The 72089-nt window shown below is 38.8% G+C and overlaps 1 protein-coding gene across 1 annotated transcript; it reads left to right on the top strand.

The window, feature by feature from the left end:
- The first annotated feature begins 33102 nt into the window (after positions 1-33102).
- LOC126356510 (uncharacterized) lies at positions 33103-68729 on the top strand. The gene is made up of 3 exons (XM_050007377.1): positions 33103-33386; positions 47292-47452; positions 68466-68729. Exons 1-3 carry the CDS (start codon positions 33380-33382, stop codon positions 68541-68543), a joined length of 246 nt encoding a protein of 81 aa, XP_049863334.1. The 5' UTR covers positions 33103-33379; the 3' UTR covers positions 68544-68729.
- The last annotated feature ends 3360 nt before the right edge of the window (positions 68730-72089 follow it).

The raw sequence follows: 72089 nt of genomic DNA, 5'->3' as shown, positions 1-72089 counted from the left end.
GTTTAATGGTTAATGGTTAATGAAGTTGTGCCAATATAAGTTGCATGCACTATTGGGACACTACTAGTTTCCTCAACTAAATGATCCTCTTCGACCACATAGCATATTTTACCGTTAATTTCCTGTACCCTGTTATCTAGAAAGATTTTTTTACTTCTGTAATATGGTTTCTAAAGGTTTTTAATTTATTACTGTTTTCTTCTAGTTTAGTTTTTATCAGTTCACTGTTATTTTTTATTTCAGATTTTATTGTAGCTTCTATTCCTTCATCCTACACTCCTAACTCTCTCATGTAGAGTTTAAGAGACACTACTGCATGTCAAGGCCATTTCCGTCTTGAAGTTCATATTTTAGAACCTATTTCTCCTATTTGATGTATTATTGCTTTCAAAAATCTCTCTGGTCTGGTTTTTCTGCAGTTTACACAGGGTATGAATCCTGACTCACATCTGATACCTACTCACTGCCTCACTTTTGGCTTTTTCGCTTTTTATGACATTTCCTGTTTTCCAAAACCATTCATAAACAACATCTGTATAGCTTCCTTTATATATCTACTTCTTACACTATTATCTTATCTCATTCTTCGAAGTCCAGCATGATAGTTTTCTGCTTGACCTTTTGTTTTCATTTACTCATGCTATTTCTATGAGTAGCCACATTTCTTCGAATTCAAGTCCCGCATGATGTTTTCCTCCAAAGATTTTGTCAAACAATTGTTTGCACATAATAACATATTTTTGGAAAATAAGACTCATATTAATATTTCAGTCACTAAATCTTCATATATTAACTTGGCCCCCCAAACATGAAGTCCACCCTCCTTAGCTATTTTCTCATATTAAAATTTCACTCTTACTGCAGTCTAGTTTAGTACTCTGTTATTTCAGTATTTGTAGTAAAGTTTATAAGAGCAGACATTATATGTTGATGATTTTACTTCACCTCAAATTGGCAAAAGCGTCCAGATGTTGTTTCTACTAAAGAACCTTATTAAAAATAAATATGATTCTAGTTGCCAGACAAGACTGAAGTATAATATTATGATCTTGACAAACTTCTTATTTCCACTTTATGCAATTCCATAAACAAAAAATCAGATATGTTCTCCAAATAATATGTTATTTTATTCACACAAAGACCTAATACATATTTTTAATTGTTTAGTGAGCTTCATAGCAAAGAAGCTTGGGAAATGAACTTCTGAACTGCAGAACTACAAGTGACCATGTGCATGTTTTTGGCATCAATTTCACAGTATATATGAATTACTTTTTGTTCTAGAAGCATCCAGGACATTTGGTGAATCAAATTAGTGGTATGATAATTTCCATTTTCAAAATTTAAGAGATGTATGAATAAAATACATTTCTGTAAATAAAAAAAATTAGAAATATGATGAAGATAAATATATCTGTGTCAGGCTAATTCAGATATTTTTAAGTGAAACATACCACATCATAAGCAATGCATAATATAAGTTTGTAAATTAATCAAATTCAAATGACATCTCTTATGAATAACATTACATTGATTTTATGAAGCTATATAATAAAACAAGTCTATATTTTATACTTTGTAGTGACAACTGTAGAAAAACTAATTTTCATAACATAACAAAGAAGATTGTAAATTATCAATACAAACTTGACTAATTCTGAACGAGGAAGAAGATCATCAGAGAGCTTAATTGTTGTGTAAATCACAAAAACATGAATCAGAAACCATATATCGAAAAATCAATAGAATGACAGCTCAAAATAAACTGGTGCCAACTGTTTCTGTAATTTTCATGAATGATGCTGCATACTGTTGTAATGTCCTAATGACTATAAATTATTATTATTGCTATTATTGTAAGAGTAAAGGCCAGTTGACACTGGCTGTCATGGCACCACCACATCAGGATGGATTTACACTATTCATCACATCAAATCAATTCAGATCACCTTATCTCTGCTTGCATGGCTGAAGAAATGCTTTCTCAGCTGTTTTTATGGGAAAAGTATGTACACACAACACAGTAGTTTGTGTGGATGGATGGTGAAGTCCACATCTGTACAAAAATGCCATTTATCGGACACATATGCAGCTTGCAGGGACAGCTTGTATGTTAGAGAAGGAAGACAGAAGAGCAAAACATTGCAAAAAATACTGTGGATCCGAAAAATGATATCATGACTTGTTACAGAAGGGGAATTGCACACACACTACAAGGAGCGTGAGGAAGAGGAATATGCATTTTATAAATATTTTAGACTGCTGAAGCTCCAATTTTTTCATTTGCTATGTCAAATTGCACCTAGAATTACAAAAATGAGCACAGTATTATGAACTGCAATCACACTCAGTAAAAAATTAGTTTCTTTCATGTTAAGTTTAGTTGACAGCCCAGTGCAGTTTTTTTGGCATTGTCTGTATCTCCCTTAATACCTTTCCCTTCAAGATTTCTAGCTTTTTTGTACATCTAGTTTTTGGCATTTAATATTCCAGGTACTTTACTTGTACTGCGTTTAGCTAGAGAAACCACATAAATATTGACCACTGACTGTTGTAAAACCATTTCACACATACTCCACAGAGCTGCTGAACAATGTACCATATACGCCTGCCCCAAGTACATATTTAAACAAACAAATGTAATACATTACTTGATGTACACTTCAGAAAAAAAGCATTTTGCCACTGTTCCACTGGCTATTTCTTTACTAAACATTACAGAGACATGACAATAAGAAATAAATTTCACTTACTAATCAATCTGATTCTACTCATAGTACATTTTCCACTTCAATTTTGTGTCATGTTACAATTCATTTCATTGTAAAATATTAAACACTGGAATGTATAAACATTCCTTTTATAAATGAAGTAACGGGTATGTTGCTTACAAGTGCTATCGAAAATCCGTATGTGCAAATGACAATTACACAAATGTGAGAAAGTTTGAAATGTTTTGGAATCAAACCTCACACATTCTTTATTCATTCCACATTGCTTCTTTCCTAACAGAGTCTGAGTGCCTCCATCACTCATGTCATACAATTGAAACTACTGCCTCAATTAATCTTTTCTCATTCATTATAAAATTATAAATTTTAGCAAAAATGAAAGAATTAACAACAAATAACAAAAATAAATAATAACAAAGACTTAGAATACCAAATGATACAAACCACAAAAAACATGACAAAACGAAGTACAGAGGATGAGTGCAAGACTGTGTATTGGGAGGAAATGAGGTTGGAGGTCACATGATCAACACAGACTCTGTCACCCATCAAAACTTTCTTCCCAAGTGACCTTGATAGTACTGTGATGTAATGTGATGTGACATTATGGCCAGTGTGTGTGCTGCCTTTCGAAACACATTGCAGAATGTTTTGATGGGACATTGCATGATAGTCAGTGTGAATTGGTCTTTTCTGTTGATTTTTAAAATTATCTTTGCCACTCTGACCAGCACTTAGTCTTTTTCCCCTTTGCATACGTTTTTCAAGGAAACGTTCTCGTCTTTATTTTTTTTAAGTGCTTTCGTTTTATTCAAGAAATGAAACTAGTTTATCATACGCTGTTATAGTATAATTACAGTCTGTCCAACACGTCAGGGGCCCAGAACAACATGTTAATGTACTGGGGTAATGTACTATTTTCTTTGTGTAGATTAAATCCTCAAAGTGCATTCAATTAAATGAGGTTTTTTATTTCGATAGTGAAAAGGTAAAATATAGATCGAACAAAGCTTTCCAGTATCCGGGGTTTAATTTCCTAGTATCTAATGGAAATTATATTTTGAGCCTAGAAATTGCTAAATGTTGTTGACTGAAGTATAGTAAGACCAGTTGAAAGCACAGATGAGAGTACTTGTGGGATGAGCTGGTGCAAAAGCAATGCTTTTTATTTACTCTGCTATGGAATTTGACCAGCTGTGTACTGTCATATCATGTGCTGCAGCAAATGGCATGTGGAATCAGCTTCAGATAATTCATGAACAGCGATCTGCAATAAATAAACTACAGCTAAAACAACAGTTCTTTAGTTGTAAGAAGTCACTCTGTAATACTACTACACAACACATTAGTAAAGTTGAAGCATTAGCACAGGTTCTTGCAGAAGCCAGTAAACCAGTGGGAAATTGAGAGAAAATTTTTGAGGTTTTAGATGGGCTTCTGACAAAAATTGGTAGTTTCTTACAGCTTGAGAACCGTGTGATGAAAGCAGGCACACCTTCAATAATTTAACAACAAGATTACTGAAAGAAGAGCAGTGTTTGTCACAGACTTATGAACAGTGGCTGCATTAATGGTAGTCAGAAATTGGGTAATGGTAATGATCCGTGTTTGCAAACCAATTTAAGCCAAAGTTCTGTGAATAAGAAGAATTTTGAGTACTATTATTACAATAAAGAATTCATTATATGCTATGAGCACAGAAATCAGAAACATCTTGGCTCCCAATTGTAATAATGTTTGGTTTGCTGATAGCATGACATCACATTGGGAATGGTTGTTAAGGCTTAAACCACTTGGGAAGTTCCAAGTTCCTCTTCAGATAGGGGATAATTCCATTATATAAGCAAAACTATTGGCTAAGTCCAAGGTAACACAGTTGTCTATGCCGAAGATATTGGAGCAGTATAAAGTTAAATGCACCAGTAAATGGTGTATGTGAACATCATACATTGAAAGATACATGGTTTCTGGTTTGAATAGAAAAAGATCTTTTTTCAGTGGGAGCCATAATTAATGAAGGTTTGGATGTCACATTTAGCAATAATTAGATTGAGGTATTTAGTGAGAGGCTAGTGGCAAGTTGTGTAAAAGCTGGAAATCAACATTACAGATTGTTATTTTGTAATGACAAAGTGGAACACTCAGATTGTGCATTATGTGACTTAGTTCTGTTATGGTACAAGAATTTGGGACATGTAAATTCTGAAAATTTGAAGAAAATGACTGACTATGGTCTGATTCCAGAAATAACATCAAATGCTTTATGTATGTTTTTCTGTGAGTAATGTAAGTATGATAAGCTATGTAGGAAGGGATCTAGATCATGTTTTCAGACTCATGACTTTGTTCAAGGAGAACTTTTTCATGCTGATGTAAGTGTGAAGATGCTATACACATCGTTATCTGGAACTAACTGTTTGTTGTATATACTTCATATAAGTTTGAATATTTTCTCAGGAACAAAACCGATGTTGCTTCTGTGTTCTTGGATTTTCAGCAGTTGGTGGAAATGCAGAAAAGGAATTAACTTAAAGTTATTAGGACTGATAATGGGACAAAGTTTATTAACATCCTCTTCATAATCATTTCAAGAAGACTGATATCATCCATGAAACCATTTGAATATATACGACAGAATGTTAAAGCTTAACATGAAATCAGATCTATAATGGAAAGTGCTCGCACAATGCTAATCGATTCGAGTCTTCCAGACACCCTTTGATCAGAATCTGTCAACACAGCAGTTTACACATTAAAATGTCTGTGCAAGCCTAATTGTGATGAGGTGCCTTATGAGAAATGATTCAGGAAGAAAACCACATTAAAGTGCATAAGGAAATTTGGTGCTGAATGCTTTATGCATACTCCAAAACAGTTTCGATCCAAATTTCACAATCAATCACAGAAGATGGTAATGGTTGGTTGCAGTGTGCTAGAGTAATAATTATAGGCTCTATGATCCTGTAAAAAAGAAGGTAACTGTTCCATGAGATGTAGTTTTCAATGAAAATACCACAAGGTATCCCACAGAACTCAGGCCCAACAACATTATATAAGATTACAACTTTCTGACAGAAGCAGAATGAAATGAAGTTCAAAAACCTATTTTGGGCAAGGCAAAGACTCTATGCTACTGAGAAGGCTGCTCAGTCAGGAATTAATCTCAGAAACCATGATGAACTTTGTACTCCATTTCATTTCCAAAACTATTAGCTTATGTAGCTGTCATTGATGAACCATAAACTTTCACAGAGGTGATGGCATCCAGAGGACTTTGTTCTTTACAAGAAATAAAACTAGTTCATCACATGCAGTTATAATTTAATTAGAGCCTGTTCAACAGCTTAACTATCGCCATCAAAATTAGGAACATTCTTTATATAAGTTCCTAATGAGATTATTTCATTATTTGTAACATATTTCTGCTTTATAGAAGCAATTTGTTAGGACCCCTCACTCATGCCAGCGATATTGCTTGCAATCGATCGTTTTTCTCGACCCTATTTCACACGAGCTATTTAAAAAGCTGTTTCAATAATTATTTCGAGCTTCACTGTATCTTGAAGTTCTGCTGTGTAAAACGACGTGCTGTGTTCAGGAGTGCTGGCATTGATCTCGGTATTTTAACTAATATGAACAAAACATAATAATAATAATAAATGGAATGAACATTATTAAACTTGTTTTGGGACACCTTAATGGGAAACTGTACGCTATCTTACAGAAAACATTACATTTCTGTGTATGTTGCATATATCCTTCCTGTCTAATTTCGTAAATACACTCTAAGACAAAAAGAAGACACACCATAAATGATATACCCCAATTGGACGAAAATCAGCATATTTTATGAATGTGTACAGAAAAACAAATTATTACAATTTGAGAAAAACTGGATGACTTATTCAAAAGAAAGAGCTTCATAAATTGAACAAGTCAATAAAGTGTTGATATATTTCTGGTCCTCGTGCAAGCAGTTATTCGCCTTGGCTTTGATTGCTACAGTTTTTCAGTCTCCTCCTGAGGGTCTATTGTGCCAAATTCTGTCCAAATGGCGCGTTAGATCGTCAAAATCTCGAGTTGGTTTGAGGGCTTTGCCCGTAATGCTCCAAACCCTCTCAACTGGGTAGAGATCTGGCAACCTTACTGACCAATGACGTCGTCGATGTACCACCATGCTGTCAGGGTGCCACAGATAACAACCTAAGTACATCCAATGACTCTGTCAATCAATGTCAAGCTAAACAATTACTCGCATAAGTACCAGAGGCAGACCAATGCATTATTGATTTGCTCAATTGGCGCAGTGGTTAGCACACTGGACTCGCATTCGGGAGGACGACGGTTCAATCCCGTCTCCAGCCATCCTGATTTAGGTTTTCCGTGATTTCCCTAAATCGTTTCAGGCAAACGCCAGGATGGTTCCTTTGAAAGGGCACGGCCGATTTCCTTCCCAATCCTTCCCTAACCCGAGCTTGCGCTCCGTCTCTAATGACCTCGTTGTCGACGGGACGTTCAACACTAACCACCACTACCATTTGCTCAATTTCTGGAGCTCTCTCTGTTGAGTAAACCTTCAAATTTTTCTGAAATTGTAATAATTTATTTGTCTTTACATGACATCGCAACTACCGATTTCTGTCCCATTCTGATAATTCCTTTAGGTTGCGTCTTTTTTTGTCTCTTAGAGTGTACATTCTAATGTCTGATGGCCTTCTACTCCTGTTTGAACTAAAGTGGATACGTAACTGACAAGATGTACGTTAAAATGCCCTGATAATATTTTCCTTTTTACACAAAATTTTGACCCAAGTATAAATATTAACGTGATATAACTTAGATTTGATTGATGTATTCAGGAGTGGGGAGCGCTTTCATAGTGCAACGAAAAATTTAAGAAGATCTTGAACATATATTTATCTAATTGCAACATTATTTTCATACCTTCTAATTTCCTAGCAATATCTGTGAGTGCCTTTGTGTTCTCCCTTATAGAAAGGACATGTGATATGAGGCTATGAGACTTCGCCTTGTAAACACTAAAACGTATTCACAAATCAGCCTGAAATACAGCAATCACTCCAAACGTATTCAGGATCAGCATGAAATCTCAAGTTTACAGAAACACTAACTTGTCTTATACAGACTGTAAAATGCAATCACTCCAAACATATTCAGGATCAGCATGGTATCTCACGTTCACAGAAGCTCTGATTTGCCTTATACGGACTGTGAAATGCATGCAAAGAATTGAAAAGCCAAAAAAATGTGTGATTCTCCGTCACTACGAGGGCTGTTCAAAAAGTAAGGTGAGTTTTCAAACTGCGCAAGCGAAGTTCATTCAACCATCGATATATTTTTGTTATCTTGGTACACATGTCCTGAACACAAGTTCACAGTTTCAAGTGTACAGCGTATTTCGCTTGTTTTTGACAGATAGAAAGGTCAGACATGTTTTAGTGTGCTCGGCGATTTTCGATTATTGTAAAAAAGGCAGCAAAAAATTTGCATTAAATTTTGTGTGAAAAACGGAATCAAGTGCTCTAAAACACTTGAAATGTTGACAGTCGCATACGATCATCTAAGCAAAAATAATGTTTACAAGTGGTACAAGATGACCGAGAATATACCAATGATGAACCTCGATCTGGACGCCCCAGCACATCAACAACAGGTGATAACGTCGAAGCTGTGAAGAAAATTGTTTTGGAAAATCGTGAAATTACCGTAAGAGAAGTTGCTCAGGGTGTTGGAATATCGGTCAGCTCGTGCCCTGCAATTTTTCGGATGTTTTGGGCTTGAGATGTGTGTCAGCAAAGTTTGTTCCAAAACTTCTCAGGTTTGATCAGAAGAATCGTCGCATGAGCATTGCACAGGACCTCTTGAATAATGTCGATGATGATCCTGATTTGCTCAAACGGGTCATAACTGGTGACGAAACATGGTTTACTGTTATGACGTCGAAAGCAAAGCCCAGTCATCCCAACCGAAGAGCCAAGACTGACAAAAGCACGATAAGTTCGATCAAATGTCAAAGGTTTGCTCACTTTTTTTTTCAATTACAGTGGCTTAGAGCATCATAAATTTTTGCCTCAAGGTCGTACGGTCAATAATTAGTATTACCTTGACGTTATGCGCCGTTTGCGAGAAGCAGTACGCAAAAAACCTCTGGAGTTGGGGAAAAACAATTAATGGCATTTGCAGCACGACAATGCACCTGCTCATTCATCGTTGCTTGTGAGAGATTTCTTGGCGAAAAACAACACGACACTCATGCCTCAGCCACCGTATTCACTGGATTAGGCCCTCTGCAACTTTTTCCTGTTCCGAAAACTGAAGAGATCTATGAAAGGACGAAGATTTTCAGCGATTGAGGAAATAAAAACTGCAATACTGGGAGTACTGAAGGCTGTACCAAGAAGTGCTTATGAGAGGTACTTTGAGGATTGGAAGAAGCATTGGCAAAAGTCTATTTTATCCAAGGGGAATTACTTTGAAGGGGACAACATGAATATTGATGAATAACTAAATATTTTTTTCATAAAAATAAAAATTAGCCTTGCTTTTTGAACATACCTCATATTTCGAATGAATTCAAAATAAAACGTTTTTCAAATATCGAAATTATATTCTACACCTTTTTTTGCAATGTAGACTGTTTAATATATTCGTAAATGTTAGTTTGTACCCCTTGTTTGACTGTGAAAGTACCTAGAATTGTTAATTTCAAAGTGAGACAACGTTGATATTAAATACTTTTTTATCAGCTTCAACTCAAAGAAGCGCCTCTGACAACTAGCATCACTTATAGCAGCTGTGAGGAATATACTCGACGTTATACACTGAAGAGCCAAAGAAATTGGTACACCTGCCTGTCTAATATCGTTTAGGGCCCCCACGAGCGTGCAGAAGTGCCGCAACACAACTTGGCATGGACTCGACTAATGTCTGAAGTAGTGTCAGAGGGAGCCGAAGGACTTGCCGCAGCAGTAACACCGGTTCCCGTCAGATCACCAAAGTTAAGCGCTGTCGGCTGGGCTAGCACTTGGGTGGGTAACCATCCTGTCTGCTGAGCGTTGCTGGCAAGCAGGGTGCACTCAGCCGGAGGCAAACTGAGGAGCTACATCATTGAGAAGTAACAGCTCTAGTCTCTTAAACTGACATACGACCGGGAGAGTGCTGTGCTGACCACATGCCCCTACATATCCGCAACCAGCGATGCTTGTGGGCTGATTATGACACGGCGGCCGGTCGGTACCGTTGGGCCTTCATGGCCTGGTCGGGTGGAGTTTCGTCTGAAGTAGTGCTGGAGGGAACTGACACCATGAATCCTACAGGGCTGTCCATAAACCTGTAGAAGTACAAGGAGGTGGAAATCTCTTCTGAACAGCACGTTGCAAGGTATCCAACTTATGCTCAATAATGTTCTTGTCTGGAGACTCTGGTGGCCAGCGGAAGTGTTTAAACTCAGAAGAGTGTTCCTGGAGCCACCCTGTAGCAATTCTGGATGTGTGGGATTTCGCATTGTCCTGCTGGTTTGCCGAACTCCGTCGAACGCACAATGGACATGAACGGATGCAGGTGATCAGACACAATGCTTACATACGTGTCACCTGTCAGAATCGTGTCTGGGCGTATCAGGGGTCCCACATCGCTCCAACAGCACACGCCTCACACCATTACAGAGCCTCCACCAGCTTGAACAGTCCCCTGTTGACATGCAGGGTCGATGGATTCATGAGATTGTCTCCAAACTCGTACACGTCCAACCGCTCAATGCAATTTGAAACGAGACTCTTCCGACCAGACAACAAGTTTCCAGTCATCAACAGCCCAGTGTCGGTGTTGACGGGACTGGGTGAGGCATAAAGCTTTGTGTCATGCAGCCGTCAACGGCATACGAGTGGGTCTTCGGCTATGGAAGCCCATATCGATTATGTTTCGATGAATGATTCGCACGTTGACACTTTTTGATGACCCAGCATTGAAATTTCCAGCAATCTGCGGAAGGGATTCCTAATGTTCACAGTACACTCGTGAAATGGTCGTACATGAAAATCTCCATTTCATCGCTACCTCGGAGATGCTGTGTCCCATCGCTCGTGCGCCGTCTATAACACTAAGTTAAAACTAACTTAAATCTTGATAACCTGCCATTGTAGCAAAAATATCCGATCTAACAAGTGCGTCAGACACTTGTTTTCTTATATAGGCGTTGCCGACCAATGCGCCGTATTCTACCTTTTTACATATATCTGTATTTTAATACGCATGCCTGTACCAGTTTCTTTGGCGTTTCAGTGTAAAACCATGTTAGCTAACTTTCTTCAAGTTTGTACTCATAGATAAAGTTTCATAAAGGCAATGGACCAGAGTCAATACATTGTGTCTTAGAGTCTGTTGTAACTACGAAAGCCTGTAGATGCATGCACTCAAGCTCACACTCTTCTCTGTCAGTGCGCTGAGGAGCTTGGTCCAGGTTGTATTTCTCATCATCGACACCCAGTGTTGTTGGAAGCCTTAGGAATGCTGTTTTTAAGGCCAAATGTTTCGAATTCCAGCAGTTACTCTATCTAATGAAGAAAACATTTTTTTCATTTTAAATCTTCTTCATGTGATAAGCCGGCACTCTGCTTCCGACGCCACAAATGTGCCTTCTAATTCAGTTTGGAAGTTCAATAGAAATGTTAAGTTTTTTTTACAAGCTTTAAACGTAACCTAAGGTCTCGTCTACTAATTCCTCTCCATTATCTTCCAGTACCATCCGTAAGACGCTCCTTTCCTGAAAAAACTGATGAACGTTAAGTTTTCTGTTTGCAAATGATTTTGGGTATCATTTGCTTCAGGCAGTACCAGTTGCCTGAGACCCAATGTACTTAGAAACTCAAATGATTGCATCTTCACTAACTAATTTTCTGCGTCTGTTCACGTGTTCAAGCTTTCTTCTATTTCTATTAGCTCCTGTAGCATTGCCAAATAGTTTTGTAATGATTTCGAGTCATATTTTCTGCATCACCTCTTGTGGTACAACTTGTGTTCTGAGTACTCTTCAAACTGTTGCCTGTAAAGCAATCGAAAATTCCCATCGCTGAGTAGACATAGGAAGGAAAGCATAGCAACGTTCCAATGTGCTGAAAAAAAGTCACTGAATTTATCTCCTCGAAAGTGCATGTGAGCAAACTAGATTCAGTGAGTCGTTTGTTTGTATATTTCGTTTGTAGTTTCATTGAAATGTATAACAGATTCCACTACTCATGCTTCCCGATTCGCAGTCATCATATATCGTAATACTTGGCTTGTTTGCTATTTGTAGTGAATACTTGGTGTACTGCCGAACATCACAGAATGGTTTGGCGAATTTTATTCCCTAAATTTTCAACAAACTCGTTTCGAATTTCTGCTGACATGTAAGTACAAGAAATTTTTGGCCCATTTAATTCTTACTAAATGTTCTCAGAAAACAGAATAGCACTTCGTCAGTAGAAGCACCAGTTCTAAAAAGTTGCCTCTATTGGCGCTCGCATCACCTTCTGTGTGGTCTCATGACTTCACATGCTCTCTTTCCAGCCATCTTATTAAATCAGACATTCGGTCACAATTTCATACTATATGGCGCCTTTGTAGGAGAATAAGCCACCCAAGTTGTCAGTGTGCGCGTAAACCATTCTCGCATTAGCCCTTTCCTTGAAAATGTCTTCAATGTGATAGAGTCTGTGTCTGACTCTGGTTGAACGCTGCGTAGTACTGCTTGTTGTTCAGCGAAGTGTGTATTAATATGCTGAAAGATTTTGGGACCTTATTATTAATAGCAATATCGTTTCCGCCTAATTCTGATCCAGTTGATGTGGTTGCTGTTTGTTCAGGTGTCGTAATTTCACCAGTGGCATCAGAACCATGTGAAGCTGACTAATTTAGCTTCAGTTACAGAATTTGGTAACTTGTCTATGTCGGGTACTAGTACTTCTTCAGCTTATTGGTTTTTGGGCAGCTCGGTCTTCCAAAAAGCTCTCACTGCCTGTAGATTCTGATGTACGCAAAGAAATTTACTTAAACATTACTATAGTTACTTCATTTTTTCTGATACTCTCCTCCTTGGCTTTCTTCTAATTTAGATACAATGCTACACTTCTCTTACCTTTTTCATGGTTAGGTGAGCCTTAACAACACAAAACCAAGACAGAAATAAAAAATAATACCGCTAACACATTACATGCAAGTAAAATTTTATTACTAATTGTTTAGTACATCAAAACGAATAAATAACATTCTATGTGGGTACAGCGACAAACCTACTGAAAAGTGTAAAAATGAACAAAACCAACATTTACCTAAATCCCTCTATATATTCAATGAGCCATGAAAAACAAATAAATTTGGTTTTACAATAGCTAAAAAATTTAGGTACATGTGAAACTCTATGAAAGTATGAGTTAGAAATAAACAGTATCAGTGCTGCACCACTCTTCCAAATAACGAAAAGGCTGTCACTGTCACGACTTTGAGTTCTCCAAGGACAATAAGACAATAATTCAAACAGAGCCTCTGGTGGCCACGTATGGACTAGCAAAGCTCCCCATACCAAACACACTGCTGTTGCCTGTCGGAAAGCATCTTTAAATGTTGCCTCTGGCAAAAAACTGGAACTTCTTTTTGTGCTCAAGATAACTCTCAGGGCTCAAGTAGCGCTGGTCTATGGCATATTTGTTTCGATCAAATTTTACACTTCTGTTTTGAAGCACCTCCACTACTCCAGTTGCCTTGAAAGCGTAAGTACCTGTGTAGTTTGATGACAATACAGTTTTCTGGTCCAACGACCGTGGCCCACGCAGGATTATCGAGCTCGGCCGCTTCCTGCGGCTCCCAATAATTGTGGCCCCTGATGCCATGGATGCCCCCCCCCCCCCTACGCTGCCCCACTGTGTGAACCGAATGATCACGAATGTCGACACAGAGTGTGTTGTCAAAATGTCGTCACGTTTGCATGAAGTCGTTACAGTGTGTGATGTCAAAATGTCGTCACGTTTGCATCAAGTCTTGTGAACAGTAGGTTACCCTAGTTGAAACCTTGTTGCCTGAATTGACCTGACATAATCGACAGTGTGAAGTGCCCTTAAGTGTGGCTATCAGACAATGGTACCATCCCTTTCCACGAACGTTAACGTCAAAACTTTCTTCCCGAGAAACCTTGACTTGGACAAGGGTTGTCGCCTGCACTTTATAGTAAAGTTTTCTTTTGCTTTTGCTATATCCCGCAGTCTCGCAGGGTCGGCATGGTTAGGATAGAAGTTGGCAATGTTAATGGTAAGGGGTGGCCAGACGCCCTTACTGCAGCCACCCAGTACTCCCCAGGACGGAATTAGCGTACCCCAGCTGTCTGCATCCAGTGCAATCCATGGAATAGTGTGAACGTGTTCAGATTTCTGCAAGTCGTGTAACTGAAGTGTAACATGGGGACCAGCCCAGTATTCACCTAGTGGGATGTGGAAAACCGACTGAAAACCACATCCAGGCTGGCTGGCACACTGGCCCTCGTCGTCCTGCGCGCCGAGTCCAGGAAGCACCGCATTAGCGCTCTAGGCTACATTGGCAGGTCTGTACTTTATAGTAATGTATTCAACGTTATTTCATGCAATTGTTTTCTGTTCTTTGCTATAGCAATTAAATATGTGAAAATACTTTATTTCACAGTTTCACTTTTTTAGTATTAATTTTAAGCAAAGCATTACAAGACTACAAAATCTGGTTGTAATTTGGACTGTAATATTCAAAAGTGTTCAAACTTGTGTGAATTCCTAAGGGACCAAACTGCTGAGGTCATCGGTCCCTAGCGTTACACGCTAGTTAAACTAACTTAAACTGACTTATGCTAAGAACAACACACACATCCATGCCCGAGGGTGGACTCGAACCTCCGGCGGAAGGGGCCACGCAATACATAACATGGCACCTCAAACTGCGCGGCCACTCTGTGTGGTGACTGTAATGGATTGGCTCAGTAACTAAGTACTGGTTTCTGAACACAACCAAGTGTCAAATATCAAAATTGTCAATTTAAAGGCTCCGGTCAGAGCTCCAACTGAAAAAAGAGTGAGAACTCGTTATTCACTTTCTTTGCGAGTAATAAGTGCCACAAATTTGTCTGCTAGACTGTGTGAAGTAAGTAAACATCTTCCTGTGGAGTACTTACTTCAGCTGCAACTCTAATTCCTGAGGATTTTTTTAAAATTAATTTTATTGCCTTGTTGTACTAAAACAATACAGCCATTACAGTTGGTTAGGTTAGTGACTTCAGTAAAATTTTAAGTACACAGCTCCTTTATACATATATTAAGTTACAAAATTCAGTTGCAAATTCAATATTTTATATGTCAGAGCTTTATTTCTGCCTATTGTATGTAACATACTATTAAACTATTGATTTTCAGGGTATTCTTATTCATTAATGGTTTAACAATTGTTGGTAATGGAATCTTCATTTTTGTTGTGAACATTCCAAAATAATATCGTCAAGATCTCTATTGTCTTCTGGATGTTCACTGCATGTGACAGTCTCTCAGTCCAATTATGTTTGATGTATGGGGAAAGATGCATGTCCCAACTTTATTGTAATAACTGATGTTGCATATCTCCTTGGGAGATTTTTATGACTGTACCCCAGTTTATTTGGTATACTGCACTGCAGTGAAGCAAACGATAAAATCGTGGCCTGCTGTGATGTTTGCCACTGTGTTGCCATTGACTGCACACCTCCTTTTTTTTTTTTTAAACATGTAGAAAGTCAGAACATGGAAGCTGGGTAAATATCGAGTACCCCACTTTAATGTTTTCTTTTGCAAGACCATATAGTCCTCCATTACGCAGAATACCTGAGTGTCCCTTTACCCACATTACATGTACTAATTTCTATCGTATTTCGCTTTTGTTATTAGTTCCACCACATCGTAGATGTAACTGTCATTTGCTTTCTACTTTCGATGCTCTAATTGCTCCAGAGCACTTCGGTAGTCAGGCAGAATTAGTGTTTTGTTCCCTTTTTCAGTTCCAAACTTAATTGCTTCTTTAATAGCCATTACTTCTGCAGTGTAAATACTATTTAATTATGACAATAAAAGCTTTTTAGCTTTTTGCAATCTAGAGCAATAATACATGCAACCAGCTCCCTCATGAGTTTTGTATCTATATAAAATCTGGCCTTTTGCTTTCCAGGTAGTTTATAATTTCCATATTTGCTGTAAGCTATTGACCTATTCTATCTGGCAGATAAAAAACTTCATGTTAGCAGATTGTTGTTTCATATTTTTCAGTGAATGTTGGTTACAGTCGGTCCTTCCAACCCAAAGGGAACATAAGTCTGAGACATTAGAAATCTGTTACTAACAGTGTTCGTCTGAATATCTTCTTTCTGCCAACTCCTTAGCTTTAACTATGATGCAATGATTAATTACTATGGATCTTTGAAGAAGAAACTTTTTAGCAAAGAAGTTCTGTATGATATCATAAGGCAATCCTGTGGCTTCTATTAGAAGGACATTAGTTGGTGATGACTTCATTGCTTCTAGGTACTGTCTGACAGCTTGGTACTGAAGTACATTTGCTTTTTCTAATAAATTTTGCGGGGCATTTCCAAATATAAAACCTCCTTAGTCCATTATAGAGCATATTAGTCTATGATACAGAATAAGTAGTATCGACATAAAAGTTTTCTGTGTGTGGTACCACATCATAGTGTATAAAACTACTGCTGCTGGAGAAAAACCAACGTGTCGGCCACAGTTGCAGCGGCATTCTTCTGAGTTTGCTGGTGCTTTCTAGCTATACAGATTAAGGGACACCGCATAGTTAGAATGCACCACAGATCCAGAAGAAGGCCGCTGAAACCGTGGTCGAAACTTTGGTATTCCTCCAGCAGCAGTAATTTTATACACTATGATGTGGTACTATACCCTGAAAACTTTTATGTCGACTGACTCAGACTGCAGAAGCCTACACAATTAGATAAGTAGTACGTCTGGTTGGGCTTCCCACTGCAGAGCTTTACATGGTTCACATGTTCTGTCCAAGTTAGTCTGCTATCAAGAAAAAGCCCCAGTACCTTTGCTCATGTTTGTACATTAAATATAAAAGGTCCCAGGCTTATTTTCTTCATCGGGTATGTCCGGTGTTTTTGTGTAAAAAAAACTGCAGAAGAGTTTGATTGTGGCAGACTGAGACCATTCCACAGCAACCATTCAGACAGTAGATTAGCGGCATTATTCATCCATTAGCAACATAGTTTCAGGCTGATGAATGCTGTATTTATGCAGACATAATCTGCATATTGTAGCACATGAACAGTGGGGCCAAATATGCGAGAGATTGCAAGGACACTTTCACTTCTGATACGGCGTCATGCCGCTTAATGTTCTTAGGGAAGATGAGCTTTGTTACTTGGTTGCTATCCCCTGGATACGATCTGACTTCATTTATATGATGAAATGGTTGGCTGTAGTTAACGCTCTTGTTTGTGTGGTCTAGTGAAGGAATAGCAGTAAGGAGGGTGACGATTTAAACGACTGCAGCGAAAGGGTACGTTGGCTGAGGGCCGAGGGAAGCGTTTTTTCTGCAGAACCTGGGTGCAAACTTGTGTTGACTGCCCAGTTCTTCTGTCTGGTTGTGCAGACACGTTGGATGGCGCCAGTCGGTCGGCTGTCGCGTCCAGGTAGGCTGACTAGCACCGAGGAGTCCCTGCTGCTATGGGCAGAGCATTGATGACCAGCAATGAAGCAGAGGATGGGCCTTTGTTAGGCAGGAATGCGATGAGACGACTGTGTGTATCTGATAATTTCCGTGGGACAGGTCAGTGGCGCCCAGACGTCCAGACGCTGCTACAAAACATATTTCTGAAGACACGGGGCTTTTAGGGAGTTTATGGCCGTTGCTTGGAAAGTTATAAATGGACGCCACAGGGAGATAACTATTTTTTTTATGGAGGGCTGTGGTTCCATCCCAGGACTCATAGGGAAGTACCTGCGTTCCGAATTACCCGAACGAAAGATTGCATACTTGAATTTTTCGGCGCGCACCATTAATAACAGATGGCTGCCGTCCATGACTCCAGTCGCCGAGCGCATCGTGGTGTGCTTCCATGACTTGCAGAAGGGTAAAGTATTCGCTGTCATAGTGTAGGGCTCCAATATATGCTTGTCAGCACACTGTTCTTTGGAACCATATCTTTCTTTATGGAATAGGAGAGTGTAGGTGCTTGGTAGTTGCGAATTTTTGGGCCATACCATGGATTCACATTATGAAGTCAGGTAAAGTGATAAGTTCTCATTAGTGTCGTTATTGATCCCCAGCTGCTCACTTTTGTTCACCATCGATCGTATGTCATTGAAAACGCTTGTGCATAAAAATATGTTTGTGTGCCATTTCTTTGGCCATTTTTTTGTCTTGTGATGTTAAGAATGAATAAATCTATTGTTATTTAGATCACAACTCCTCCCAGTGTTCTGATTAACATTACCTTGTCACTTTTATTATAGCCTTGATTACAACTGAAAGTTGAAAACTTGTCTATGTTCTACAGATCTGCTACGATAAAGGCATATAAGAGGGGACTTAGGATATGAAAGGTCCATATGAACTGATGTCTTGCTTTCTAATATAAACGGAATTATGGTGTAAATAATTTTGAAGAAAAAGAAGGTAAATGTGCATTCTAGCTTGTGCAAGAATGAAAAATCGTCAACAGTGTCATATGCTCCCGACATAGCCAAGAATAAAGCTGCAAGGTAACGTTTCTCGTTGAATGTTCTTTCGTTGTCCATATGAGAATGTCCATCAGTAGTGCTTCTCGCTTTCCAAAGGTCATGCTGTAACGATGATAAAATTTTATTATTTTGTAACCACCATTCGTAACTTAATTTGAGAAGCTGTTTCAAAAGTCTTTGCTAAGCATGATGCCAGTGCATGCGGCCAATATGAATGTGCTTTGATGGATGCTTACTGGGCTTTAGTATAGGTACAATAATTTGTGTGATCCATTTTTGAAGAACTTCACCCCCTGCCCATATTGCATTAAAGATCTGTAACAGTGTGTTTTTTTTACTGCTATCAGTAAGATGAATATCGTAGTGTAATGTATTTGATCATTTCTTGGTGTCATGAAGAAGTCGTTCAGAAGTCTTTGCTAAGCATGATGACAGTGCATTTGGACGATATGAATCTGCTTTGAAGGATCTTTGTTGGGCTTTAGTATAGGTACAATGATTTGTGTGGTCCATTCATGAGGAACTTCATGTTCTGCCCATATTGCATTAAAGAACTGCAACAGTGTGTTTTTTGCTGCTCTCAGTAAGATGAATGTCATAGGGTAATTTATTTGATCATTTCCCAGTGTCAGTCATGTAGAACATTTAAGCACCATTTATAATTCTTGGATTGTAAAAGGTTTTGTAAATAACTCGCAAGATCCCTAAGCTTTTTCATGAATGCTGTTTTTGAACTGTAATGTCTCCCTTTCTGCTGATGGAGATGCTGTAATATCTTCAAAGTCTTCAAGCTAATTGATTAAAGATTTTTGCCACAGGAGTGTTATTGGTGATTCTTCTTATCATTGTCTGGATCATCGACAGAGAGGTATTTCTCGCAATTCTTTCACAATATTTTTTCCTGGAATATTTCTTTTGGAGTTTAAGGTATTGTTCAGCTTTGGCGTCCTCTTTCTTATAGTTGCAAAAATTTTCCCCCCTGTTGTTGTGCTTGTAATGTGTATATGGTAATTTACAATAAACAACTACACATGAACACTTAGCATGCCACCATGGTGCAGTTCGAAATTTTGTATTTCTTGTTGACTTCTTCTTAGGAACGAAGGCGGACACTGCTGCACTGACCATATATACAAATTTACTGTACACACTATGGTATCCTTCTGAGAGATCGAATGTTCTACATTCTATGTCTAGAAGTTTTTGGTATCTAGTCCAGTTAGCTTTCTTTACATTTCATCTCGATTTTGATTTGAAAAAAACATTAATTGGGCGAATCATAACTGATATTTCAACTGTAAAGTGATCGGAGCCGATTGGATATGAGTTAACTTTCCACTCATACTATCTGCTAGCGATACTGAACAAACAGAAAAACCAGCTGCCGGTTTTCTCCAGTGTGGCGTACTAAGCAGTAACAGAGACCCATCATTTAATATAAATCAATTAAATTCATTCCTTAACTTATTAAATAAAGTGTACCATTCTGTTATTGTTATTTTAGATCTTGGCAGAATATACACTGAGATTATAAATGATGAGATGATAAATGTACTTTTGCTGCTACCACTTAGAAATTATGTATAGTAGTGAAACCTATATACTGTACAGCAGAAGCCACAGATCTTATTAACAGAGCTATGCTTTCTTTTCCATAATTTCTGTCTTGGCATAGAACATGATACCCTTTAAACTAAACATTTTATTCTGGTTTGAACCACGATTCACAAACCACTGTGATACTGATATTTTTCAGAATAAATCCATGCTCTAAAGCGTCCTTGTTTGAGACTGCTGAGCGGGCATTCGACAGTAAAACTTTCATTAAATGTTCTTCCTTTCTAAGATAAAGTATTAGGCTGTTGTATAGCTAATGAGTCGATCGATTCCATGTTCAGTGGTTAGGTCTCTTCTTATATATGCGGAAGCAAGATTCACAAGTTCTTCAGTAATTTGTGATTTTTTTTGGCACATTTGGCTAGGGAACTGATGGTATTGTAGACAGTATGCATTTACTGCAGTGGGTCTAATGGTAGTTCACTTTGACGATGAATGACTTGGAATCATGGACCACTAGAAGTTACTGGATGTATTGTTTGTTACCAGAGCTGCCCAAATGTTGTGAACCTGTGTTGTACGTTAAGTAAACTGGTGCAAGCTTGCTCGCCTCCTCTCAGCCACAGAGCCTTCGACACTTCTGCTTAAGGTATGTGGGTTACTAGAGTCTTAGCTTTGTCGTATGGAATGTAGAGCTCAGCAGAAGTTTTTTATTTGTTCTCTGCTCCTTGTACTCTTATCAAGAACGCATATGGGATTTTAATTTGAGCACCGATCTGCTAAATAATTATCATCACAATGTTCACAACATTTCTGAGAACCACATTGACTACTAACATGCTTGAACGTTAAGTGACTGAAACATTGTCTGGCTATTGCTACATATAGTCGAACTTGACACATCATCCCATACACTCTTACATGTTCTGTTAAGTTTTGGGAATCAATTGTCAAATCACAGGTTTTGTTTGAAAAAGATGTCAAAGAATTCCCATTTAAAAAAGCTTAGTCATCCTTCTATGCTGAGAACTTTTGTTGGTGATTCTATGGCCGAAATAATTTTTTATCAATAACATTACATATTACTCTGTGCCAGGTTAGTCTGTGCGCTGGAATGTAGGCTAATAACTGTTTACTTTGAAACAGTGACGATTCTATTAAGTGGTTTGCAGCTTGGCGGAATTTAGGTCTATTCTAATTCTGTTTCTCCCTACAGGTCTGATGTTTCTTATGTTCCTTCTGTACTATCGTTTTGCTTGAAAAACTATTTACCCAACGCAATTAGGTGCATATTGCCAACATTTCTGGCCTTTCCCTCTACATATATGTAAAAAGAACCTGATGAGTCCATTTTCTTCGACTTTTTTTTTATATACTGTGCACAGATGTTCTACATCTGTTATTCTAAGTGAATCAGCACTATTGACCACAGAAAGTATTGAGCATGTTTTCTACAATTGTTTTGGAAGTCTTTTCATTACACATAGCAGTACAACCGGTATCTGGTTCCACAGTGTTCCAAGTTATTGTACTGCAATACCTGTTGAGTCCCTTCGACAGTTTTATACAGTAATTTCACTGTGTTTGCCTGTCACTTATCTTTATTTCCATCAGAGAAGCATTTGCTTTTCAACTTATAGTTTGTGCTGTCCACATCCATGTTTAAGGTCTCGTTGTCTTCATTCTCATTAATTAGAGGCACAGCTTCACTTACATCTATGTAGATAGTTCCTGCATTGCCAGTTCTTCCCTGTTTGGCGGTAACTTTGAATGCGGCCATAATATCAATGTTCACTCAAGTGTGTTCAACGCTACAAAAACACCACTGCATACTGCAAGTGGCTTTAGAAACTAGAAACATATTCCAGAAAGCAAGGAAATACAGAGCATTGTATCCACCCAATTCTATGTAAACAAAGTGTAGGCTATAGATAGGGAGGTGCCCTATCAAATACGTTTGGCTGTCGAGAAAGCAATGTGTGATGGCTTCTATGTTTACCATAGCAGATGATTTTCAGATGATCTTTCACAGAGCCCAAGAAAATTTTGTTCGTATGTAAAGGCTGTTAGCAGCAACAAAATTAGTGTCCAGTACTTAGCGAATTAGACAGGAACTGAAACTGAGGGTGACAAAGCACAATCTGAAATTGTTAACTCTGTTTTCACATATTCCTTTACAAAGGAAAACAGTAGAATTGCCACAATTTAAGCCTCATACACTCCCCCCCCCCTGAATCATTGACCTTGCCACTGGTGGGGAGGCTTGTGTGCCTCAGCGATACAGATAACCATACCGTAGATACAACAACAATGTAGGGCTATCTGTTGAGAGGCCAGGCAAACATATGGTTCCCAAAGAGGGACAGTAGCCTTTTCCAATAGTTGCTGAGACAACAGTCTAGATGACTGACTGATTTGGCATTGTAACATTAACCAACAAGACCTTTCTATGCTGGTGCTGTGAACGGCTGAAAGCAAGGGGAAACTACGCCATAATTTTTCCCGAGCGCATGCAGCTTTACTGTATGGTTAAATGGTGATGGCGTCCTCTTGGGTAAAATACTCCGGAGGTAAAATCTCTAGGAGGGGACTATTAAGGAGGTCGTCGTTATCAGGAGAAAGAAAATTGGCATTCTATGGATCAGTGCGTGGAATGTCAGATCCCTTAATCGGGCAGGTAGGTTAGAAAATTTAAAAAGGGAAATGGAGGGGTTAAAGTTATATATGGTGGGAATTAGTGAAGTTCTGTGGCAGGAGGAACAAGACTTCTGGTCAGGTAATACAGGTTTATAAATACAAAATCAAATAGGGATAATGCAGGAGTAGTAATAGGGACACGGATAAGTGACTACAAACAGCATAGCAAACGCATTATTGTAGCCAAGACAGACAGGAAGCCCACGCCTACCACAATAACTGTACAAGTTTATCTGCTAACTAGATCCGCAGATGATGAAGACAATGTTTGAGGCAATAAAAGAAATTATTCAGATAGTTAAGGGAGACGAAAATTTAATAGTAATGGGGGACTGGAATTCAATAGTAGGGAAAGGAAGAGAAGGAAAAGTCGTAGGTGAATATGGACAGGGGGTAAGGAATGAAAGAGGAAGTTGCCTCATAGAATTTTGCACAGAGCACAACTTTTTCATACTTCATGGATTAAGAATCATGAAAGAATGTTGTATATGTGGAAGAGGGCTGGAAGCAATGGAATGTTTCAGATAGATTATGTAATGGTAAGACAAAGATTTAGGAAGCAACTTTTAAACTGTAAGACATTTCCAGGAGCAGATGTTGACTCTGACCACAATTTAGTGGCTATAAACTGTAGACTGAAACTGAAGAAACTGCAAAAAGGTAGGAATTTAGGAGATGGGACCTAGATAAACTGAAAGAACCAGAGGCTGTAGAGAGTTTCAGAGAGAGCATTAGGGAACGATTGACAAATACAGGGGAAAGAAATACTGTAGAAGAAAAATGGGTAACTTTGAGAGATGAAATAGTGAAGGCACCAGAGAATCAAGTAGGTAAAAAGACGAGGGCTAGTAGAAATCCTTGGGTAACAGAAGGGATACTGAATTTAATCGGTGAAAGGAGAAAGTATAAAATTGTAGCGATTGAAGTGGGTGAAAGGGAAACCAAACATCTCAAAAATGAGATCAAAAGGAAGTGCAAAATGGCTAAGCAAGGATGCCTAGAGGACAAATGTAAGCATGTAGAGGCATATATCACTAGGGGTAAAATAGATACTGCCTATAGCTAAATTAAAGAGATCTATGGAGAAAAAAATAACCTGTGTGAATATCAAGAGCACAGATGGAAAACCAGTCCTAAGCAAAGAAGGGAAAGCAGAAAAGTGGAAGGACGATATAGAGTGTGTATACAAGGGAGATGTACTTGAGGACAACGTTATTGAAATAGAAGAGTATGTAGATGAAGATGAAAGGGGAGATATGATACTGTGTGAAGAATTTGACAGAGCACTGAAATACCTAACCACCAAAAAAGACCCCAGGAGTAGAAGACATTCCATTTGAACGTCTGATAGCCTTGGCAGAGCCAACCATGACAAAACTCTACCATCTGGTGAACAAGGTGTATGGGACAGGTGAAATACCCACAAATTTCAAGGAGAATATAATAATTCCAATCCTAAAGAAATCAGGTATCAGTAGGTGTGAAAATTACCGAACTATCAGTTAATAAGTAACAGCTGCAAAATACTAACATGAATTCTTTACAGACGAATGGAAAAACTGGTAGAAGCCGACCTCAGGGAAGATCAGTTTTTATTGTTGGGATACGTGAGGCAATACTGACCCTACAAATTATTTTAGAAGATAGATTAAGGAATGGCAAACCTACGTTTCCAGCATTTGTAAACTTAAAGAAACCTTTTGACAATGTTGAACAGACTACTCTCTTTCAAATTATGAAGGTAGCAGGGGTAAAATACAGGGAGCAAAAGACTATTTACAATTTTTACAGAAAACAGATGGCAATTATAAGAGTCGAGGGGCACGAAAGGGAAGCAGTGGTTGAGGAGGGATTGAGACAGGGCTGTAGCTTATCCCCAGTGTTATTGAATCTGTAAAGTTTGTAAGCAGTAAAGGAAACAAAAGAAAGCGTTGGAGTAGGAATTAAAATCCATGGAGAAGAAATAAAAACTTTGAGGTTTGCCGATGACATTGTACTTTTGTCATAGACAGCCAAGGAAGGCAGTTGAATGGAATGGACAGTCTCTTGAAAGGAGGATATGAGACGAACATCAACAAAAGCAAAACAAGGATAAAGGAATGTAGTTTAATTAAATCAGGTGATGCTGAGGGAATTAGATTAGGAAATGAAACACTTAAAGTAGTAGATGAGTGTTGCTATCAGGGGATCAAAGTAACTGAGGATGGTCAAAGTAGAGAGGATATAAAATGTAGACCGGCTCTGGCAAGGAAAGTGTTTCTGAGGAGGAGAAATCTGTTAACATCATATACAGATTTAAGTGTTAGAAAGTCTTTTCTGAAACTATTTGTATGGAGTGCAGCTATGTATGGAAGTGAAACATGGACAATAAATAATTTAGACAAGAAGAGAATAGGAGGTTTAGAAATGTGGTGCTATCGAAGAGTGCTGAAGTTTAGTTACCTAATGTGGAGATGTCGAATAGAATTGGGAGAAGAGGAATTTGTGGCACAACCTGACTAAAAGAAGGGATCGGTTGGTTGGATATGATGCGTGGCATTAAGGGATCACCAATTTAGTATTGGAGAGAAATGTGGAGGGTAAAAATGGTAGAGGGAGACGAAGAGATGAATAAAATAAGCAGATACAGATGGGAGTAGGTTGCAGTAGTTCCTCGGAGATGAAGAAGCTTGCCCCAGGATAGAGTAGCATGGAGAGCTGCATTATATCAGTCTCTGGACTGAAGACCACGACAACAACAACCACTGAAAAGACGAATGAAATATGTATTAGTCTCAATGGTATTGAGAAACAACTGAAATCGTTAAAACTGAACAAAGTTCCAGGCCCTGGTGGAATCATTCTCAGATATACTGAATTTGCAGTTGAGTTAGTCCCTCTTCTAACTATAATCTATCGTAGATTCCAGTTCTTAGAAAAAAGGCACAGGTCACATCCATCTACAAGAAGGGTAGTAGAAGTGATCACAAAACTACTGTCCAATATCCTTGACATCGATTTGTTGTAGAATCTTAGAACATATTCTGAACTCAAACATAATGAGGTACCTTGAACAGAATGACATCCTCAAAGCGAACCACCATGTATTCCGAAAACATTGATCATGTGAAACCCAACTTGCTCTTTTCCCACAGGAGAAACTGAAAGCTTTGGATCAAGGCAATTAAGTAGATGCAGTATTTCTTGATTTCCGAAAAGCAGTTGACTCAGTACCACATCTGCACTTATTGTCAAAAAGCGATCATATATAGTATAAAGTGAAATCTGTGACTGGATAGAGGACTTTTTGGTAGGTAGGAAATAGCAAGTTATCTTGGATGGAGAGTCATCGTTAGATGTAGAAGTAACTTTGGGTGTACCCCAGCAAAGCGTGTTGGGACCCTTGCCGTTCATGTTGTATATTAATGACCTTGCAGATAATATGAATAGCAACATCTCGTTTTTTTGCAAATGGTTGCAGTTATCTATAATCAAGTATTATCTGAAAGTAGGTGCATAAATTTTCAGTCAGATCTTGATAAGATTTCAGTGTGGTGCTGAGGTTGGTAACTTGCTCTATCTGTTCATAAAAGTAAAATTTCGCACTTCAGGAAACGAAAAAACATAGTATTCTATGACTATAATATAAACATATATTGTTGGAATCGTTCTACTCGTGCAAATACCTGGGTGTACTTTGTAGGAATATGAAAAGGAATGATGAGATAGGTTACGTCGTGGGCAAAGCAGGTGGTGGACTTAGGTTTATTGGCAGAATACCGAGGAAGTGCAGTCAATTTATATAGGAAATTGCCTACAAATCACGTGTGTGAACCGTCCTAGAATATTGCTCAGTGTGTGAGACCTGCTCCAAAAAGGACTGATAGGGAATATTGAAAATATACAGATAAGGGCAGCTCAGATGGTCACAGGTTTGTTTAATCTGTGATAGAGTGTCACAGAGGTACTGAAAGAACTGAACTGGAAGACTCTATCTCAAGAAAGTCTCTTAATAAAGTTTCAAGAACCGGCTGTAAGTGGTGACTCTACGAATATACTACAATCCTCTATGTATCGCACACATAGGGATCGTGAGAGTAAGATAATTACCGCACATGCAGAGGCATTCAAACAATCATTGTTCCCGCATTCCATACGTAAATGGAACAGAAAGAGACCCTTACAACTAGTACAATGTGACTCACCATCTGCCACGCACTTCACGATGGTTTGCAGAGTATAGATGCAGATATAAATGTAGGTCACCTGAGGAATTGACCCCAAAGTAATTTTATGTTTTGTCACTTTGGTTCCCACATCATAATCGACCTTTACGGCCAGCCTATATGCATCGATCTGTCTGCGCACATGTCTGTGCATGCAACAGATTGCTCCAAATATAGCTTGTTGATATAACCCGAGTACCAATTAATTGCACACCCACCATCCGTCGGTGTAGAAAAGAAATTTCAGTGGCAAGAGTCTGCAATCTCACAGTAACCTCAAAGTTTATTTCATTTATTAAGATATGGAGAAAATTTTTTTACAGTCTATGTTCGCAACTTGTGTTACAACAAACAAAATGTGAGAAACAGGAAGACAGATCAAAAGGGTCTACACAGTGGCTGCTTAAGCAAAGGCACTTTTTACACATAAATTTATTTCATGAGCTGCAGGGCGTACTCAACGACTAGCATAATTATTTGCGTATGGATTTAGATATGTATAATTATTCTTTGACATTCGTAGCTTCTAGTATAATAATGAAATTTCTCCACATGGTGACGTTAAGATTTCTGACAATACAAGGATCTATAATTTGTTGCTAATGTTTCAAAACAAGCATTGAGTGAAATCAAACTCAACAGACGGGAGTTATTTACACTGTCCTAAAGGATGATATCATAAAGACAAATAAAGTAGAGGACTTCAATTCTGACAAGTTACTGACAATATTTATACAGTTTTAGACGTTGTCCAAGCCACAGTATATTCTTAGAAGGTATAAGCGTCGCCAATGAGCTATAATTCAATTTTTTTAAGTGGAAGCCTACCAGCAACTTTTGCACCAGAATATAAAATTCAATTCTGCAAGCAAGACAGCGATTCATAGTATACCCGGAAAATACTACTTGTAATATTGTAGTAGTGAATTCCACAGTTCACCTCTAAAACACTCTTAAAAGGAACCACATATTATATTATAAAGTAAAAGGTGTGTAATAGTAACTATGTCTTTGAAGGCACTGTTCCAAGATCAGAAAAAATAAGAGCTTTTTCCCTACATTGTCACAGTTCACATTAGATCAGGACAATACTCAGTGAAAACAAGCTAAATTTAAATAATATAAAGATAAAATAATGAGTAAATTTCGTTATTTTGCTTAGCTCATTGTGGTAAACAGTTCGCAATGAATATTTTTAATTAAATGCCGTTTTCCCATTTGCTGTATTGTCAACCACTCGTAATTTCTCAGTTACAGAATCATAATCAGCTGCCTTTTTATCACTACCGCTGTATTCCCTGCTTTGAATTTTCCACAAATGTGTATGACTCCTGCACATCCCAAGAGATTCGGCAATGAACTGTCTAAACAATGACATGTATCAGCTGCTTTAAAATTCACTCTGCACACACAGACAAAAAATACCTGACTGAGCAAACAGCTGACTCAAACTCGTTTTAGCGTCAGATTTGCGCCGATCTCCTGTCCACATACTTCAACTTGTCTGGGCAAACATGATTTGTACCTACAAATTTGAGCAATTCTGTTCAAACCCTGTCAAATACTAACAGTAAAATCAGGCATCGAATCATTCCCTAAACTACAAGTCTACAAACGACATCTATCAGAAACCAAAATAAAAGATTTCACAAAAGATCTAGCAAAGCAAAGCTGGGATGAAGTGTATGAGGAAACCAATTCAAATATGAAATTCTCAAAATTTTCCACATTATTTAATCTGAACTTAGAAAACACATTTCCAAAAGTATGCATGTCTGTATCAACATTCCGCATAAAGAGATGGATAATAGCAGGTATTAAGAAGTCCTCAGAAACACTTACATGCCTCAGTTCCATGAAAAAGAGTGGCAATGATCTAGAATTTTTAAATTTCTATCATAGATACAAAAGATCTATAGGAAGGTACTGATTGCTGCAAAAGTCATTTAATCAGAAAATAATATATAATGCAGAGAATAAAAGGAAATGGGGAGAGGCAAACAGTGGCAGAATAACATACTGCTAAGGGAGGGTGATAAGGCCATAAATGCTCCACAACACTTAGCGAACTATGTAGATGAGCGTTTTTCAAGTATTGCAGAGAAGTTACAGCAAAATTTCCCCAAAACAATTGTAACACCTGTAAATAATGTTGCACTAAATACAATGATGTTACTTACAACCATGGAGGATGAAGTCAATAAAACTGTTCAAAAACTAAAAACTAAAAAGTCAGTAGGCTTAGATGAAGTACCAATGTGTGTACTGGAACAATGCATAGAGATTATACAAGGCCCCTTAACAAATATAATAAATGAACCCTTTACATCAGGGATATTTCCAGACCAGTTAAAACAAGGAAGAGTTGTACTTTTGCTTAAGAAAGGTAATGCATAAGACATAGAAAATTACCGGCCAACTTCCTTGCTATCATCATTCTCAAAAATAAAAGAAGCAACTATGAAAGACAGATTAATGAATTACCTGAATAAATACAATTTTTTAAGCGAATCACCGTTTGGTTTCCAAAGTGGCAAAAATACGGAGTCAGCCATAGTAGAATTCACAAGAGTTGTACATGATGCTCTAGACAAAGATCAGTGTGTCACAGGTATATTCTTTTTATATTTAAAAGATCTTCATTACAGTCAACCACAAGATTCTATTAAATAAATTTGAAGCATTAGGAATAAGAGGGGTAGCTAATGATGGGTTTCCATCATACCCCTAGCAGATAGGGTGCAGAGAGTTCAGATAACACATATTTAAAATAGATCTAAACATTTAGTGAAACAATTATCAGAACCAAAATACATTAATATAGGGGCTCCACAAGGTAGCATATTAGGACCAATACTATTCCTGATATATGTCAATGACTTTCCCAGTAGTGTTAGTCATGCTGCTGATGACAACAGTATTATAGTAACTGAGGAAAGAAGAGAAGTCCTTGCAGAGAAATCAAATGAAACTCTCAAGGAAGTTTATGACTGGTCAATAAGCAATAAAGTGACATTGAACATGAAGAAAACTAATGCCATGAATTTCAGTTTGAAGAGGGAAAAATAACAATGTTAAATTAAATGTGGATAGCACTTCTATATAAAGTGTAACAAATGCAAAATTTCTAGGAATGAATATTGATTCTCAGTTGAAGTGGTGTGAACACACAAAAGGTCCTTGCAAACAGACTCTCATCAACATGTTATGCCTTAAAATTCTATCATCAGTGTGTAACATGCACTGTCTTTTAGTTACATACTACTCATATGTACACTCAGTTCTTAGCTATGTCATTCTTTCTTGGGGAAAAAATGCACAAAATATGAACACAATTTTCAAATTCCAGAGAAATAACATTGGTAATTACTGCACAAATAGCTCTGTCCAAGACCATAGAACAAGATCTAGACTCAACAATTACGAAGAAAAAATAAACATAAAACTCGAAACAGCATTTTCTACCAGGAAAGAAAACTGTACAATAAATTACCAAAAGAGATGAAGGATACCGGGTACTTTTCTGGCTCAATATTATATAAAAATCAACCCAAATCTACCAGGCACTGTTTATAATGTATATGTTTTACAAATTTTTTGTTGATGTCAGATAATTTCAAACACTTTCTAGACAAATTATAAGTATTTTGAATATTTTTGAACCTGCATATCGTTATTAAAAAATTACAAAAAAATCGATGTATTTTTTCCAAAATACTTCATCAAATTGAGGTACCCATTTAATCAAATGTTATACATTTGAAGGAGACCAAATTTTTGCCAGATATGCATGACATGATGGCTGAGGTATTAGACCTATTTAATTCCACCTATTATGTATATTACAAGGATAAAAAAAATATCACATCTTACATTTTAACTGTTATAATTTTTTTCCTAATAAAAATATTACTTTTTCTATGCTTTAGTTAATTCAGCAATAAAGCTTAGATCTACTACATAAGCACATACTATTGCAAGTTACAGAAAAAAATTTGAGCTACATTCGTACCTGAATTCTGTAAAATACAACTTGCAGGAAATAGCAAATGAGGATATGAGTCCAATTAAACTGTGACTCAGGACGTTCCTGAAGCATAGTCTTCATCCTGCAGCATTTCTTCATCTTCAAGCTTCCTCTTGGCATTCCTTTTAGCACTTCTTGCTTGTTTGGTAACTTGAAGAGCGAATCTTTCAGCTTCATGTACCTGTTGACTGTCACATGCAAGCAATTGATCTCCCATATTATAGCCACATTTTATGCCTAAATTTCTCAAGACTTCCAACCTTCCTACCATTTCATCATTGAAACATATCACTGCATCTGGCACAACAACTTTTAATGTATTTAGCCCTACAAAAACATTCTTGGGCAATCTCTCCCATATACAATGGTTGAAACTTTCATTTGTATTCTGAGTGCCCCTGTGAAGACATTTACTAAGCAAAACAGGGTCGCTCAGGTCTCTCAAAATTAGTTTTATTTCATTCATAACAGGTTCAGGAAGACAATGTTTATGATGGTATTGACCACTTTCTTAGGCTTTTTGGCAGATACACCAAGAATCTGCTCCTTTAGGACAAAGTCTGTGAACAGGGTGCTCATCTGAGGACATGAAAGTAGATGGCCCATACAGCTTTTCTCATTGCTGTAACATCAGTCAGAGGTGCAGTTCGTCTAATGGCCAGTCCATAATAACTCTCAGGAAGGTCTATTTCAGTTTCTGTAAATCTGCCTCGGCCAGGCAGAGATTTTCCATCAGATAGCAAGTTTCATTTCTCTTCATAGCTTCCTCACCTGTCCTATTGTGCACATTTCCACAACACTCCAGTGTTGTTAGCAAGGTATCACCATAAACATTAATTTAATTGGAAGCTTTAGAGACACCATCCCTAGGTTCTTCATATATCTAACATTATACATGGGCACAGACCTCTGAAATATTTTCAGATTTCCGTCACACTCCATACCTCCACTGTAACCATCATAATTCTTAGAACACTGATGTTCAATACATCCTAGTGTTACCATGGCAGGTGTAGCAGAATTTAGGTAAGCACTATCAACATCAACAACTTTTCCATTCTCCAGAGAACTAGCACTTACAACACCATTCAAGGAACAATGTCCTCGATGTTGCCATGTTCTTTCAAGTGCAACAGCAATGTCCCTGGTTCCACTAATATTTACACTGCACGTTTCATAGAAGCTTTAGACACAACCGTCAAGACGCGTAAAAGTATTTTTATGTACTTGATGAACCTATGGGTAGGAGGAGGGAGGTCCATGAAACCACAACACGTTTGAGCAGCCTTTATCCTGTGCCCATTGCACACATTGCATACACTAACTTCAAATTCACATCATATGAATTATGCACAGTTTTAGAAGTCATTATCGAGGTAGATTTATTGCAGCGTCTGCACACAACAACTAATTTTGATGCTAAACCATCCCTGCTACTTTGTTATTCAGTTATTTCCAGACAGCCTGTGTGTTTAGTGTGTGCAGTGAATAGTGGGATATGACTGAACAGTGTGACATTACATTATTTAATAAATTATTTACAAAAAAGTATTGTATAGAGGAGTAAATTTAATGATTGTCTGTAACTAGAAGTCTGTAAATACGAATTAGCTTGTTTTAAATTGGTCTGAGCTTGAAAATACTTTGACATTTCCTATATCCTTGTAAAAAGAGATCTACGGATGAATAAAGCTACTACTACTACCTCAGCTTCAACTTCCAGCTTTGCACACATATCTGCGCAAATCTCCTCTCCACACGCAACGATCTTGCTGCGCAGATATGGTGTGCTCACTGCGCAGGCAGATCGTTGCACGTAGACGGGCAAAATATTATTATTCAGCAAAATTGTGACTCATCAAAGTATTTTAAAGCTGTAATCAAGGGCCTCGCTAAACAATATTACCATTGCGATCAAGTGCTGTGTTACATCTAAAATACAAGGTTTTTTTAAAAAAATAGAGAGTACAAATACATTGTTGCTCATTTACTTACATCACTGCTAACAGCATATCTGTTAGTATTCATTCATGTGCTTTGTCGTGTGCTAAATTTGAAGTCGTCTGAAACGTCAGGAGTATTGTGATCAAAAGTATTAAAAAAATCTTGAGTAATTATAACTACTATTTTTATGCCACTTACGGCACATGCACATATTAGTTTTTACGAGTTACTCTTCGAGCATTTCGAAGATGTTGTGGTGTAAATTAAAATTTTAATAATATTTAATGGTGAAGGGTCATTCTACTCCACCGAAATTCCTGATTAATAGGGTCAGCTTGGTTCTTCTATTGAACTAAGTAATTTTTTTGTTATTCACCATGTGACTGCAGTGGATACATTTTGCATTGCTTCTATCATTACACTAGTAGTGTTATTACTGCAAGCATTCATTGTATCACCATTCGAGAAATGGACGGTAAGGTGTGTGAGTTATCTCTTAATCACTGACACAAATTTGTTCTCGTCATAGAATAATGTTATCGTCGGCCTTGCCCCAACTGTATTGTAATCTTTCATTTATTCTTTCGTGCATTTACCACTGTATTGGAGTTGATATATACATTTAAACACACGAACACAGAACATTACACGCAGTTATATTAGATGTTGCAAAATTGCTGTGGGGCTTTGTTTACAGCGCAATGAGACAACATCAGTACTATAAATTTAAACTTTGCAGAGTAGACGGAATTTATTTACCGATAGGTACACTTCAAAAAACTGCAACATTGTACAAGTACATAGCTACCAATGTACATATTTACGTGGAAATAAATAGGGATCCGAAATGATAGAGGCAAGTAGGTAAGTAACACAGACAACCAGTGTTTCCTATAGTAATCCTCTTGATTCGTCCTTTGCATTATCATAAGTTGTTCATTTTCATTTTGCATCCTGCCCTGTCCCCATCTAACCCTATCCTGCTTGCATATATGTTTATATTATTTCTGTAATATATGTGTCAGTTCAGTAGTGTTCTGAATTTTCTATGGCTGAATAAATAAATAAAATAACCACAGCTGGGCGAGTGGAACTTATTCGACGAAACTGTCAGAGGCTCTTGCCAGAAAAATGATTTGGGGCCTCAATAAAATATAAGAGTCTTAGACATAGAGATAAAGTTATTGAACTACTTGTAGATGTTGACTCTGAAATTACTGGTATGTCAGAGCACCAGTTAAATAACTTGACAATTCAGAGGCTTCCTTTACCAGGATACAGATTATCCAACTGTTTTTCAAGGAGTTCCTTGCAGGGTGGGAGAATGGCTATGTACATAAAAAAACAGTATTCCATTTGCGTCCGTAGGTGTGTCACAGCACTGCACTGAACAGATATTTGAATGTTGTGCAGGGGCAGTTGAATTTAGTGAAACTAAACTTCTAATTGTTGTTTTTTATAGGCCCCCTAACTCTGACTTCAGAGCATTTCTGCTCAAGCTAGAGATTCACTTTGTAGGAAGTGACAGAAATTAGTTACATGTGGTGACTTAAATATAAATTTTGTATATGATGATGCAAGAAAAAGAATGTTAGTAGATCTCCTATACTTATATGATCTGATGCAGACTGTGTTCTTTCCAACTAGGATGTAGGGGGACAGTAGCAAAGCCATAGACAATATTTTTATTAATTTTTGATTACTAGATGAATGTCAAAAGATGAATAGCCTTTCAGGCCATGGTGCACAAATTTTAACACGACAATGCTTTTGTAATCAAACAGATGTCACATATAATTACAAACTGTGTAGGAAAGGTGCAGCAGTAGAGAGTTTTTTTTAAATCTTGTGAAGGAACAAGAGTGACAGGATGTTTATAGTGCTGATAACATAGAAGATGAATATAATGCTTTCCTTAACACATTGTTCATGCTCTTTGAGAGTTGCTTTCCATTAGAATGTTCTAAACGGGGTGCTAGCAGTAATAGGCAGCCCGGGTGGCTGACTAGTCGGATAAGGATATCATGTGGAACAAAGTGGGAATTGTATCAAAATGTTAGAAGTAATCACAATCAAGCTACAGTAGGCCATTGCAAACAGTGTTGTAAAGTGCTTAAAAATGTTATTAGGAAGGCAAAGAGTAAGTGGTATGCAAATAGAATAGTTAATTCACAGGATAAAAGTAAAACTATATAGTCAGTTGCGAAGGGAGTGTCTTGTCAGCAACTCAAGGTCAACAATATAAAGTCAGTTCGTAGTAAAAATATTTGTTACTGATAAATCAGATGTATGTACAGTGTTTAACAATCAATTCTAATAAAAATTTAGCTTCTACAGAGAATCATATAACTTTCTTGACAAATGCCTTTCCGAGATTGATGTCTGAAATACTCCTCTGTGATACAGGCAAGGAGGAGATTGAGTCAATAATTAAATCACTTGAGACTAAGTACTCTCATGGATATGATGGAGAGCCTAGCAGAATATTAAAGTATTGTGCTGCAAATGTTAGCCCTGTATTTAGCCATACTTGTAATTTTTCTTTTAAAGTACTCAGTAGTAAAGCCACTTTATAAAAAAGGGGAGAAGTTTAATGCAGACAATTTTAGACCTATTTCTTTGCCATTGGTGTTTGCTAAAGTTATTGAAAAGGCCATGTATGTAAGGATAATTGATCATTTTATATCGCACAGTTTGCTATCAATAGTACAGTTTGGCCTTAGAAGTCATTTGACAACTCAAAATGCTATATTCTCTTTTCTCTGTGAGCTACTGGATGGTATAAATAAAAGGTTTTGAATGCTAGGCATATATATATATATATATATATATATATATATATATATTTTTTTTTTAACTTAGGCGTTTGATGGTGTTGATCACAAAATATTGCTCCAGAAGTTGGACTATTGTGGAATACGGGGAGTATCTCACAATTGGTTCACCTCTTACTTTAGCAACAGACAGCAAAATTTCATTATGCACAATGTTGAGAATGGCTGTGATCTGGGGTCCGAGTGGGGTATGGTCATGTAGGTGGTGCCCCAGGGATCAGTGTTAGGGCCACTCCTGCTCCTTATTTATCTAAATGATAAGCCCTCTAGTATTATGGGTAACTCTAAAGTATTTCTGTTTGCTGACGACACTAACTTTACAGTAAAGGATGTTGTGTGCAACATTGCCTTTGTTTCAACTAGTGCATTTCATGACCTAAGTTCATGGCTTGTAGAAAATAAACTAATGCTAAATCACAGTAAGACTCAGTTTTTAACCACATAACACATAATTCACAAAAACCAGACTTTTTAATTTCACAGAATGGACATATGATTAGTGAAACTGAACAGTTCAAATTTCTAGGTGTTCAGATAGATAGTAAACTGTCGTGGAAAGCCCACCTTCAGGATCTTGTTCTAAGGCTGAATGCTACCATTTTGACTATTCCAATGGCATCTGAAGTGAGTAATCGTTTGACACGAAAATTAGTGTACTTTACTTATTTTCATATGCTCATGTCATATGGTATTATATTTTGGGGCAATTCTTCCCATTCTAAAAGGATATTTTTGGCTCAGAAATGGGCAGTTGGAGCAATAAGTGGTGTCAGTTCACAAACCTCTTATTGACCACTGTTCATGTGTCTGAGTATTTTGATATTAGCCTCTCACTATATATATATTCCTTACTGCCAATTCTTGCTAACAATATTAGGTTATTCCCAAGAATTAGCAGCTTTCACTCAGTTACTACCCTCCAGAAATCAAACCAGCATTTGGATCGGACTTCCTTAACTGTTGTGCAGAAAGGTGTGCAGTATACTGCTGCAGCCATTTTCAATAAGTTACCATTTGAATTCAAAAATCTTAGCAGTAATCCATGAGCTTTTAAAGTGTTTCCTCATGGGGCACTCGTTCTATTCTGTCGGAGTTCCTTGAAAAATTAAGCTGATTCTTGTTGTATTGTTGATTGCATTATAGATTGACCTTTTTCGGGTTCATAAACTTTTTTTTTTCTGTTATTACTTTTATGTTGTAATTTCATGTACTGACATGTTCCATGACCTTGGGGATTTGTTCCTCAATTTGGTCCTACTGAACTTGATGTGTAAATAAAATAAAAAAAGGAAATGCTTTTTTGTTTTTGTGTTATTTGGTCGTTGTTTTTTTTTGGGGGGGGGGGGGGGAAGGAGACCAGACAGCGAGGTCATCGGATTAGGGAAGGAAGTCGGCCGTGCCCTTTGAAAGGAACCATCCCGGCATTTGCCTGGAGCGATTTAGGGAAAGCCTGGAAAACCTAAATCAGGATGGCCGGATGTGGGATTGAACCGTCGTCCTCTCGAATGCGAATCCAGTGCCTACCCACTAAAACACCTCACTCAGTGTGTTATTTGGTCCTGATGAATATGTGAAGTAAAAATAATGTGGCTGCCCAGGTGTCTCAGAAATAGATAGAAACAAATGGAGTAGACAAAATCATTTAAGTTCTTGACGAGTCATATGTTTGATGCATGTTACCAGGGCCTTTCACATGACACCGGTTCTCATTGTGTTATGCCGGCATACATAGAAACTAGTTTTGTTTTCTGTTTCATAAGTAACTTACATTCATGCACTCACTAAAAGCAGTTGTGACATAGAACTAAATGTAATTTACTTCCACTCCCTTACAATTTATGCAGTATTTCCTGTAAGCAGAAAGATTGATTAATAATGAAACTAATGAAGTATCTACATTTATACTCTCCAAACCTCCGCAACTTGTGTGGCAGAGGGTACAGCCAATTGTACTAGTTGTTAGGATTTCTTTCTGTTGCATTCACATATGGAGTGTAGGACGAATGATTGTTTGAGTGTCTCTCCGCATGCAGTAATTATTCTACTATTATGATCATGATCCCTATGTGAGTGATACATAAGGGGTTGTAGTATATTCCTAGAGTTATGATTTAAAGCTGTTTCCTGGAACTTTAATGGATTTTCTCTGGGTAGTTTCCATCTACCTTCAAGAGTCCTCCACTTCAGTTCCTTCAGTATCTCTGTGACACTCTCTTCCATGGATGCAACAAACCTGTGACCGTTCGTGCTGCCCTTCTCCATATACGTTCAGTATCCACTGTTAGTACTGGTCCCACACACTCAAGCAATATTGTAGGACTGGGTGCATGGACAATTTGTAAGCAATCTCCTTTGCAGATTGATATCACTACCCCCAGTATTCTACCAATAAACCGAAGTTTACCGGCTGGTGTAAACACCACTTAATCTGTGTGATCATTCCCTTTAATATCCCTTCAAAGTGTTACACCCTGGTACTTGTATGAGTTAGCTGATTCCAGCAGTGACTGACTGATATTATCATAGGATACTATGTTTTTTTCATTTTTTTAAATGCAAGTTTTAGATTTCTGAATGTTTAGAGCAAGTTGCCAATCTCTACACCACATGGAAATCTTATCTAACTGAATATTTATGTAGTGTCTTGCAGATAGTACTTCATTATAGATAACTGCATCATCAACAAAAAGCCTGATTTTACTATTAATATTGTTGCTAGGTCATTAATATACAACCTGGACAAGGCTCTCAAACACACTTTCCTGGGCACACCTAAGGTTACTTACACATCTGACAATGACTCTCCAGCCAAGATAACATGCTGGGTCCTCCCAACCAAAAATTCCTCAATCCAGTCACAAATTTCACTTGATACTCCATATGATCATATTTTTGACAATAAGTGCAGGTGCAGTACTGAGTAAAATGATTTTTAGAAATCAAGAAACACTACATGTAACTGATAGCCTTGTTCCTAAGCTTTCAGTATGACGTGAAAAAAGTGCAAGTTGGGTTTCACATGATCGATGTTTTTGAAATCCATGCTGGTTGGCTTTGAAGTAGTCATTATGTTCAAGATGCCACATTGTATTTGAGTTCAGAATACGCTCTAAGATTCTACAACAGATCAATGTCAAGGATATTAGGTGGTAGCTTTGTGGATCACTTCTATTGCCTTTCTTGTAGATGGGTGTAACCTGTACCTTTCCCCAAGAACTGGGCATATGTTTGTTTGAAGAATCTATGACAAATTATAGTTAGAAGAGGAGTTAACTCGGCCACAAATTCAATATAGAATCTAATTGGAACTCAATCAGGCTCTGGAAATTGGTTCAATTGTAATGGTTTCAATTGTTACTCAACGCCACTGAGACTAATACTTAGTTCATTCATCTTTTCAGTTGTATGAATATTAAATTCAGACAATTCTCCTGGCTTTTCCTTTCTAAAGGAACATGTTAAAAAGAAGTTAAGCCTTTAAGCTTGTGCTTTGCTACCCTCAATTTCAGTTCCTGTCTCATTTGCTAGGGACTGGATGCTAACTTTGGTGCCCCTAACAGCCTTTACATATGACCACAATTTCTTTGGGTTATGTGAAAGATCATTTGACAGTTTTCTGTTACATTAGTCATTGAACACATTATACATTACTCTCTTGGCAGTCAGCTACATTTCATTCAGCCTCTCTTTACTTATAGCCCTATGCTTTGTTTTACACCTGTTTGCAATAGTCTCTGTTTGTTTAGAAGTTTCCTCAGAATGGTTGTATACCATGGAGATTCTCTCCCATTATGAACTCTTCTAATAGGTACATATCTCCTGTATGAGGTCAAGTATTTTGTTAAACTCAAGCCAGAGTTTCTCTAAATGCTCATGCCCTGTGCTGGAAGTTTAACCTTTCTCACTGAGATATGACACTTCTGATTTTTTTATCTAGTTTACTGAACATATATATCTTTCTTCTTGTTTTAGTTGTCCTTTGTCACTAGCACATCATGGTCACTGATACCAGTGTTGAAGTGGACATCCTCAAAAAGGTCAGATCTATTTGCTGGTATTAGATCCTATGTATTTCCATCATAAATGGGTTTCCTAACTATTTATTCTAGATAGGTTTCAGAGAAGGCATTTAGTAAAGTTTCTTAGAATGACTAATCATGCTTTCCACTAACCTACGGCTATCACATTGTCAGCTACTTGAGTAGCAGCCTCTGATGTGTAGTGCACACATGACTTATTTAGGGGGAACCTACAGTTCTCAGTGTTGTAACTGCGACCGGGACAGTGGCGGGGTAGCAATGACGGAAAGTGCGGCGAGACCTGCGGAGAGGCTCGCCAACAACAACACAACGGGAGAGGACGGACATGACCAACGAAGGACAGAACGAATACAATGGGAGAGGACGGACATGACCAATTAAGGACAGAACAAATACAACAAGATCGAACAACGGAGTCACAAGGAAATAAACATGTCCACTTGTACGCAGAACAAGGAAGTAAGCTGTCTAACGAGAGGTGAGGTGTCAACAGACGACCGTGAAATTAGACTGGCTGGCTGAGCGAGAGGCAGGCACTTAAGTACACTATTGGGGGCGCCGCTATTGGCCGCTGGAACCAGGTGTTCCACTGTGGCGCCCTCACACTAAAAGCGGGCCAGGAGGCGTGCATCGCCACAGCTTAGGACGCAATGGTGCAGAGACCTCTACAGGTCTTCGATGTCCATGACGTCTGGTGCGGATTCAAATTCCGCGGCACACAGTACCAGATCCCTCTCCCCTGAAACTTGCGCGTAGGGACGGTGCCGAGGTGGGTGGCAGTGAGAAGAGGAACTGGGTATATCAACCACAATTGGCGGGGAGGAAGGGACACCTGAGGTATCCATGGCAGCCGATCCAGAGTCCAGGGCGGGGGAGGGAGGCGCCGATCCATCCGGAGATGGAGAGGCATGTTGATAACCACGATGTTCTGAGATTCGGCATCCAAGGGCAATTGGTGGTATGCCTCAGCCAGGTCGATCTTGGAAAAATACTCTCACCCAGCAAGCTTGGCAAGAAGGTCTTCCTGTCTGGGATTGAGGAAGTGTCAACGAGGGACTGTGCATTGACCGTAGCGCCGAAGTCCCTACACAGCCGAAGGGACCCTTTGGGTTTCCGTATGACCACCAGTGGTGTCGCCCATGCACTGTAAGTTACAGGTTCCAGCACACCAGCGGCCTCGAGCCGATCAAGTTCCTGCTTGACCGCTGGCCGTAAAGCCACCAGAAGGGTCCGGGCCCAGAAAAAGTGAGGCTGTGCATCCGGCCGGAGGGTGTTGTGCGCCTGAAAGCCAGAAGCACATCCGAGATCTGGTGCAAACAACGATGCAAAAGCGGAGCACAGAGCGTCCAAGTCCTGAAATGGAACAGCCTGGAAATGACCTAAACTTTGTCGGAAATTGGAAAGCCAAACAGTTGAAACGCATCCAGGCCTAAAATATTCGAGGTCAACGGATAGTTGACGACAAAGAGGCTAAGGATCTGGGGAACATGCTTGTACGTTGCCTGGCCGACAAACTGCCCACGAAGGGGAATGGAACCGTCTCCGTAGGTGACTAAATGGCCAGAGGGGGGCAACAACTCAGGAGAGCCCAGCCGAGTATATGTCACCATAGTAATCAGGGAGATGGTGGCCCCAGTGTCGACCTGAAAACTGACATCCTCTGTGAAAATCCGGAGTGTGAGGAAAAGCTTCCGCGCTGATGGTCATCCTGTGAGACGACCGATTGCGGAGCATGGACGGTATTTTGAGGTCCAGGAGGCGCAGTACTGGATCAAGTCGAGCGACTACGACAAACCGATCGGATGTGGCCCTCCTTGTTACACAGCGTGCACGTTTTCCAGCATTGGGGACAATCGGCCTGCGAATGGGCAGTAAAGCACTGTGGGCAAGATGGAAGTGGGCCGCGCGACCGGCGATGAGGGGCGACCGAAGGCGCCAATGCCATAGAGATGTTGGAACACGAGGAGTCCTGACGGTGATGGCCTCTGTCGGCCGGGCCACATCAACGTCGCAAGGGCGGAACCCGCCGTGATTGCCGCCACCTGCAGTCGCTCCATAAGACGCTCGTTAGCCACTTGAGCAATGTCAAAGGAGTGGGCAATCCAGAGAATCTCTTCCAAGGAGGGGTTGTTGAGTTTCAACGCCTCAGTACAGACCTCAGGATCGGGAGACAGCTGAACCACCACATCCCAAATCAGGGAGTCCACATACGAAGCCTTACACTGCTGATTGGTGCACGTAAAATCGCATCGACAGCTGAGACCCTGCAAGTCTGTGACCTAGGAATGATACAACTGACCAGGCTCTTCATGGTGCTGATGGAATGCCAGTCAAGAGGAGACAACATGGTAGCATTGGGAATAATAGTTTGTCAGCAAAAGGCAGATCTCCTGGAAAGAGAGAGCCACAGGATCGGACAACGGTGCCAACTTGTGGAAAGAACGAACGTGTCCGATGCGGCCCAAGACAAAAACAACTACTGCTGCAAGAAGTCGTCCGTGACTTGAAAAGCTGTGAGATGTTGCTTCAGCCGATGTAAGTTAGTTTCCCAGTCCTCATTAGCGTCATTAAGGGGCGTAGGACACCAAACGGGCCGACTTGGAGCAGGAGAGGCACCACAGGGCATTTTATTTTCTGCTGTCTATACTTTTACAAATAAATTCACAAAACTTTGTCATCATGACTAGGAAGGATTCAGGAGTCACACTCTTAGCAGTGGAAGTGCAAAAACATAACAAAATATATATTTTTTTAATAAGAAATTTCATCATTTTTTCACTTGATGTTTGTTGCATTTGTTGCTATAGGTACAAGTAAGAGAGATTCTTTGATGAATTTTGCGCAGCATACAAACCATACTTACAGGTGTATGAAACTCTAGAATTTTCCAAATCTATTAAAAACTGTGTTAAAAATTGAGATAATTAACTACAAAATTTGTTTTTTTTTTTTTTTCTAAACATAAAGTTTAAAACGTAACAGCCCATTCATTTTTTCATAAATTAAACAGATTCTAGAGTTTTAGACACCTGTAAGTATGGTTTGTATGCTGTGCAAAATTCATCGAACAGTCTCTCTTACTTATGAAAAAAAGTGTACCTATAGCAACAAATGCAGCCAATAGTAAGTGGAAAAAATGATGAAATTTCACCAAAAAAAAATTTGCTATGTTTTTGAACTTCCGCTGCTACGAGTGTGAATCCTGAATCCTTCCTGGTCATGCTGACAAAGTTTTATGAATTTACTTGTAAAAGTATAGACAGTGGAAATTAAAATGTCCTGTGGTGCCCCTCCTGCTCAAACTCAGTCCGTTTGACGTCCTACCCCCCTTAAAGGGTGGAAACGACAGTGGACGTAGGAAAGCATCAGACACCCGAGGACGCTGAAGCTGTTACGGTAACGCGTCCCGGGCATCGACTTTGTCCGTTAGCAACTGCAGCGACTTTTGTAAGACGTCTATCTCGAACTGCTGCTGCTGCATGAGCTGTTTACCTCGTGGCCAAAATGTTGTAACTGCGACCGGGACGGTCGTGGGGTAGCAGTGACTGAAAGTGCAGTGGGACCCACGGAGAGGCCCGCCAACAACACAGCGGGAGAGGACAGACACGACCAACGAAGAACAGAACAAATACAACAAGATCATACAACGGAGTCACAAGGAAACAAACTTGTCCATTCGTACACAGAACAAGGAAGTAAGCTGTCTATCGCGAGGCGAGGTGTCTGTAGAAGGAATGGGTGCTCAAGGTGTGGACGAACTCTTCGAATTAAAGCACATCCTCACAAACTAATATAGTTATGTTACACATCACCATGTTACACGCTACACTTTGGAACCTTCTAGTGACAGACAGTTGCAATTTGCTTCAGCAAAGCAGGAAAGTCAACTGAATAATGTGCAAGGCAAATAATACCTCAACTGATATTGAGAACAGAAAAAAACTGGAGGCATTACTTTTCAGCACAGTCTCGGAACTATTGGTGCCAATATATTGAAAACGTGTACTGATGACCTCATTACTTAATGCCAAAAATATAACACATCCATCCATGGATGGGTAAGAAAAATTATGCAATTATCTTCAGGTGTATCTGAAACTACTGAAATGAAGTTGTCTGTTGTGACTGTCAGAAAGGAATGTGGTGTGTTATAGTGACTTATCTGTAGACTTGTTTATATATTCTTTGCTGATCATTGAGAGCACAGGAGCTGGTGCAAAAAACAGTGCTGTGATTTATTTGGCTCTCCATGTGAGGAAATGGATAAGTGACACTGTCAGAGTGAAATTTGGAATCTGTTTTATCTCTAGTCAGTGCTAGTTCAAATGCTTGTGTGATTCAAGGTACGTCTTCTAATAAAGGTTCATATAGTTTTAAGGCTTGCATGAACACATCATCTTATTAAATAGTATTAATGTGATAGCTGTTTGCAAGTAAAAATACATTTGAAGCTCAGTCCCTGATAATCTGAGCAGGATTCTGATGAAATTTTATCCAATATGCAATGATGTGAATCCTAATAGATGTAAATATAGAATATACACAGGAAGCTATAGATAAGATGGCATAAGGAGGTCCCTGACAGCTTTCAGCACTGTTGCCAGCTTTCAACTGTGGTTCACTAATGGTTGCAGGTAAAAACAGTAACCATCTACAGAGCCGTGACAACACTGAGGCATCGCCATAGTGATGTTTACAAAATCGCATTATGTTATTGGTTTACATAGGTCTATGAGCCTGCTGCACACAGCACACAACAACTTTCAGGGGTTATCTCATGCTGACTCAACTGCAGATTACAGGATAAGTTCAAGAAATGTTAATGGTCTCCTGACTATGAAAGTTAGTTACCTGGAATATTTTGAAATGCTGCCACAGGTGTATAGATGTATCCTTCTCTTCTTTAATCTCATCAAGCAAGGCAAGTGCTGGTGTAGGATATGGGACAGTGTTCATGAAGCTGCTGGGACAGTGATACTTCTAGTCGCCACTGCTGCTGCTGGAGCTGCTAAGTGGCTGCAGTTGTTGCAGACAATTTTGTGGCACTTCTCCTGAAGTGTGAGGTGCTGTTGTTTCAGTTCTTTTTGCTGTTGTAAGCAGGTTTCATATTGTTCCCGGCACTTATCCAGCTGTTCAGAATGGCCTGTTCTATTGCTTTGTCTTGTACTGTTCCATTGCTTCATCTTTGACTGTTCTGGTACACATTCACAGTGTAAGTTATTCAATTCCAGTTTTATGCTTGTGGGGGGAGGTGTTTATGGAATCACAATGAACAAAAATGTACTGTACAGTGTGGCTACTGCCGCAGTAAGCATGAGGGGTACTTTATATGGTCCAGCAAAAATACTACACTTCACATAATTATGTGAAAGTCCAGTAATATAGCAGAGTTCCATAGCAAGTGCATTAAAAAGGCAGCTTTTTTACTTTTTATGAAAAACATGAAACAAATTGAGATTTTCACTCTGCAGTGGAGTGTGCGCTGATATGAAACTTTCCTGGCAGACTAAAACTGTATGCCCGACTAAGACTCGAACTCGGGACCTTTCTTCGCGGGCAAGTGCTCTACCATCTGAGCTACCAAAGCACTTGTGGCAAATGAATCTTATACCATTCAGCATTGCCTTTTCTTTGGCCTTCTAAATTGCTTCGATAGCTCAGATGGTAGAGCACTTGCCCGTGAAAGGCAAAGGTCCCGAGTTCGAGTCTCGGTCAGGCACACAGTTTTAATCTGCCAGGAAGTTTCATAAAACAAATTGTTTGTTACAAATAATTTGATTCCTTCTCCAAATTTCTTGTTTAAAATTTATGCACTTCATCATCAATTCAAACCAATTTTGGAAACATTTTTTCCCACTCAGGTGTTGGTACCCCAAATTGCAATTTTGGGAAGATGCAAGAACTTCTTGAAGTAATGAAAATCGTTGACCACATATTTTTGGTTCAATGGAAGAGAACAAAAAGAAGTCGTGACGTGATAAATAAGTTGAGTAGGAGTTGTTGATGTTTTTTTCTCCATCATGATGAAGAATGATGTGACATTTTTTGGTTCCTTTTCCTGATTTCAATGATTAATTGTGGCAAATGAATCTTGTACCGTACAGCATTGTCTTTTCTTTGGCCTTCTAAATTGCTGGTCATAATATGGCTATTGTAACCAAAGAAACAAGTGCTTTTGGTTTGTCATGAAGCATACAAGCAGTTTGTTGTTGGCTGGTTTTCAGCTCATATGAGTGTATACAAATTTCATCTTCTGTTCATACAATATTGTACATCAGTTTTTCATTTCCTCGGTGGGTTTTTTCCAGCATTTCCTAACACCAATAGATATTATACTTTTTTGATCTTCAGTCACATTGTGATAATCCAGCAGGAACATGGTACACCCTAAGGAAACGGCACTTGGGTCATTCCAGTGACTGACAAATAAGTTTGAGAAAAGCAACATTCCACATGGAGCTTCAACAAAGATTACCATCTGCAGTATTGTCCCCCAGAACTGATAGTGGCCCCCTGCTTTTGAGTTGAGCAGAAGGAGTGAACCACAGACTTTGAAAATTCTTTGATAAGGAAGGCTGTGTTATTGTGGCTGTATGCCATAAGGTAGAGAACTGCAAAGTTCATGTATGCACTGCCCATAAGAGGCTACTACCCTGGTAGCTTACTGTGTGTGGTGCACACAGTGGTCTTTTAGATTAGGTGACTGTCTGTCTAGTCCAGATAACAATTGCTGTAGGGGACCTAGAAGTGTAAGTATGAGATCGAAAGAAAAACTCCTACAAGTGAGAGCATTAAAATCCTATTGCTTAACTGCTGAAGCATTCACAAAAGTGCCCAAGTTTGAAGTGCTTCACAAAAGCTCTGGAGCTCATATAATATTAGGTACAGAAAGCTGGTTTTTGTGGCAATTGTTGACACACATCTGTTTCTAAAAAGGCTGTCAGTAAGTCCTGAAATACAGTTAGGTTTTCATGATTTTTCTTTAGACTTGCTTTAGTTACTAAACATTTGGATAGAATTACTTTTTAGACACCCTTGTCTTTTGTAAAAACAAATAATGAGAGATTATTGCAAATAGTTCTCAGATTTTTGTTATATCTCATGTTCTGTAGATTTTGGGTACAAAGTGAAGTAATTTTCTTGTTCCTAAGTTCAACAGGGAGCTCAATTTATTAATTTAGTAACATTTGATACCTTATCTTGATAGTAAATTAATGCCTCAATATTTGACATTATATCTCTTTAGCATCAACTGGTACATCTACTGTCATTATCTGTGCTTGTAAACTTTAGTGTTTTTCCCATTTGTATTTATGATATCAACTCATTAGATCCTTTTTTGTTTGTGGCGTATGTGCGTGTAATGTAAATTCTTAGGACAACATTTTATTTTCAGTGTTTTGAATATTAAATTGATATCTCCAATTTACTTTTGAGTGTGGTAACTGTAGTGTTTGTGTATTTTTCATTTAATCGTATTTGTTTACTATCTTGATAACATTGCAGGAATGTTTTCTAACCCCAAATTAAGAAGCTTTGTCAACCGGAACTTGGTAGCCATTGTAATGATACCTAGTTTGATTGGTATCCATTGGGGATGGCTTAGGCTTCAATCTGTGGAGGAATTTGTGCCAAAGGAAGAGAGAAAAGATCTTCCGATTATAAGGGTGAGTGTGCATAGAAACCTTGAGGTGCAGCACCACGCTGTTCAGCTGATATTATGCTTTATGTGCAAATATTTAAAAATCTACAGTATAATTTAGAACCTGTAGAAACATATCCCCTGACTTGGTAATATTTCTTAATACTTATGGCATACATTATATTGTTAATTTTCCTGCCAGAATGGTACATGTGAACAGTACACTTACATTAATAGAAAACATTTTGGTAGGTTAAATGTTTATCCAGTAGTTAGTGGCCTGTTTGACTGTGGTGCCTAACTAGGCATGCTAAATAACTTAACTGATTGCAATGAATTAATATGTAAAACAGTTATAGTAACTATTGAAGAGACAAAAAAAGAAAACTTTAAAGCAGCTCGGTTTAGTTTAAGTATGTCATGTTCCGTAGATCATTTTCATGATTATTTTATCAATATGATGTGGAACAAGTCAGGTTACACGAATAGAATTACTGAAATTTTTAGTTCTACACATGCAATTACATTTAGAGGTAAAAATTCTTTTTACCAGTTCTTAAACAGAAACTCGTCCATGGGATAGAAGGACTTGTCCAAAAGAAATGATTTTAAGCTGGATTTAAAACTTGATCTGCTACCTGCCAGACACTTTATTTTGTTGGGCAAATGATCAAAGATTTTTGTTGCTGAATAATGTACTCCTTTTTGTGCAACTGTCAGCTTCAATAATTGATAGGAAAGATCATTTTTCCCTGTAGTGTTGTACCATTCTTCGCGAATTGAGGTGGGTTATTTATAACGAATTTCATGTACTCTGATGGTGCAGTTAAAAGGCGTGACTCATTGAATAGGTGCCTACATGACGTCCTTGGGTGATCACCACTTTATTCTCACTGCTATCTTGTGCAATCAATACTTTATGGTTCAAATGGCTCTGAGCACTATGGGACTTAACATCTGTGCTCATCAGTCCCCTAGAATTTAGAACTACTTAAACCTAACTAACCTAAGGACATCACACACCCCATGCCCGAGGCAGGATTCGAACCTGCAACCGTAGCAGTCGCGCGGTTCCAGACTGAGCGCCTGAACCGCTAGACCACCCCGGCCGGCTAATACTTTATGTCTGAGAGGGGAGTTACACCAGAAAACTATTCCATAAGACATTATTGGGTGGAAAGTACGTTAAGAGGCTGATCTGTTTATTCCCAAGACTAGCGATTATAGCCGGCCGGGGTGGCCGAGCGGTTCTAGGCGCTACAGTCTGGAACTGTGCGACCGCTACAGTCGCAGGTTCGAATCATGCCTCGGGCATGTATGTTTGTGATGTCCTTAGGTTAGTTAGGTTTAAGTAGTTCTAAGTTCTAGGGGACTGATGACCTCAGAAGTGAAGTCCCATAGTGCTCAGAGCCATTTGAACCAGCTAGTGATTATATGAAGAGTGAAAGAAGTTGAACTTAATTGTTTGATAAGCTCAGTAATATCCTTCTTCCAGTTCAAGTTGTCATCAATGTGAACACCCAAAAATTGGGGGAAATCTACCCTGTTAACTGAGCCCTGTTCATATGCTACATCAATTGTTGGTATGACTCTGTTTGGTGTACAGAACTGGATATAGTGAGTTTTTTTCAAAATTAAGGTAGAGTCCATTTTCTGAGAACCACTTAGTAATTCGTTGAAAGACATCCTTAACAATATCTTCAGATGCTTTTTCTGGAACGAGATTTATTATAACACTAGTGTCATCTGCAAAAAGTACTAGTTCTGGTTGCTGAACGTTTAGTGAGAGGTCATTCACATGAACAAGGAACAGCAGAGGACCCAAAATTGAAACCTGTGGTACCCCCTTTGTGGTGACTCCCCATTCACTATAATTTACCACCCTCCGAATGTTGTTTGTGGTATTCAGCACCACTTTTTGCTTTCTGTTCGTTAAGTATGATTCAAACTAGCTGTGTGTATAGCCTTAAATTCCATAAAATGAGTTTTTTTAAGAGTGTGACATGATCCACACAGTCAAATGCCTTGGAAAGATCACAAAAAATATCAACTGGTGATAATTTGTTATTTAGGGCTTGTACTATTTGATGGGTAAATGTGTAGATAGCATTTTCAGTCGAGTAATCCTTCTGGAATCTGAACTGTGACATGCTGAGTAAATTATTTTCACTTAAATGTGAGACTACTCTTGAATACATAAGTTTTTCGAATATTTTGGAAAATGAAGTCAGCAATGAGATTGATCTATAATTATTTAAGTGACTCTTGTCCCCTTTCTTACGAAGAGGTTTGGCAATTGTGTATTTCAGTCTGTCTTGAAAATTTCCCTGTGCCAGTGAAGCATTACATATATCACTAAGGACTCCACTTATTAAATTAGAACAACACTTCAAAATTCTGTTAGAGACTTCATCAACACCACATGAGCTCTTGTTTCTCAGTTGTTGTTGTTGTTGTTGTTGTTGTTGTTGTTGTTGTTGTTGTTGTTGTGGTCTTCAGTCCTGAGACTGGTTTGATGCAGCTCTCCATGCTAATCTATCCTGTGCAAGCGTCTTCATCTCCCAGTACCTATTGCAACCTACATCCTTCTGAATCTACTTAGTGTATTCATCTCTTGGTCTCCCTCTACGATTTTTACCCTCCACGCTGCCCTCCAATACTAAATTGATGATCCCTTGATGCATCAGAACATGTCCTACCAACCGATCCCTTCTTCTGGTCAAGTTGTGCCACAAACTTCTCTTCTCCCCAATCCTATTCAATACTTCCTCATTAGTAATGCGATCTACCCATCTAATCTTCAGCATTCTTCTGTAGCACCACATTTCGAAAGCTTCTATTCTCTTCTTGTCCAAACTATTTATCGTCCATGTTTCACTTCCATACATGGCTACACTCCATACAAATACTTTCAGAAAAGACTTCCTGACACTAAAATCTATACTTGATGTTAACAAATTCCTCTTCTTCAGAAACGCTTTTCTTGCCATTGCCAGCCTACATTTTATATCCTCTCTACTTCGACCATCATCAGTTATTTTGCTCCCCAAATAGCAAAACTCATTCACTACTTTAAGTGTCTCATTTCCCAATCTAATTCCCACAGCATCACCCGACTTAATTCGACTACATTCCATTATCCTCGTTTTGCTTTTGTTGATGTTCATCTTATATACTCCTCTCAAGACACTGTCCATTCCATTCAACTGCTCTTCCAAGTCCTTTGCTGTCTCTGACAGTATTACAATGTCATCGGCGAACCTCAAAGTTTTTATTTCTTCTCCATGGATTTTAATACCTACTCCAAATTTTTATTTTGTTTCCTTTACTGCTTGCTCAATATACAGATTGAATAACATCAGGGAGAGGCTACAACCATGTCTCACTCCCTTCCCAACCACTGCTTTCCTTTCATGTCCCTCAACTCTTAAAACTACCATCTGGTTTCTGTACAAATTGTAAATAGCCTTCCGCTCCCTGTACTTTACCCCTGCCACCTTCAGAATTTGAAAGAGAGTATTCCAATCTACATTGTCAAAAGCTTTCTCTAAGTCTACAAATGCTAGAAACGTAGGTTTGCCTTTCCTTAATCTTTCTTCTAAGATGAGTCGTAAGGTCAGTATTCCTTCACGTGTTCCAGTATTTCTACGGAATCCAACTGATCTTCCCCGAGGTCAGCTTCTATTAGTTTTTCCATTCGTCTGTAAAGAATTTGCGTTAGTATTTTGCAGCTGTGACTTATTAAACTGATAGTTCAGTAATTTTCACATCTGTCAACGCCTGCTTTCTTTGGTATTGGAATTATTATATTCTTCTTGAAGTCTGATGGTATTTCGCCTGTCTCATACATCTTGCTCACCAGTTGGTACAGCTTTGTCAGGACTGGCTCTCCCAAGGCCGTCAGTAGTTTCAATGGAATGTTGTCTACTCCGGGGGGCCTTATTTCGACTCAGGTCTTTCAGTGCTCTGTCATACTCTTCACGCAGTATCATATCTCCCATTTCATCTTCATCTACATACTCTTCCATTTCCATAACATTGTCCTCAAGTACGTGACCCTTGTATAGACCCTCTATATACTCCTTCCACCTTTCTGCTTTCCCTTCTTTGTTTAGAACTGGGTTTCCATCTGAGCTCTTGATGTTCATACAAGTGGTTCTCTTCTCTCCAAAGGTCTCTTTAATTTTCCTGTAGGCAGTATCTATCTTACCCCTAGTGAGATAAGCTTCTACATCCTTAAATTTGTCCTCTAGCCATCCCTGCTTGGCCATTTTGCATGTCCTGTCGATCTCATTTTTGAGACGTTTGTATTCCTTTTTGCTTGCTTCATTTATTGCATTTTTATATTTTCTCCTTTCATCAATTAAATTAAATATTTATTTTGTTACCCAAGGATTGCTACTAGCCCTCGTCTTTTTACCTACTTGATCCTCTGCTGCCTTCACTACTTCATCCCTCGAAGCTACCCATTCTTTTTCTACTGTATTTATTTCCCCCAGTCCTGACAATTGTTCCCTTATGCTCTCCCTGAAACCCTGTACACCCTCTGGTTCTTTCGGTTTATCCAGGTCCCGTCTCCTTAAAGTCCCACCTTTTTGCAGTTTCTTCAGCTTTAATCTACAGGTCATAACCAATAGATTGTGGTCAGAATCCACATCTGCCCCTGGAAATGTCTTACAATTTAAAACCTGGTTCCTAAATCTCTGTCTTACCATATAATCTATCAGATACCTTTTAGTATCTCCAGGGTTCTTCCATGTATACAACCTTCTTTCATGATTCTTAAACCAAGTGTTAGCTATGACTAAGTTGTGCTATGTGCCAAATTCTACCAGGCGGCTTCCTCTTACATTTCTTAACCCCAATCCATATCCACCTACTACGTTTCCTTCTCTCCCTTTTCCTACACTCGAATTCCAGTCACCCATGACTATTAAATTTTCATCTCCCTTCACTATCTGAATAATTTCTTTTATTTCATCATACATTTCTTCAATTTCTTGGCATATAAACTTGTACTCCTGTAGAAGATGTGGGCTTCGTATCTATCTTGGCCACAATAATGTGTTCACTATGCTGTTTGTAGTAGCTTACCCGCATTCCTATTTTCCTATTCATTATTAAACCTACTACTGCATTACCCCTATTTGATTTTGTGTTTATAACCCTGTAGTCACCTGACCAGAGGTCTTGTTCCTCTTGCCACCGAACTTCACTAATTCCCACGATATCTAACTTTAACTTGTCCATTTCCCTTTTTAAATTTTCTAACCTACCTGCCCGATTAAGGGATCTGACATTCCACGCTCCGATCTGTAGAACACCGGTTTTCTTTCTCCTGATAACGACATCGTCTTGAATAGTCCTTGCTCGGAGATCCGAATGGGGGACTATTTTACCTCTGGAATATTTTACCCAAGAGGACGCCATCATCATTTAATCATTCAGTAAAGGTGCATGCCCTCAGGAAAAATTATGGCCGTAGTTTCCCCTTGCTTTCAGCCGTTTGCAGTACCAGCACAGCAAGGCCGTTTTGGTTATTGTTACAAGCCTAGATCAGGCAATCATCCAGACTGTTGCCCTTGCAACTACTGAAAAGGCTGCTGCCCCTCTTCAGGAACCACACGTTTGTCTGGCCTCTCAATAGATACCCTTCCGTTGTGGTTGTACCTACAGTACGGCTATCTGTATCGCTGAGGCACGCAAGCCTCCCTACCAACGGCAAGGTCCATGGTTCATGGTGGAGGGGGTGGGGTGTTTCTCAGTATATTTATAATTCCCTTAATTTCACTGGGGAACGTTGGTGCTATTTCTAAAGTCCTGGGGAACGTCATTTTTAATTTTTGTTTTTCCTTCAACTGAACCCTTCAACCCCATTTCTGCTGCTACATTCAGAAAGTGTTTGTTAAAAATACCTGCAACTTGTGAATTATCAGTGTCATCGTCATCATCATCATCATCATCATCATCATCATCATCATCATCATCATCATTTAGCTGTATTGCTATGGTATGCTGTGCAGTCAGGCTGCCTCATCTCCCGTTTGACAATATTCCATATAGTTTTAATCTTATTATCCAAATAATTAATTTCTGTCAGAAGACATAAGCTTCTCGTATTCTTAATGACTTTCCTTCACACATTATGGTATCTTTTGTAGTAAGCAAGTAAACTCTGTCCATATATTGCCCTCTTCCCCATACACGTTACCTTAATTCCCTTTGTAATTCATGGCTTACTGGGCTTTGTAATGGCTTTTTTGGATAATGTTTCAGGAAAGCAACTCTCAAATATTGGGACAAATTTACAGTGGAATAAATTGAATTTGGCATCAGCATCATTTTCTGTGTATACTTTATCCCATTCTACCTCTTCTAGGCTGCTCTTAAAACTCTCTACCCTGTTCGCGTCAATAAGCCTCCCTGCCTTGTATGAACCTGCCTGAAGCCTGTAAGGTGCTGTATGTGTTATTTCCATAAACTGTGCATCATGATCAGATAGCCCATTAACAACTGGGTACACATTAATTGTTTCTGTCTGAGCACTGTCTATGAAAATGCTATCAATAAATGACCTGCTATCCTACTTCACGCAAGTTGGACAATTTACAACAGATACTAGATTGAAACAACCAAACAAAGATTCTAGCTCATTTTTCATATTCATGTGTTTTAAGAAATCTACATTAAAATCACTAAAAACCACTAACTGCATCTTTCTGTCTCACAGGTAGCTCAATAATGCCTCTAGATTTTTCATGAATAGCTGAAAGTTACCTTGAGGAGATTTTAAAGAAAACTTACTGGAGGCATACACTGAAGTGACAAAAATCATGGGATACGTCCTAATATCATGTCAGGCTCCCTTTTGCTCAGTGTAGTGCAGCAACTCGACGTGGCATGGACTCTACAAGCCATTGGAAATCCCCTACATAAATACTGAACCATACTGTCTCTGTAACCGTTCATAATTGCAGGATCTTGTGCACAAACTGACATGTCATTTATGACCCATAAATATTCAATGGGGTTCGAGTCAGGCATTCTGGGTGGTCAAATCATTCACTCAAATTTTCCCAAATGTTCTTCAAACCAATCATGAACAGTTGTGGTTTTGTTAACATGGCGCACTATTATCCATAAGAATGAAGTCCATGAATGGCTGCAAATAGTCCCCGTAAACGAACATAACCACTTCCAGTCAATGCTCATTCAGTTGGACCAGAGGACCCAATCTATTCCATGTAAACATAGCCCACACCATTATGGAGCCACCATTCATCTGACAAGGCCACTGTTTTACAGTCATCTAGGGTCCAACTGAAATGATCGTGAGCCCAGAAGAGGCACAGTAGGTGATGTTGTGCTGCTAGTAAAGGCATTCATGTCAGTTATCTACTGCCATAGTCCATTAATGGCAAATTTTGCTGTGCTGGCCTAACGAAAATGCTCATCGTACATCCCACATTGATTTCTGTCATTATTTCACACGGTGTCTCATGTCAGTTAGCAGTGACAGGTCTACACAAACACTTCTGCTCTGGGTCATTAAACGAAGGCTGTCGGACACTGCAATATCTGTGGTGAGAGATAATGCCGGAAATTTGGTATGCTCAGCACACTTGACACTAGGGTCTGGAAATATTGAATTCCCTAATGATTTCTGAAATTGAATGTTCTATGCATTTAGCTCCAACTACCATTCCACATTCAAAGTCTGTTAATTCCTCGTTGTGTGGCCATAATCATATCAGAAACCTCTTAACATTAATCACGTTAATTAGTGCAAATGACAAATCCACCAATGCAATGCCCTTTTGTGCCTAGTGTATGCGATACTGGCACCATCTGTATGTGTGTTCATTGCTGTTCCACGGCTTTTGTCATCTCAGTGTATGTGTAATGGACATGTGTAAATTGCAGATTTTCTCTATTTTGAGGTGGGTTTTTAGAAGTCATTAGTAACTACTTTCCCAAGAAAAAGCAACACAAAAAAATACGTGTGGTACAAAAACAATCAAATTATCATGTGCAAGAAAAAGAAAGTTGTGTGAAATGGGAAAGACAAACAGAAGTGGGACTAATTTAATATTACAATAATTACCATATTTTCTTAAATAAAGTCATTAAAAATAAAAATAAACTATGTACAGTGCCTGACATTAGTAATTGAGATGATGTTTGACCCTTCAGTCCAAAGACTGGTTTGGAGAAGCTTTCTATTCTAGTTTATTCTGTGCAAGAATCTTCACCTCTCCATAACTACTGCAGCCTAAATTCATTTGAACTTGCTCACTACATCCAAGTCTTGGTCTTTCTCTACAATTTTTACCCTCCACACTTTCTTCATTGCCAAATTGATGGATATGTCCTATCAACCAGTTCCTTCTTCTAAACAAGTTATGTCACTAAATTCTTTCTTTCCCAATTCTGTTCAGTATCACCAAATTTGTTATTTGATCCATGCGTATAATAGTCTATAGCACCAAATGTCAAATGCTTCTATTCTATTATTTTCTGAACTGCTTGTTGTCAATTTTTCACGTTGAAAGAAGCTACATACCAGACAAACACTTTCAAAGAAATCTTCCTAATATTTAACTCTAGATTTGATGTTAACAGTTTTTTTCCAGAAATACTTTTCTTACTATTGCCAGTCTATATTTCATGTTCTCCTACTTTGGCCATCATCAGTTATTTTACTGTCTAAATATCAAAACTCATGAATTAATTTCAGTGTCTTGTGCCCTAATTGAATATCCTCAATATTGCTGGACATTTAACTTGACTACATTCCATTATCCTTGTTTTGCTTTTGTTGATGTTCATCTTATACCCTTCTTTCAAGATACTGTCTATTGTGTTCAGCTGCTCTTTCAAGTCTTTTGTTGTCTCTGACAGAATAACAATGCCATCAGCACACCGCAAAGATTTTATTTCCTCTCTCTGGGTTTTACTTCCTTTTCCAAACTTCTCTTTGTTTCCTTTACTGCTGGCTCAATGTGCTAACTGAATAACATCAAGATTAGGCTACAACCTTGTCTCATGCGCTTCTCAGCTGCAGTTTCCCTTTCATGCCCCTTGAATCTTATACAACTGCTATCTGGCGTCTGTGTGAGCTGTAAATAACCTTTTGCTTCTGTATTTTATCCCTGCTACCTTAAGAATTTCAAAGAGTTTCCAGTTGATATTGTCAAAAGTTTCCTCCGAACCTACAAAAGCTATAAATGTAGGGTTGCCTTTCCTTAACCGATCTTCTGAGATAAGTTGTCGGGTCAGTATTTCTTCAAATCTTCCTACATTTCTCCAGAATCCTAGCTGATTTTCCCCGAGGACAGCTTCTATCAGCTTTTCCATTCTTCTGTAAATGATTTGTGTTAGTATTTTGCTATTGTGACTTCTTAAACTGAAAGTTTGATGAAATTCACGTCTGTCTGAAGTCTAATGGGTTTGCACCTGTTTTATACATCTTACATATCATGCGGAATAGTTTTGTCATGGCTGCTTCTCCCAAGGATCTAAATAATTCTGCAGGAATGTCATCTTCTCTTGGTACTTGTTTCCACTGAGCTGTTTTGTTGCTTTGGGAAATTATTCACACAGTATCATATCAGCCATCAAACATTCATCCTCTTCACCTTTTATATTAGAAATGAAGAAATTCCTCTAGCTGTATTTAAGATGTCGATTTTATTTTGGCAACTAGTTTCAACGTTGTAACAACTTCATCTTCAGGCTCATACACTCGTTGAAGTCAACTGCGTGCAGCTGATGTTAGAAGTCATTGGTTAGATACAGACGTGGTTAGTAACTAAACACCTTCCACATGGAGCATATCTCACCAATGATTTCTAGTATCAGCCACACGCAGTTGACGTCAACAAATGTATGGGCCTGAAGATGTCATTGTTACAACGTTGAAACTAGTTGGCAAAATAAAATCGACACCTTAAATACAGCTGGAGGAATTTCTTCGTTTTTAATATAAATTTATACCAGCTGACATCCCATTGTCCTCCATTTCAACTACCTTTTGTTCCCATAATATAGTCCTCAAATTTGTTTCCCTTATGTAGATCCTCTCCACATCCCTTCCACCTTTCGCTTCTGCTTCTTTATTTAGTGTTGGCTTGCTGTCTGAGCTCTTTGATATTCATACAGCTGCTCTTCCTTCCTCTGAAGATCTCTTTAATTATTCTAAGGCTGACACCTATGTTTCCCCTAGATATGCGTACTTTTACAGCCTTGCATCTGTCATCTAGACATTACCACTTAGCTATTTTGTATCTCATGTCAGTCTTGTTTTTTTAGAGATCTGTATTCCATTTCATCTGCATCATTTGCTGCATTTTCATATTTTCTCCATATATTAAATTTTGGGGTAACCCTTCCCATTCTAAAAGGATATTTTTGGCTCACAAACGGGCGGTTTGGGCAATAAGTGGTGTAAGTTCATGAGCCTCTTGTCGAACTTTGTTCACAAGTCTAGGTATTTTGAGATTGATCTCTCTCTCTCTCTCTCTCTCTCTCTCTCTCTCTCTCTCTCTCTCTATATATATATATATATATATATATATATATATATATATATATATATATATATTCCTTACTGTCATTTATTGTTAACAATATTAGCTTATTCCCAAGAATAAGCAGCTTGCACTCAGTTAATACCCGCCAGAGATCAAACCTGTATTTGGATCGAACTTCCTTAACTCTTGTGCAGAAAAGTGTGCAGTATACTGCTGCATCAATTTTCAATAAGCTACCACTTGAATTCAAAAATCTTAGCAGTAATCCATGCACTTCCAAGTCGAAACGGAAGAGTTTCCTCATGGATCACTCCTTCTATTCTGTCGAGGAGTTCCTTGAAAAATTAAGCTGATTCTTGTTGCATTGTTGATTTCGTTTACTTAAACTTATGAATTGACTTTTTTCGGGTTCATAAACATTTTATTTTTATCTGTAATTACTTTTATGTTGTAATTTCATGTACTGATGTTTTCCATGACCTTGGAGGTTTGCTCCTCAATTTGGTCCTACGGAACTTGATGTGCAAATAAATAAAAATAAAATAAATTAGTTACATTCAAAATCTCCTTTGTTATCCATGAATTTCACTAGGCCTTGTCTTTCTATCCACGTGACCCTCTGCTGCCTTCACTATTTCATCTCTGAGTGTATTCTATTGTATTCCTTTCTCCTATTTCAGTCACCCTTTGCATGATCCTCCTCCTGAAATTCTCAGCAACCTCTTTTTCCTTCAATTCATCCAGGTCTCTTCTCCCTAAATCCCTATCTTTTTGCACTTTCTTCACTTTTAATCTGCATTTCATTTTGTGTAAATTATGCCCAGGATCCAGACATGTCCCCAGAAATATCTGGTTTTGGAATTGTGTCCAAAAGAACAGACACCACATACATTATTAAGACGAGGCTGACCAGTGGTCCCCTCAGCGCAGATGCATGCCACGCTTGAACTCACAGGAATCGGTGAAACACTGTGAGTAACCAGGACAATGGCTCGGGGCACTACATCACTAGTGTGTGGATAAGTTGAGAATTTGGATGTAATGGTCAGTGCAGTTTCGATGACCACTGTGTCCGGATAGCTTAGTGGTCAGAGCGTCTGCCTAGTGAGCGGGAGACCCTGGTTCAAATCCTGGTCCTGCACAAATTTTCAACTCTCCCCATTGATGTAAATCAGTGCCCACTATCAGCTAAAAGTCATTAATTCCTTTGTGTCTTGATTGTTCAAGTGTTTTTAAAAATGGGAAAAACGTGTAAGTGGTCTTGGAGAGTATTTTGTAAAGTTATGACAGTTGTATTGTAAATAAAAGCTTTTCTGAATTTCTGCTAAAGACTTTTGACATAACACTCGTATTCTGGGGTAACACGTAGTCGAGGAAAAAAGTGTTCGTTGGTCGGAAAAGTGAATTAAGGATACCGTATTTATTCGAATCTAAGCCGCAGTCGAATCTAAGCCGCTCCTGAAAAATGAGACTCGAAATTGGGGACAAAAATTTTTCCCGAATCTAAGCCGCTCCTGAAATTTGAGACTCGAAATTAAATGTGAGAGAAAAGTTTTAGACCTCCCCTCCAAATCGAAACAAAGTTGATCCATTGCAACATGAAACACAATTGAGGTCGAATGGATGAAGATACAGCTACAGTAGTTTGGTTCGAGTCGTAAGCTTGACAGTTAAGCTTTAGCAAGTAGCCATTGCTGTGTCAGGCACTTCCTTTTTCGCGTGCTTCGTCTGGTTTGAATCGATTGCTTATTTTGCTTTGATCTGATAAGTGTCGTTCACTTTGTTATAGGGGTTTACTTCAATCTAAGCTGAAAATGCATTATTGTTCTGGGTCATGCATTGTTTGTCGCATTCTGATAATGAGTGTTAACGACCTGTCGCCGCTCGCGGCATGGCTTGTGTTGTGCGCGCTACCTTACAATAAAAAGAAAGAGAGGAATTGTCTCATAAGCGAAACACTGGCACGATACTGCTATTTGTTGTTACTTACAATGCTGCTTTCTTTGATAATGATCAACAAGAACCAAATAATAGACTACGTATGATAGAAGATGTTCTGAACAAGAGTTTAGGGAAAATTTTTCTCCGTTTGAAAATCTTTGCAGATGCCTCTTTAGTACATTACATTCTGCACAGAAATTAGTCATCTTATATTTAAGAATCTAGTCAGTTGCTATGCTTCATTTCTGACTGTATCACTATTTAACGTAAGAATAATACAAATATAAACATGACATGATATGTATATTCTTCTGCGTTTCTCACTCTAGTTGCGTAGTTTATTAGACAGACAGGATTTAAATGAGGTAGCAGCAAACACGAAAGAACACATGGCATAATGTTTACATTCGTCTACCTTTTCTTTCAATTTATATACTGACGCAGGGGTTTTGGCACCAGTATTTATCTTTGTGCTTGCAAAGCATACCTGTGTTGCACTATGTGTATTTGATGGCAGAAGTTAGTTGTGGCGACACCTACCAACATTTTTCAGAATTTCCACTTACTTTGCACCGATTACAAAAACCGGAAAAAAGTGCGGCTTAGATTTGAGTAAGTACGGAAATCTCTGATGTCTACTCTAGAATCTCTTGCAGACAGCTCTTGTAACAGGTGGACGTACTGACCCAGCCTCACAGCACATTTACTCACTTAACAAGTTCGTAATTGACAGTTAAGTCACAGCTTGAAAACAACAGTGATGTTAGTAAATATAATACTAGAAGAAAAAACACTATCCACCATTCAACCATAGTGTGTCATTGAATTGAATGAGGTATTTTGCTATGAAAGTCTTTAACCATCTGCGCAGCAATGTAAATACTTCAACAGATATTAAAATTAACTTAGAACGGTAACTGAAATAATATCTGTTTGACAACTCATTCTACTGTATAGAAGAACTTCTGTATGTGCGTGCGTGCCATCATATTTGCAAGAATTAACAAGATATTCACCTTAGTAAACAAAGTAAATGTATCACACATAAGATATAACCAAAATAAGAACCTATAGGGGGGAGAGAGAGAGAGAGAGAGAGAGAGAGAGAGAGAGAGAGAGAGAGAGAGAGAGAGAGAGAGACATAATTTATGATGGCTTCTGAGTATGTACACAAAGTCTACAGTTAATGTAGCTCAAATCTGTATCATAATATCACATTTGCCTTTGCCGTCTAACAACCATCACCATCCAACCTAACCTAGATCTGAGGCTACACTGCAGATAAATTGGTCACCAAAGCCTTTATTTTGGGACAAAGCTTCTTTTTATGAGAAATCAAACAACAGAAAATCCAGGCTAGAATAATGATGATATGAAAAGGATAGATTGCTACTCACCATGTAGTGGAGATGCTGAGTCACAGGCAGGCACAACAAAAATACTGCTAAACTAGTAAGCTTTTGGCCAAAAGCCCTTCTTCTGAAGTACACACACACACACACACACACACACACAAACACACACACACACACACAAAGTGCTCAAGAAACAGCTGGACCATCTAGTTACTGGCATGCTGCCCTACACAACATTCTTCATTTCAGTGACTGCTTCACAGCCTGTGTCGTTAAGCTACTTACTACCAAAACCAGCTTTTCTGAATTGCACTGGTGGGAACTCTCCGTGCAATATATTCTGCGTTTCTATACAGTTTTTTTGTAGTTCTCCCCTTCTCCACCCCTCTGTCTTAACTTCTCAACTTCCAGCTGGACCTAGCTGCCCCAACCTCTCCCCACCTTGTCTCTGTATGCTCCCACAAGCAGCACTTTACTATCTCCCAACCTTACCCTTCTACCCCTCCCCCGGCACTGCCACCTCCTCCTTCTTACCTCCACCACCCAGACCCCAGACTGCATTTCCCATAATGTGTTGTAGCTTGTGTCAGGCTTCGGCAGCCATAGACAGTGGTTATGTTTTTGTGAGTTGCATTTACTTAAATGTGCATGTGTATGTATATATTTTCCCTCTCCTTCCCTCTTTCCTGACGAAGCAACTGCCAGTTGCGAAAGCTCGTAATTCTGTGTGTGTGTTTGTGTGTTTTGTTCATGTGCCTGTCTGCCGGCGCTTTCCCGCTTGGTAAGTCTTGGAATCTTTGTTTTTAATATATTTTTCCCATGTGGAAGTTTCTTTCTGTTTTATTTACATTGTATGTATATTATGTTTAATTTGGAAGAAGGCCCTTTGACCAAAAGCTTACAGTCTTTTTGTTGTGCCTATCTGTGACTCATCATGTCGTGCCTATCTGTGACTCATCATGTCGTGCCTATCTGTGACTCAACGTCTCTACTATCTACTATACGGTATGCACCACTCCTCTGCTCTTCCCCTGGCTACTGACCTGTGAGCACTTGCAGTTGAAGTTCATGTGTGTCTCAGAGGATCATTGTTTGCTCACTGTACTAACATCCACAAAATGTGATTGACCCTGAGGTCCTAACAGATCTTGTAAAACAATTCCCAAAGCCATTTCTCCTACTGGCAGACGTCAATGTCCATCATTTATTGTGGTATCAGACCTCTACTTGCCCTTGGGGTCAGATTGTGGAGAGCCTTATGACAATGCACAAGCTGTGCATCCTTAACGCAGGCACTCGCACTTATTTCTGTGCTATTGCAGGGTCATCGTCAGTCATTAAGCTCTCTGTCTGCTTTCTAGCCCTTGCGGTTTCTGTTCAGTGGGAAGTCACTGAGACTTTCATTTCAGTGATCATTTCCCACTTCAGGTTCACTTGCCAGATGGAGCTCTCGCTGAAAGGACACAGCTAAGTCCTGAGGTCATCTTCGGAGGCAACCTGTCCCTTGGTGGATTGACGAGTGCCATAAACTAATCTGCGTCAGGTTTGTGGCTCTGCAGTAGTTTAAGTGCTGCCCAATGGAAGAAAACCTCAGTGTTTAAGAGTGAAAAGAGCCAAGGCTAGACACATCATGAAGCAGAGCAAGGAAAGGTCACGGCAAGTGTTCCTGGATTTTTTCAACCATTTGACTTGTTCTGTAAAAGTATGGGAAGGCATAGGGAGGATTTCTGGTAAACATGGCCATTTACAATTAGCGGCAGTGTCTTCAAACAATGCCCAGAGACATTGCCCAGAAAATGGCAGAGCATTTTGCAAAGACTACTGCCAATGCCAGCCAGGATCTAGCATTCTGCCACTATCACATGACCTTAGAGTTTTACAGCTGGCCTTTCTCCATGTGATAGCTGGATTCAGCACTGTCTGAGGCTCACGTTACTGCACCCGGTCACTGCAAAATCCAGGACAGCATGCTTCAACATTTGGTAGCAGTGTCAAAGGGAATCTTCCTTGAATGTTTTAATTTTATGTTGCAGACAAGCCACTTCCCCTTAAACCAGATGGGGACCAAATGTGTACTAGTAATTATCAGAGTATCATCTTAATGAGCTGCGTAGGCAAGACCCTGGAACAAATGCTAAATGTTATGTAATCTTGATGTTACAGAGCAGATAACTACTTGGTTGATCTGAGTGAGGATTCAGGACATTTTGATCCACTGTCAACAACCTGACCCTGTTAGACTGCTATCCTACATAAACATCACTGTCTCGATATATTTTTTGAAATCCATAAGGTATACAATGGTGAGTTAGTGACGTGTTGTCAGATCATTGTGAGTTGGAGAACAGTGTTCCTCAAGGCAGTGTTTTAAGTGTTGCATCTTTGCTGTAGACATAAACAGTATTACATCTATAGTAAGGTGTTCTATATAGTGCTCCTTATTTGCGAAGGATTTTGCAGTTTTGAACATTTTTGGAAGATGACTTCAAACAGCTGTAAGTAATATATAAAATGCGAGTTTGACCATGAGCTGCCTTTTTATTTAAAACCCAAATATTGACCGGTTTCAGTCACAGACCATCTTCAAGGATTCTATCCAAAGATACAAAAAATACATGTGGTATACAGGAAACGTTAAAAAATCTTTTCCAAGGAAGTACAAAGTATACATGAATACTTACAGGGTTAAAACAGTTTAAGCCATATCACATTTGTCACTACTTAAATAGGGTTAAAACAGTTTAAGCCATATCACATCTGTCACTACTTAAATAAAGGCCACATCACATATGGAGAGCATGTCATGAATTCCCGTATAGCATACAGGACTTTTAAAGGCAGACATACTAATAAGGTGTGTAAACAGAGCATTGTTGAAGAGAAGATTAGAGGTATAAGTGCTACAATTGTACCAAATATTGAGGAGTTGGTCAAAGATCTCTACAAAGTATTTTTGACGTATGTTACAAAAATATCTCGATGATAAGTTTCTTGCAAATTGCAGGGAACTGGACTATCTGTGGTGAACATCTTTGGTGTAGTTTCACATGTAAACACACACATCCTTAATGGCTGAACCTCTAATACCTTTTAGATAAAGCTGGACTTCGATAAAGAAAATTATTCATCAGTACCACTTTATATACATGTGTTACCAACATTCTTTAAAGCTAAATTTGGGCACATGATTACTTATGTTGTGGTTATTTATACCCCCCCCCCCCTTTTATGATGTTAGTATTACTGATATGTTAGGCTTGTGACTAAACACTTTAACTAAACTTTATTTACATATGATGTTTCCCTGTAAATGTAGTCAAAATGATTCATTATTGTAACTTAGGTTCATATGAATGTTGGGTGACATTTCAACCTATTTCTGAACATTGTATTGTAACTTGTTTTTATGCTATGGATACTATTTTCATTAAATTTATGATATAACTGACTTTTGTTTATACGCATTTCATGGAGTATAAGCAGTGATTTATAATGATTTATATCTGGTATTGCAAGGTTGATGTTATTCTATGTTTGGAGATAGCAACTTCATTTTTCTATTTACATGTGAAACTATACCAAAGATGTTCACCAAAGATAGTCCAGTTCCCTGCATTCAACAAGACACTTATCATTAAAATATTTTGTACCATATATCGAAAATACATTGTACAGATCTTTGACTACTCCTCAATATTTTGTACAATTGTAGCACTTATACGTCTGATGTTCTCTTAGTATGATTGCCTTTAAAAGTCCTTTATGCTGTACTGGAATTCAAGGCATGTTCACCATGTGAGACGTGGTTATTATCTAAGTAATGATAGATTTGATGTTGTGGCCTAAACTGTTCTAACTCTGCACGTATTCGCATATATTTTACGCTTCCAAGAAAAAGATTTTGTAACATTTTCTGTGTAGTACATGTATTTTTTTATCTTTGGATAGAATCCGTGAAGATTTTATAGATTTTGCAGTTTTTTCTTCATCCTCCAGTGTTGCAATAGGGGCTTGTCAGTTGCAGCTTACTGTGCAGTGTATTGTAGTGGAGTGAAGTGCAAAAATGGGGTTCAGTTTTCTGCCAAGAAACTGGAGTTTGGGCTCATTTTAGTTCTCTCATTGTTTTCAAAAGTAACAGAAACCTGAATGAAAAATAGACTATCAGGTACTTAACAAATTACAGTCTTCTGCATAAAGAACAAAGATCAGTTCAGTTTCAGGTCTAGGAAAATCACAGGGTCAGTTTTAGCTCCATTTACACATGTTCTGGAAGCTCTGGACCAAGGAGATAATATAACAGTCATCTTCTTTTACTTTATCAAAGCCTTTGATACAGTAGGTCACGCAGTTACGCTAAATAAATGGTGTGCTCGAGAAATAAGGGGGGTGGCAAATAAGTGTTTTTGCATGTGAATGTGGGGAAGGGGGGGGGGGGGGAGGGATTAGGAGCACTCAATGAAAATTGCCTACATGAAATCAGATAAAACAAATGAGGCTAAAATGGACAAAATGTGAGAAGAGATAAAAATCAATCTGGGATACATTCCCACTCACTCCTCCAACAGATCTCACCCTTATTCATCCACACAATCACACTAGCTCACATTATGGAAAATAGTGTTAAAATTATTCAGATGTTCTAAAACTGTTAAAATACTGAGAAAGTGTAGAGGACAGCGAAAACTGATCCATGGGAGTATGTGGTTGCCTGATTACTTGTGTCAGTAAAGCTGAGATCATATTTAGGGATATGGGTATACATACAGTAAATGTTGGAAATATTAAGATCTGTAAGGCATTGCAAAAGTGTAAAATGTAATGAAATAGATCATTGTTGTGCTGGAGAAGATTTCTTACTTTAAATATCCGCTCATTAATTAGTTGTACATTACATAGACTATTTGCACAATTTTTATAAAAAGATGTGGAATGAGTCAGTTAACAGGCAAAGTACACATGATAAGTTAGTGAATATGCCTGCATCCTGTCCATTTATAGGCCACTAATCTGTGTACTACCCAAGTAGCTAGTTGCTTTCATTTTTTTTCTTTCTCTTAATTTTCTTCTTTTTAACTAAAAATTTGTCTTTGGAATTATTGAAGTTGCTCAGGAGAAAAGAGTTAGGTTAGCTTTTTTTTTTCTTTGCTGCCTTTCAGATATTTTACATTATCTACAAATAACCAAAGATTTTTGTAGCTTCATATCAAAATATTCTCGAATATCTGACAGCTATAGTAATGAGTAATACTTGTCTTTTATTTCTTCTAGTGTTACAGCTATAGACATCACTATTCTCAAATTGTGGGGGATTATTTAATGAAGATTTCATCAGCAAATAGACATACTGTGTAACATAAAATAAAGAGAGCAAAAAATTATAACATCTTGTACATAAACCATACTGCAGTTGTAGGGAGTCAAAGGGCATGAAAGGGAAGCAGTAGTTGAGAAAGGAGTATGACAGGGTTGTAGCCTATCCCCGATATTATTCAGTGTGTACATTGACCAAGTAGTAAAGGAAAGAAAAAATTGTAAAAGGAACTAAAGTACAGGGAGAAGAAATAAAAACGTATAGGTTTGCCAATGACATTGTAATTCTGCCAAAGGCATCAAAGGACAAAAGCAGTTGAATAGAATCGAAAATTAGAGAGAGAAGCACAGATTGACTAAAAGAAGTGATAAGTTAATAGGATATGTTCTGAGAGATCAAGGAATTGTCAGTTTGGTATTAAAGGGAAGTGTGGGGTAAAAATTGTAGGGGAAGAAAAAGGGATGAATTGAGTAAACATTTTCAAATGTATGTAGGTTGCAGTAGTTATTCAGAGATGAGGAGGCATGCACAGGATAGACTAGTGTGGAGAGCTGCATAAAACTAGTTTTCAGAGAGAACAACACAACAGTAATGAAGCAACAGTCAGAATGCCCAACTTGTTGAAGAGACATTTAAAAGTAGATTATGAACGAATGAGTTCATATTAACATACAGAGGATGTCTGCAAAATTCTTTGCTGTAGTCTCTGATGAGTTTCTGCTGTTGAACACGCAAGGATAATTAAGGAGAAAATCTGGAAGATTTGATAGTATCAGCCTGTAATAGGCACAGCTATAGCTTGATTATTTACATTTTAGTTTCCTGTGGTGACCTGTTGAAGCACAGGGCCAGAAAGACAATTTTGAGAGATAGAAATGGCTTTGCAACAGTGAAACAAAAAAAAAAAAAACACCTGTATGTCACAAGCACACTTTAGAAAAATGAAAAAAGACTGGCAAGGATCAAAGAAGAATTTCTGAATTTTAGAGGGAAAAAATTGCAGTGTTGCATAGATTCTGTTTCTTTCTTTGGTCTTTTACGTGCTCCTTGGAGAAAACCCATGGTAAACCATTACCAGTAACACTTTGTATGACTGGGCTAATCCTGAAATGTTTACAAATTTTTTCCTATGAACAATATACAACTTATACCAATGTGATTTACCCCAAAGAATAAAGTGATGTTATGGAATTACAATAAAGAATTTAATGCCAATAGGTTTAGTAACACATAATTACCTTGTCATATCTTTCAAAAATATAAATTTATCTTTTAAGAATGCCACACTGAATAATGTGCAGGAAGTATGTAAAGACTTCTTTTTCCAATAACAGTAGTAGTAGTAGTAGTAGTAGTAGTAGTAGTAATAATAATAACAGAAATGTTAAGACATTAGTGCCGTATTAATGAAAGGCTACTCCAGTTGCTAATATGTCCATGACCATTTTTGACATTTGCATCCAGATCATTTTCAGAGACACTTGAAAACAGCCTGGATGTGAAACGCGAAGCTGTCCTATGAACTTAAATAAAGACTACCTGCAGTGGCCTTTAATTAACTTCTTGTACAGTTGCTCTCTGAGCATGGAGAGACTAATAATTATTGTCATAATGATTTTAAGACAGAAAATGAACTTGTCACATGGATTAAAAGGCAATAAGATGCAACATAGGCCTAACTAATTTTCTTGGATTTTGATGTGTGTCGCTGTTTAAAAGACATTATATTTGTGCTCATGTATTTGGACATGGGAAATGTGGCATCACTTTCTCTTTTAAAAACGGTTCTTACAGTTTATTTGTAATGTGATGTAAGGACAGACTTTTTTTATTTAAGTAGCTTTTTTAAAAGTTTTCCATGTTTTCTTCTATGTGCTTCACTTGAAATGTCCTTTCCAGATGTACCACAAGTTGAAAGATGAAGCTGTGCAACGATGGTTTGCAGAAGAAACACGTGACAAACCAACACAAGAGTAATGCCTCTCTGAAAGTAAAGAACAAATTTTCAGAAGTAGTAGCGGAACTTATTTTGTGTAGTTACTGTATATAAATGTATTGTACATAATATTCTTAAAAAGGCTTCATTTCAGAGTAAGAATATATAAATACTATAAATATTACAGGTATTTCATAGAAATAAATAGCAAACTTTTTTAAAATCTGTTTTACACTTATTCCTTCTGGAACTGTCTGCATCACAATTTCTAGATGTAATTTGTTTTTCACCCGTTGTGCCAATATATTCATTCTCACTGGGCACAAAAAGGTTTATACAATGTTCAGATTGGTTGCATAATTGCTACGAAAAAAACTCCATTTAGTTTATCTAAGAGTTTATCGCATGCAACATTTTCTTTTAGTAATTTTTAAGATTGTTATTCAGTAAAATTCCTTTATTATGATTCTGGTATCTTGTTTGCCAGCATTGAGTATTATGGTGCAGTGGTAATCACAACAGACTAGTATTAAGGATGACTTCAGTTCAAATCCCCATTTGACAATGTAGATGTAAGTTTTCCATGGTTTCCCTAATTGCTTTAGGCTGTACAGGCTGCAACAAGGATTGGTGAATATGTGGGAATCCATGAGGAGTAAGTTTCAAACATGAATGGAGGAAATCTGATAAAAACCTGGTGACATTTATTGTGCCTTTATTTATATATATATAATACACACACACACAAGAGGGAAACATTCCACGTAGGAAAAATATATCTAAAAACAAAGATGATGTTACTTACCAAACAAAAGTGCTGGCAGGTCGATAGACACACAAACATACACACAAAATTCCAGTGTTCGCAACCAACGATTGCTTCTTCAGGAAAGAGGGAAGGAGAGGGAAAGACTAAAGGATGTGGGTTTTAAGGGAGAGGGTAAGGAGTCATTCCAATCCCGGGAGCGGAAAGACTTACTTTAGGGTGCGCACGTGCGCACACACACACACACACACACACACACACACACACACACACACACTCACACTCACACTCACTGGAATTAGCGGAGGTTGAGGCCTGGCGGATATCGAGAAGAGAGGATATACTGAAGGGCAACTTCCCATCTCCAGAGTTCTGACAGGTTGGTGTTAGTGGGAAGTATCCAGATAACTCGGACCGTGTAACACTGTGCCAAGATGTGCTGGCCGTGCACCAAGGCATGTTTAGCCACAGGGCGATCCTCATTACCAACAAACACTGTCTGCCTGTGCCCATTCATGCCAATGGACAGTTTGTTGCTGGTCATTCCCACACAGAAAGCTTCACAGTGTAGGCAGGTCAGTTGGTAAATCATGTGGGTGCTTTCACACTTGGCTCTACCTTTGATCGTGTACACCTTCCAGGTTACAGGACTGGAGTAGATGGTGGTGGGAGGGTGCATGGGACAGGTTTTACACCGGGGGCAGTTACAAGGGTAGGAGCAGAGGGTAGGGAAGGTGGTTTGGGGACGTCATAGGCATGAACTAAAAGGTTACGAAGGTTAGGTGGACGGCGCAAAGACACTCTTGGTGGAGTGGGGAGGATTTCATGAAGGATGGATCTCATTTCAGGGCAGGATTTGAGGAAGTCGTATCCCTGCTGGAGAGCCACATTCAGTCTGATCCAGTCCCAGAAAGTATCCTGTCACAAGTGGGGCACTTTTGTGGTTCTTCTGTGGGAGTTTCTGGGTTAGAGGGGATGAGGAAGTGGCTCTGGTTATTTGCTTCTGTACCAGGTCGGGAGGGAGTTGCAGGATGCGAAAGCTATTTTCAGGTTGTTGGTGTAGTGGTTCAAGGATTCTGGACTGGAGCAGATTCGTTTGCCATGAAGATCTAGGCTGTAGGGAAGGGACCGTTTGATGTGGAATGGATGGCAGCTGTCATAATGGAGGTACTGTTGCTTGTTGGTGGGTTTGATGTGGACGGAAGTGTGAAGCTGGCAATTGGATAGATGGAGGTCAACGTCAAGAAAAGTGGCATGGGTTTTGCAGTAGGACCAGGTGAATCTGATGGAACCAAAGGAGTTGAGGTTGGAGAGGAAATTCTGGAGTTGTTCTTCACTGTGAGTCCAGATCATGAAGATGTCATCAATAAATCTGTACCAAACTTTGAGTTGGCAGGCCTGGGTAACCAAGAAGGCTTCCTCTAAGCGACCCATGAATAGGTTGGCGTACGAGGGGGCCATCCTGGTACCCATGGCTGTTCCCTTTAATTGTTGGTATGTCTGGCCTTCGCGCGACTGCTACGGTCGCAGGTTCGAATCCTGCCTCGGGCATGGATGTGTGTGATGTCCTTAGGTTAGTTAGGTTTAAGTAGTTCTAAGTTCTAGGGGACTTATGATCTCAGCAGTTGAGTCCCATAGTGCTCAGAGCCATTTGTCTGGCCTTCAAAAGTGAAGAAGTTGTGGGTCAGGATGAAGCTGGCTAAGGTAATGCGGAAAGAGGTTTTAGGTAGGGTGGCAGGTGATCGGCGTGAAAGGAAGTGCTCCATCGCAGCGAGGCCTTGGATGTGCAGAATATTTGTGTGTAAGGAAGTGGCATCAATGGTAACAAGGATGGTTTCCGGGGGTAACAGATTGGGTAAGGATTCCAGGCATTCGAGAAAGTGGTTGGTGTCCTTGATGAAGGATGGGAGACTGCATGTAATGGGTTGAAGGTGTTGATCTACGTAGGCAGAGATACGTTCTGTGGGGGCTTGGTAACCAGCTACAATGGGGCGGCCGGGATGATTGGGTTTGTGAATTTTAGGAAGTAGGTAGAAGGTAGGGGTACGGGGTGTCAGTGGGGTCAGGAGGTTGATGGAGTCAGGTGAAAGGTTTTGTAGGGGGCCTAAGGTTCTGAGGATTCCTTGAAGCTCTGCCTGGACATCAGGAATGGGATTACCTTTGCAAACTTTGTATGTGGTGTTGTCTGAAAGCTGACGCGGTCCCTCAGCCACATACTCCAGACGATCAAGTACCGCGGTCGTGGAACCCTTGTCAGCCGGAAGAATGACGATGGATCGGTCAGCTTGGGCTTCAGCATTGGTGATGTTGGGAGTAGGATTAAGGTTTTTTAAGAAGGATTGAGAGGCAAGGCTGGAAGTCAGAAATTCCTGGAAGGTTTGGAGAGGGGGATTTTGAGGAAGAGGAGGTGGGTCCCACTGTGACAGAGGACGAAACTGTTCCAGGCAGGGTTCAATTTGGATAGTGTCTTGGGGAGTTGGATCATTAGGAGTAGGATTAGATCATTTCTCTTAGTGTTCCATGCCTTTGCCCTAGCCAGATTACGCTCTCATAGTTTATTTTCTCAGGCTTGTCTGACATTTGGTATGACCCCCAAAGGCCTCACACTTAAAGTTCCCATCTCTGGCTGCAACCTTTCTTTCCATCAGTCCCTATACCAGTTCCAAACTGAACAATCCATTGCCCTCACCCACCTAATCCTTCACCTATACATCGACTCGGCCAATGAACACACCCGTCAACTCCTATCCCAAATCAAAGTCCTCAATCTTTCCTCTCCCACATCCACACCGGCTTTTCAGAGCATCCTCCTAGAGGCCAA

The sequence above is a fragment of the Schistocerca gregaria genome, chromosome 1 (genome assembly GCF_023897955.1).
Source record: "Schistocerca gregaria isolate iqSchGreg1 chromosome 1, iqSchGreg1.2, whole genome shotgun sequence".
NCBI lineage: Eukaryota > Metazoa > Arthropoda > Insecta > Orthoptera > Acrididae > Schistocerca > Schistocerca gregaria.
This window is presented reverse-complemented; position numbering and strand designations above follow the sequence as displayed.

Coding starts and splice junctions, on each gene's coding strand:
- LOC126356510 (XM_050007377.1), top strand. Junction 47,453..68,465: donor AAGATCTTCCGATTATAAGG/GTGAGTGTGCAT, acceptor TGTCCTTTCCAG/ATGTACCACAAGTTGAAAGA.